We start from the raw sequence: 72,089 nt of genomic DNA, 5'->3' as shown, positions 1-72,089 counted from the left end.
AGGTTGAGAGATGAGAGGGATGGTGGTTTGCAAGACCTTTGTTAGGGATAACAGTTGTGGTTGGAAGTCAAGCCTGAGGCTCATTGTTTGTGTTGAGGTTTTAGGTTTCAGTGACAAAATAAACTTCTATGTCAGAAGAGGAGTTTGTTGTTTATTCATGCTTGAGAGAGTGTGTGTGTGTGTGTGTGTGTGTGTGTGTGTGTGTGTGTGTGTGTGTGTGTGTGTGTGTGTGTGTGTGTGTGTGTGTGTGTAATGTCCCTACTTCTGTAATTGCAACTTTATTGGATGTTCCCTATAACGTTTGCCTTAAACCTTTCCATTCATCCAGATGCAAAGAATTATGAGGACAACCCTACTGTTTCTCTTTGCCAGACTCCCAGGACTTTACTGGAAGTCTAAATCTATCTCTGCCAGATCCACGCCAAACATGTATAAACAACACAATGAGAAACAGACACACAACCCACACAGACAGAGAAGCATTTAGCCAAAAGACTGAGTAGCTTTAACAACTGACAATGGAATGGTCCACATTTCAACATTTGCGACATTGTTTAGATATGAACTTTAAAAAAAAAAACTGAATATAACTAATATGTCATGACTGACCAGATTAACTGTTGGTGTCTTCTATAGTAACATCAGAGCAACAGGTGATAGACACGGGGTTGTGTTCCCGTGCCACACTAAACACCACAACACCAGGGGCCTGTCAAACCACTGCAACCCTTAAATCAAATCCAATCAAATTGTATTGGTCACATACACATGTTTAGCAGATGTTATTTTGGATGTAGCAAAATGCTTGTGTTTCTAGCTCCAACAGTGCAGTAATATCTAACAGGTAATATCTTCACAAAAATACACAATACAAACAAATCTAAAGTAAAGGAATGGAATTAACAATGTATAAATATTTGGACGAGCAATGTCGGAGCGGAATATACTAAAATAAGGTAGAATAGATTACACGTATGTGCATATGAGATGAGTAATGCAAAATATCTAAACATTATTAAAGTGACTAGTGTTCCATTATTAATGTGGCCAGTGATTTCAAGTCCATGTATATAAGGCAGCAGCCTCTAAGTTGCTAGTGAATGCTATTTAACAGTCTGATGGCCTTGAGATAGAAGCTGTTTTTCAGTCTCTTGGTCGCAGCTTTGATGCACCTGTACTGACCTTGCCTTCTGGGTGATAGCACGGTGAACAGGCAGTGGCTCGGGTGGTTGTTGTCCTTGATGATATTTTGGCCTTCCTGTGACATCGGGTGCTGTAGGTGTCCTAGAGTGCAGATAGTTTGCCCCCAGTGATGCGTTGGGCAGACTGAACCACTCTCTGGAGAGCCCTGCGTTTGCAGGCGCTGTACCAGGCGGAGATACAGCCCGACAGCATGCTCTCAATTGTTTATCTGTAAAAGTTTGTCAGGGTTTTTAAGTTAATTTTTTAATTTTACCTTTATTTAACCAGGCAAGTCAGTTAAGAACACATTCTTATTTTCAATGACGGCCTGGGAACAGTGGGTTAGCTGCCTGTTCAGGGGCAGAATGACAGATTTGTACCTTGTCAGCTCAGGGGTTTGAACTCACAACCTTCTGGTTACTAGTCCAACGCTCTAACCACTAGGCTACCCTGCCACCCCTACCCTGCTGTTTTAGGTGCCAAGACAAAATTCTTCAGCCTCTTGGGGTTTAAGAGGCACTGTTGCACCTTCTTCACCATACGATCTGTCTTGGTGGACCATTCAGTTTGTCAGTGATGTGTGCGCCGAGGAACTTGAAGTTTTCTAACTTCTCCACTGTGGTTCTGTCAATGTAGATAGGGGGGTGGGGGGGTGTTACCTCTGCTGTTTCCCTCCTTTGTTTTGTTGATGTTGAGTGAGAGGTTATTTTCCTGGCACCACACTACCAGGGCCCTCAACTCCTCCATGTAGGCTTTCTCGTTTGTTAGTTGTTAGTAATGTTAGTAATCAGGCCTACTACTGTTGTGTCATCTGCAAACTTGACCCGCAAAACACCAGTCACAACGTCAACAGTGAAGAGGAAACTCCGGGATGCTGGCCTTCTAGACAGATTTGCAAAGAAAAAGCCATATCTCAGACTGGCCAAAAAAAAGAAAATATAAAGATGGGCAAAAGAACACAGACACTGGACAGAGGAACTCTGTGTAACGAACCTCGTCCTCCTCTTCTGAGGAGCAGTAGCGAGAAGGATCGGAGGACCAATTTGCAGCGTGGTAAGTGTCCATAATGTTTATTTTAATACATAAACTGAACACTACGAAATACAAAACAATAAACGTGAAATAAACGAAACAGTCCCGTGTGGTACAAACACTAACATGGAAGACAAACACCCACAACCCAAAAGTGAAACCCACCAGGCTACCTAAGTATGATTCTCAATCAGGGACAACAATTGACAGCTGCCTCTGATCGAGAACCATACTAGGCCGAACTCAAAAACCAAAATAGAAAAACAAACATAGGCTGCTCATCCAACTCACGCCCTGACCATGCTAAAACAAAGATAAAATAACAGAACTAAGGTCAGAACGTGACACTCCGTCTAAAAGGCCAGCGTCCCGGAGTCGCCTCTTCATTGACTTCGTTGACGTTGAGACTGGTGTTTTGCGGGTACTATTTTAAGCCTATATAAATATTCCATAAAAAAATCTGCCGTTTCCAGCTACAATAGTCACTTACAACATCAACAATGTCTACACTGTATTCCTGATCAAGTTGATGTTATTTCATGGACAAAAAATGTGCTTTTCTTTCAAAAACAAGGACATTTATAAGTGACACAAACTTTTGAACGGTAGTGTATGTGGCAGGTTCTACAGACAATCAGACAAAAGGAAAACCAGCCACGTCGCACACACCGACATCTTGCATCCCGCTCACTTTGAGGATAACACAGTGCTACCTATGCAGCCAGCTTCCAAGGATCTCATTCTCTGTGGCCGACGTGAGTAAGACATTTACGCGTGTTAACCCTCACCGGGCTGCCGGCCCAGAGCATGTGCAGAGCATGTGTTTACAGACATATTCAATCTCTCCCTATCCCAGTCTACTGTCCCCACATGCTTCAAAATGTCCACTATTGGTCCTGTACCCAAGAAAGCAAAGGTAACTGAACTAAATGACTATTGCCCCATAGCACTCACTTCTGTCATCATGAAGTGCTTTGAGAGACTAGTCAAGAATCAAATCACCTCTACCTAACCTGACACCCTAGACCCACTTAAATTTGGTTAATAGATCCACAGACGATGCAATTGCCATTGCACTGCACACTGCCCTATCCCATCTGGACAAGAGGAATATCGATGTAAGAATGCTGTTCATTGAATATAGCTCAGCATTCAACACCATAGTACCCTCCAAGTTCATCATTAAGCTCGGGTCTGAACTTGGTCTGAACCCCACCCTGTGCAACTGAGTCATGGACTTGTTGTGTACTTGTGTACTGGGGCCTCCCACTCCTCTTTCTATTCTGGTTAGAGACAGTTTGCGCTGTTTTGTAAAGGGTACACAGCGTTGTACGAGATCTTCAGTTTTTGGCCATTTCTCAAATGGAATAGCCTTCATTTCTCAGAACAAGAAAAGACTGACGAGTTTCAGAAGAAAGTTATTTTTTTCTGGCCATTTTGAGCCTGTAATCGAACCCACAAATGCTGGTGCTCCAGATACTCATTAGTCTAAAGAAGGCCAATTTTATTGCTTCTTTAATTAACACAACAATTTTCATCTGTGCTAACATAATTGCAAAGAGATTTTTTATGATCAATTAGCCTTTTAAAATTATAATACTGGATTAGCTAACACAAAGTGCTATTGGAAAACAGGCGTGATGGTTGCTGATAATGGGCCTCTGTAGATATTCCATTTAAAAAATCAACTGTTTACAGCTACAACGTTTTGTGTCTGAGTCGCTGAATTGCAACTCCACTTTCCCCGTACTGACATTTTACCTGTTTGATTTCCTTACAGAGGATAACTACACTGTCTGTATTCGGCGATAATCCCAGTCACCTTGCCATGGTTACATGCTGTGGTTCGCGCTTTCAGTTTTGAGCGAATGCTGCAATCATTCCACAGTTTCTGGTTTGGGTACGTTTTAATAGTCACAGTCAACATCTCCTATAAGATTTCCTGATAAACCGTATCCATGTATTCGTCAATATTATTTTCAGAGGCTACATGGAACATATCCCAGTCCGCATAATCAAAACAATCTTGAAGCATGAATTCTGATTGGTCAGACCAGCGTTCAATAGTCCTGTTTGAGTTTCTGCCTATAGAAAGGGAGGAGCAAAATAGAGTCGTGATCAGATTTGCCAAAGTGAGTGCGGGGGAGGGCTTTGTAGGCATTTCAAAGTTGAGTAGCAGGGGTCCAATGTTTTCTCAGAGCGAGTGCTACAGTCAATGTGTTGGTAGAACTTCGGTAGCGTTTTCCTCAAATTAGCTTTCTTAAAATCTCCGTCTTCAATAAATGCAGCCACAGGATATGTAGTTTCCAGTTTGCATAGAGTCCACTGTATTTATTTTAGGGCCATCATGGTATCGGCTTGAGAGGGAATATACACGGCTGTGACTATAACCGAAGATAATTTTCTTAGGAAGTAATACGGTTGGCATTTGATTGTGAGGTATTCTAGGTTGGGTGAACAAAAGGACTTATTACAATCACAGCAAGAGTAGTTAATCATGGAACCTTATTGAGACTAAACAATGTCTCTGACCACTTTAGTGGTGGTCTATATGGTGGTGTGTGTGTGTTTGTGTGTGTATTGGTCTGTAAGGTTGTTAAAACCTCTTAGAACTACCCATCCCGGATCCGGTATATTTGTCATCAGCAACGCTGAATAGCATAGCGCAACAGTCAAATAATATTACTAGAAAATATTCATATTCATGAAATCACAAGTGAAATATAGCGAAACACAGCTTAGCCTTTTGTTAATAAAGGAATTAGACTCCTATATCTTTATTTACCAATTAAATTAAACACTCTCTTGAAATGTATACATAATTTATTCATTCATGATAAAAATCCCTTAACAAAGGTTTGGGAGCTTGACTCTCCAGAGGAGTTAGAGAAAAAAGAAGACAAAGACACAACTACCAGACCCTTAAGACAGCAGAGTCATTATGAAGCCCTGTAGAGTCCCCATTGGGCCAGTCGCCTGAGTGCTCCCTAACACATGATTGCTCTATGGAAACTGGCCTCCCTGCTATAATGCATGCAGTCATCCATACCTCAGCCATCTGAATCAAATCAAGAAGAAGAAACTGTTAAGAAGCCTTTTTGACATAGATTTTGTATTCCGATTCCGCTTGTCGTGCAGTAGCAGAGAGAACAGTCCATGACTAGGGTGGCTGGAGTCTTTGTCCATTTTTAGGGCCTTCCTCGGACACCGCCTGGTGTGGAGGTCCTGGGTGGCAGGAAGCTTGTCCCTAGTGATGTAATGGGCTGTATGTACCCTCTGTAGTGCCTTGTGATAGGAGGCTGCCATACAAGGCGGAGATGTAAACAGTCAGGATGCTCTCGATGGTGCAGCTGTAGAACTTTTTAAAGACCTGAGGACAAATCTTTTCAGACTCACGAAGGGGAATAGGTGTTGTCGTGCCCTCTTTACAACTGTCTTGGTGTTTTTGGACCATAACAGGTCATTGGTGATGTGGACACCAAGGAACTTGAAGCTCTGAACCTGCTCCACTACAGCCCCATCAATGAAAATGGGGGAGTGCTTACCCCTCCCTTTTTCTGTTGTCCACAATCATCTCCTTTAGGGAGGAGTTCAGAGACCACACTGCCAGGTCTCTGACCTCCTCCCTATAGGCTGTCTTATTGTTGTCGGTAATCAGGCCTACCACAGTTGTGTTATCGGCAAACTGATGGTGTTGGAGTTGTGCTTGACCATGCAGTCATGGGTGAACAGGGAGTACAGGAGGGGACTGAGCACTCACCCCTGAGGGGCCCTAGTGTTGAGGATCAGCGTGGAAGATCTGTTGTTACCTTAGGGTTTCTGGGATAATGGTGTTGATGTGAGCCATGACCAGCCTTTCAAAGCACTTAATGGCTACAGACATTAGTGCTATAGGTCGGTAGTCATTTAGGAAGATTACCTTGGTGTTCTTGGGCACAGGGACTATGGTGGTCTGGTTTAAACATGTTGCTATTACAGATTGGTTGAACATGTCAGTGAAGGCACTTGCCAGTTGGTCAGTCCATGCTCAGAGTACCTGTCCTGGTAATCTATCTGGCCCTGCGGCCTTGTGATTGTTGACCTGTTTAATGGGTACCCGAGTGGTGCGGCGATCTAAGGCACTGCATCTCAGTGCAAGAGGCTCCTGGTTCAAATCCAGACTGCATCACATCCAGTTGTGATTGGGAGTCCCATAGGGTTGCGCACAATTGGCCTACCATCAACTGGGTTTGGCCGGGGTTTGCAGTCATTGTAACCGACTTGCCTAGTTAAATAAAGATTAAATAAAAAATAATAAAAAGGTCTTAATCACATTGGCTATGGAGAGCGTGATCACACAGTTATCTGAAACAGCTGGTGCTCTCATGCATGCAGTTGCGTGTGTTCTTAGTGCCAGTATCGGTTTGTGGTGGTAAATAGACAGCTACCAAAAATATTGATGAAAACTCTCTTAGTTTGGTCTACAGCTTATCATGACATACTCCATCTCAGGTGAGAAATACCTCGAGACTTCATTTACATAGCTGTACACCAGCTGTTTTTGACAAATAGATACAGACCGCCACCCCTTGTCTTACCGGAGGCAGCTGTTCTATCTTGCCAATGCACAGAAAACCCAGCCAGCTGTATGTTATCCAGGTCATTGTTCAGCCACGACTCGGTGAAACATAAGGTGAAACATAAGATATTACAGTTTTTAATGTCCCGTTGGTAGGATAGACTTGATCGGAGCTCATTCAGTTTAGTATCCAATGACTGCACGTTGACTAATAGGACTGATGGTAGAGGCGGTCAACAATAGGAGCCCGTAAAACGGCAGCCATCTCCTCCCGTGACATTATAATACCCTTTGATGAAGAAAATACCAAAAGGAATGATAAGTTAAGGAATGGTTTGCAATGGTTAGGAATGAGACATTCTCTCTTTATTTGTCAGGAAATTGTTCATGATTGATGTTATATGGAGTGTGGTAAGATTCACCTCAGTGGATGTTTAAAATGTTTAGGGAAGCGGTCATTTCTGAGAATAAATAAGAGTAATCCAAATGTTTGTTTGGGTCTTTGATTTTTCCAATGTGATGTGGTTTGTGTCACTTGCCTGTAGATTTACAGATTGGTCGGGAGTCGTAAACGCTAACAGAGGGCAGCATATCCGTGTGTCCTCTAAGTCGTTTGTTACAGTTTTCTCCAAAGACAAGACATACGCTGTGCCTCTGCCCCACTGTCAAACATACAGACATTTACTTCCCTCTGATTTACATACACACGCACACACACCCATAAACCCACTCCAAAGAGATTCGGCTGTCTTGTAATTTGAAAGCACTTTAACTAATGACTCACACTAAGAGGAAGAGTTGGACCCCTGGAGTGAGAAATACCACAGAACACACATACCGACCGAGAGACACACAGACACACTGTCAGACACACCCGATCTCTAGACAGTAAGACAGGGTGAAGATAAACACCAACCAGTAACATTAATCATCTGCTCAGAGTTAAGTACAAAGTGTGGTACACCCGTGCAAACATGCACACGCTCGCACACACACACACACGCCTCATGTAAACAGAAAAAAAACACGTCAAACGTATACATATATCTCAAACAGACTGTTTTAAAAAATGCTTGCTATTTTTTCATATAACTGAATGTCACGTTGGCTCATTGGCTGACCAAGCCAGTCAGCTGTTTCACTTGTCATGAATATTTTTAATGACTGGCATGTGCCCACACCACCGGTTGAACCAAACCCTCTGTGTGTTTCATCAAGTTTTCTTTCATCAAGTCAACAATCACAACTACGTCTATGATTTAGTAAAAACGTTATAGGGTATAGGCATTCAGAAAATCATTGATTACACTATTCAAACATAGAAAAGCTGCTTTTAAACAATATGGAAAACCTGGAACGTTACTTTAAAGTTCCAGCGCAGTCAAACCCTAGATTATCCTGTGTTTTATATGTATTTCCACACTATGAGGTTGGAATAATACTGCGAAATCGTGGAAATTATGATAATGTTCTTCTAGTGTAAGACCTGTTTGAAAAGACCACCTGAAATATCAGCAAGTCATGGTGGGGTGGAGTTTTGGCCTGCCTGGTGACATCACCAGGTGCTAAATTAGTTTACAGACCAAAAAGATAGACTGCTGCGCCACTCTGGAACCTAAGGCACTGCATCTCAGTGCTAAAGGCATCACTACAGACCCTGGTTCGATTCCAGGCTGTATCACAACTGGCCGTGATTGGGAGTCCCATAGGGCGGCGCACAATTGGCCCAGCATCGCCCGGGTTGGGTTTTGCCAGGGTAGGCCTTCATGAGATGTTGAAATATATTCTCTTCATAATTTAATTCATGTGTCTATGTTTTAGAGTTTAGAACCAGCTGCATTGGTTTGAGTGGCAAGTGTTAACTTAGATTGTGTGTGTGTTTGCTTAGACAAGACATGTTCATATATTCAGAGCAGCCAGATGTCCATGTCATGAGGACTTCCATGAAATGCCTTGAGCGCTATCAGCATCAAGTAGGCTTGGGTTTTCGCTAGGGCACTATGAACAGGGGTGGTGGATTGGCATAACATAATCCCATGACTCCAGCTCCGAAGGTCATGTGTCAAATCCCAGTGGTAGAAGGAGCAATCCAGGGTGTCAAAAACACTTTGAAATGTGATGTTTGGAGAAAAGTGCAAAAATGTCTAACTCTGCAGGGAGACTAAGAGCTTGTTGATTCAGGGCTGTTAGGTCACTTACAGACACTAGTCGTTATATGTTAAAACACCACCATCACCCCAAAGAGACACAACAACAGCCCATGGACTCAATACAGATAATGGCTGGCCCCTATCTGACACATCACAGAAGTGTTCAGGTGTAGTTAGAAGATCTGTATTGCTCCTTCAATGACTGTTTCATCATTAGTCAAACATGAAAAGCAAAAAGTGGTCAAGGCACAAAGACCTCACACAACTGCATTTTTAATATGTCATTGCACACTATACACCTCACTCAAATGCATATCACAGTCCCTCTTTTTATTTTTTATTTTACTAGGCAAGTCAGTTAAGAACAAATTCTTATTTTCAATGACAGCCTAGGAACAGTGGGTTAACTGCCTGTTCAGGGGCAGAACGACAGATTTGTACATTGTCAGCTCGGGGATTCAAACTTGCAACCTTTCGGTTACTAGTCCAATGCTCTAACCACTAGGCTTCCCTGCTGCCCCTCTTGCTCAGCTCTTTACTTTTCTTCTCCACCAAAAACTCACAGACAGCCCACATTAACCTCTTACACTTATGGTGGCGCTATTTCATTTTTGGAAGAAAAACGTTCCCGTTTTAAACAAGATATTTTGTCACAAAAAGATGCTCGACTATGCATATAATTGCTACTGTTCGAAAGAAAACACTCTGACGTGTCCAGAAATACAAATATCTTCTCTGTGCGTGCCCTTTAACGTGAGCTTCAGGCAAAACCAAGATGACTTGGCATCCAGGAAATGACAAGGATTTTTGAGGCTCTGTCTTTCATGATCTCCTTATATGGCTGTGAACGCAAGAGGAATGAGTCTGCCCTTTCTGTCGTTTCCCCAAGGTGTCTGCAGCATTGTGACGTATTTGTAGGCAGATCGTTGGAAGATTGACCATAAGAGACCACATTTACCACGTGTCCGCCCGGTGTCCTGCGCCGAAATTGGTGCGCAAAAGTCACCTGCCAGTATTTTTCCATGGGGCACAGAGAGAAAGCAAGCTTCCACGAACTGCATGTCAATGAAGAGATATGTGAAAAAACACCTTGAGGATTGATTCCAAACAACGTTTGCCATGTTTCGGTCGATATTATGTAGTTAATCCGGAAAAAGTTTCACGTTGTAGGTGACTGCATTTTCGGTTCGTTTCGGTAGCCAGGCGCAATGTAGAAAACGGAACGATTTCTCCTACACACAGACGCTTTCAGGAAACACTGCGCATTTGGTATGTGGCTGGGAGTCTCCTCATTGAAAACATCAGAAGCTCTTCAAAGGTAAATGATTTTATTTATTTGGTTATCTGGCTTTTGTGAAAATGTTGCGTGCTACATGCTACACAAAATGCTATGCTAGCTTTGCATACTCTTACACAAATTAGTCAATTTCTATGGTTCAAAAGCATATTTTGAAAATCTGAGATGACAGTGTTGTTAAGAAAAGGCTAAGCTTGAGAGCAAACGCATTATTTTAATTTTATTTGCGATTTTCAGAAATCGTTAACGTTGCGTTATGCTAATGAGCCTGAGGCTTAGTCACAAACCCGGATCCGGTTTGGGGAGTTTCAAGAAGTTAAACACACTCTCTCTCCCTCTCTCGCCCAGTATCCATCTGTGTGAGATAAGTCAACATGTGTCTGTGTGATATTCCTCTCTCTGTATTCAGATCTCAGTGTAAACAGTGCTCATCGGCCTCCCTGGTTCAATTAATTTCACTGCCCACAAACCTCTACAATCATACACACCCTCTCACACACATCATACACACACATACTGTTGTCTCTACGGTACCACTGACAGTGCTGGCATTCAAGTAACTCACACACACACACACACACACACACACACACACACACACACACACACACACACACACACACACACACACACACACACACACACACACACACACACACACACACACACACACACACATGCTCCAGCCTGAGCTAAAGACAATTGTTTAGAGATTCACTGAAATTGAGAATAGCATAGATCATTCCTTTCTTCATATGTTCTTCCTGTGGTTACTGTTTCTCCTATATTCATTAGCACACGTGTTATAATATAAAGTAAGTCTGTAGCTTGGTGTGTTTTTACTCAAATGTAAATTCGATGTTTTGGCTGTTAGATAGTTAATTTGGGGTGTTGCAGGCTTATGGCAAAAATTAACACTCCAGAATTTAATTTAAACATGTGTTAAATGTATCCTGCCATTTCTCTGAATGCAGCATGAAGACCATATACTGTAAAAGACAGAGCAGAATGCATAGCTAATTTATGAGTAATGTGCTTTCTTCTCTGTATCATACTGTATCAAATGCACAGCCCCACTAAACACTGGCAATTTCATTCCCCAAATCCAAATATACAAAATGTGCCATTATGCCACCGTAATGGCACCAACTCTGGGAGTGTGGTGCCTGGAAAACAATCTCACACTCAAGGTCAACAAAACAAATGAGATGATCGTGGACTTCAGGAAACAGCAGAGGGTGCACACCACTATCTACATCGACAGGACCGCAGTGGAGAATGTGGAAAGCTTCAAGTTCCTTGGCGTACACTTCACTGACAAACTGAAATGGACCACCCACAAAGACAGTGTGGTGAAGAAGACACAAACAGAGCCTCTTCAACCTCAGGAGGCTGAAGAAATGTGGCTTGTCACCTAAAACCCTCACAAATTTTACAGATGCACAATTGAAAGCATCCTGTTGGGCTGTATCACCGACTGGTACGACAACTGCACCGCCCTCAACTGCAAAGCTCTCCGGAGGAAAACTACCTGCCCTCCAGGACACCTACAGGACCCGATGTCACTAGAGGCTGCAGCCTATAGGTATAGACTAGGAATCACTGAATGGAACACTAGTCACTTTAATAATGTTTACATATCTGGCATTACTCATATCATATGCATACATTGTTTTTCTATACTATTCTATTGTATCTTAGTCCATTCCGTTCTGACATCGCTCGTCCATATGTATATAGTCTTAATTAATTCCTACTTAGGTTTATGTGTATTGGGTATAGTGTCAGATTTAGGCATAGGTGGCATGGGCAGCCGCCCAGGGTGGCATCTTGCTCAGGGGTGCCACACACAAAACATTTAAAAAAAAGAATAATAATATTTCGAATGGTGACATATGTGCAATCTATTTTCTATCGCTCATTTGCACGTCACGTCAATGATATCATGACACCATATGGGACGGAGTGGAGTGGGCGCCCTGAATCTAGTTTGTGAGCTGACCAGGCTACTGCCTGGGAAGGTCTCCCACAAGTACGGGATGGGGAGGGGGCGGGGGTAGGTTTACCTCAGGTCTACCCACTGGAAGCCTGAGGTGGGGGAGCAGGGGAATCTATCAGATAGCGCACCTTTAACTTTGTACAGTACTAATGCAATTAGTAATGAAAAAAATTATGCAATTTAGTTTGTGTGTTTCTTGTTTGAAGTACAATAGTGTAAATAAATCAGGTTCTCTTCTTTATAAGTGTGTTATTCTTATTTGTGTGATATAGGATTTGTGCAAATTAGTTTTATTTGTGTGTTTTTGTTAGCAATAGGGTAATAATTTTTATTTATTTGTATTTATATACTACAATTTGTTTCTATTTATCTTTGTTACTTCTTTTTAATATTTACAGTTGAAGTCGGAAGTTTACATACACCTTAGCCAAATACATTTAAACTCAGTTTTTCACAATTCCTGACATTTAATCCTGGTAAACATTCCCTGTTTTAAGTCAGTTAGGATCACCACTTTATTTTAAGAATGTATTATTTCATATTTTTGGAGCGGTGGCTCCTTCCTTGCTGAGCGACCTTTCAGGTTATGTCGATATAGGACTAATTTACTGTGGATCCTCCAGCATCTTCACATGGTCCATTTCTGTTGTTCTGGGATTGATTTGCACTTTTCACACCAAAGTACGTTCATCTCTAGGAGACAGAACGCGTCTCCTTCCTGAGTGGTATGACGGCTGCGTGGTCCCATGGTGTTTATATTTGCGTACTATTGTTTGTACAGATGAACGTGGTACCTTCAGGCGTTTGGAAATTGCTCCCAAGGATGAACCAGAATTGTGGAGGTCTACAATTTTGGCTTATTTATTTTGATTTTCCCATGATGTCAAGCAAATAGGCACTGAGTTTGAAGGTAGGCCTTGAAATACATACACAGGTACACCTCCAATTGATTCAAATGATGTCAATTAGCCTATCAGAAGCTTCTAAAGCCATGACATAATTTTCTGGAATTTTCCAAGCTGTTGAAAGGCACAGTCAATTTAGTGTATGTAAACTTCTGACCCACTGGAAATGTGATACAGTGAATTATAAGTAAAATAATATGTCTGTAAACAATTGTTGGAAAGATTACTTGTGTCATGCACAAAGTAGATGTCCTAACTGACTTGCCAAAACTATAGATTGTTAACAAGAAATTTGTGGAGCGTTTTAAATTACTCCAACCTAAGTGTATGTAAACTTCCGAATTCAACTGTGAGTCTTATTTTTGTTTATATTTTTATATACTTCCAGTTATATTCCCCATGCACGTCAGAGCTAGAAGAACAAGCTTTTCGCTACATCCACAATCACATCTGCTAATCACGTGTATGTGACCAATAACATTTTATTTGAGGTAAAGAATGGGAAGTTTGCAAAGATTTTCGTAACACTTTGATTCAGGTCCAGAGATTTCTGATAGAGGAAACTCGCCTTGCCAGGGAGTCATAAATGAAATCCACACACACACACTTCCATCTTTTGAGAACGTGTGTGTATGAGTCCGCGTGCGTGTGTGCGTTCGCGCGTGTGTGGGGGAGGGGTAATTTGTTCATCCTCAGACACTCCCACTTTCCCTTTCCTCCTCTGCAGCGTGCCTTGTATGCACCGTGCATAACTTCATTACTCCGACACACACTTTCACAGTGCGATCTGGACTCTACATTGAACAGATTATCGGACCGGTATCGTTAATCATGGATTTGAACTACTTGGCGGTTATGGCTGTGCTCGCTGTGGCGACAAACGCTCCTTTCTCACAAGGTAGGCTACGGTGCATGAGTTTAGCAATTATTTTTTATTCGTTATTAAAATAAAGCATTCGTGTAATTGTCTGGATATGTTTTATGCCCGAGGCGCTGCATAAAAGGTTGTTCTAGTGAGATGCACCTGATCATTTTTGTCATTCTACTGTTTATGCCACTATCAGATATACATTAGTCACTCGTAATTAAAATAATCTAGGCTGTTTGATTTGTAGTTGCCCTATCCTAAACAATTGTCTGATCGCGGTGCAATAAAATATAGTGTAAAATATTTTATAGAATTTATTACCTCTGTTTTGAATAACTGAAAGAGTGGGATCACCAAAAACCAGCATGTTTTATTTGATTATTGAAAGTCTCGTTCCTATGTTCACTTTGCTATAGCCTATGCACATAATTGTATTTTCAACTAACCCTTCGATGAATGGCTCTTTGAATTTCCCCTCGGAATATCACATATGTCCAGCTATATTCCCCATGATCAGAAATAACAAGTGGCATAGCGCATGTATAGCCTACCCGTCGTGCGTAAAGCAACCCCACCAGGGCACTAGAACTCTAGCAGTGTGTGCATATAGGCTGTCTGTAGCGCAGCAGACCTCAGTCGGATTGCTGATTAATATGTGTATTTGTCCTCCCTTTTGTTACCATTTCATTACCCTCAAATTAGCCTCCAACACAAAGCCAGTGCGATAGCGGTGCTGGCGACATCACTCAGCCGGGTAGATGGCTCTCTACTGCGGCCTCTTTCTCTTGGTAATGCGGCTGGTTCAGGTGTCGCGTCATTACAATGACCTCAGGGTACTTCTTTTGTGGACGGAGAGGGTTAATCCAGGTTGTTATCACCTCACTTGATGACGGTTAAGCACCGGGGCTATAGTGATAATTTGTCGCTGAAGAGGGTTGAAACTGAAACTTGAAACGTTTTTAAATTGTGCAATAGCAGAACTCCATAAACCATTATTTAATTGCATTTGGCTATCTTTCCCTGGAGCTGCTCTATGAAATTCGTTGCGTCTCTTTTAATAAAGATAATCTATTAAACAGGCTGCAAATATGCAAATAACCCGAGATTGTATCTGGACAGGCAACTTCATCTCACCGATTTCGAGTAAAATCATGCAAGAACTATTGCAAAAATATTGTGCATTTTTGTGAGATCTCATTCATGCCAAAGATATAAATGAAACGAGAAGACACATGCGCCTCGGACAACCAACATGCACGAAATGCTGCAATAGGCCTACGTTTTGCACAATTTCACGGAAAATATGTGTGAGATTTAGGGACAGGATATAGCCGACTAAACCCTTTTCAAAAAATGTCTGAAGGCTGTCTTTTGCCAGGGCTGCGTAAGGTGATCACCCATAAACATTTTTTTTTTATTAATGGTTTATACAAATGTCAATTCAATAGAGAATTGCGTCAGAAAAACAATGGTCCAAATCCCATGTCTCTACCATATACACTGAGAATACAACACATTAACAACACCTGCTCTTTCCATGATACAGACTGACCAGGTGAATCCAGATGTCACCTCTTAATAAAATCCACTTCAATCAGTGTAAATGCATTTTTTAAGCCTTGAGACAATTGAGCTATGGATTGAGTTTATGTACCATTCAGAGGGTAAATGGTGAAGACAAAATATTTAAGTGCCTTTGAAAGGGGTAATTATTTCTGTATTTCTTCCTCCAATATGATAACGAGGGGGTGTCAAGCAAATGTATGTGGATGGAATCTAACACACCATTGGTTGATCAATGCCACGGCACGTTACTCGATTGCATTTGCCTGGGCTGTGTTCTGTATTACAGAATGGTGTTCAAAGTTTAAAGGCCATGTTTCACATTAGCACCCCCTCTCCATCCCCCCAAACAATAATGTGTAGCGTATAGCTATGTCTCAATATGATATATCCCTTTTTTTGGGGGGGGATAGCAGATAAAATCTATATGCTGCTGTGCCGCACGTGCACAATAAAAACATACAAAAACAACAAATGGAAGATTGTCCTTGCTTGATGTAGAAACAGATCAACAGTTTTGGAACACTGAGCCATTGACTGCCTGCCTGCACTAGGTGGCTGTGTTACGAGTGGGCTGCTTTTGACAATAAGGCACCGGACTACATCCATATCGTTTTAAACATAGAAGAAGATCAAGAGATGGGAGTGGTGGCCTACTCATGTGGAGGCAAAAAAAGATGGCGGAAGCGGACAATGAGGTGGATTCTGAATCCAATGGCGGTAGAATCAAGGAGAATTGGAATATTGTCCAAAAGAATGGATGACGGAGCAAATTAGTGTACAGTGATGAGAATGTCCCTTTGTATCTAGAGGGAGTTAGGGTTTGTTAATGAGGAGCAGCTGAGCAGATTACCAATCTTGAAGAAACCGTTTGAGATATCCAAACTGGTGGAGAGAGTGCTGGGTGAAGTCAAGGGTTTCAGGATGAGGCTTGTTTAGATTTTTGGAGCTTCTGTTGATCAGAAGGAACGTACGTTGCGTCTCACCCAATTTGATAAGTGTCATGTGTCTCTTCGGAACAAAGCACCCCTTATATCTGGCGTTTCGAGGGAAGTTGATACTTGAGGAAAAGATAATATCATGTGTTTTAAAAGTGAGGAAAATGTTGCAATTGTGGTGGGAACCATGAAGCTACATCTTTCAATTGCCCGACAAGGGTAAAAGAGAATTAGGTGGCCAAAGTCAGGGCTGTCCAGGGCATTTCACATGCAGCACCTTTTGAAAGGGTTGAGGATTTGAATGGCTCCTGAAGAGTCCATGGTGGTGGATAGGCCTTCACTGCAGACTGCAGGGGCTGCCTTTCACCCGCAGTACCCTGACATTTTAAAGGTTAAGAAGATGGGCTTTGTGTCCTTTATAGCTATGGTGATTAATGGCACTATCAAGCTAGAGAAGGACCAGGAAGATAGACATCATTGTGGATGCGGCAGAGCGGTTCCTGGGACTGAAAGGCGGAGGAGGAGTTACATGGAATATTTTCAGTAAAGCCTGAGAAGGGAGATATGGAGATTTGAAAGAAGGAAGAAGTGAGAGTTTTGGTTTGGTTTTGCCAATGTACTCTTTTTATTTAAGTTGGATTAAATTAGTTTCCCTATCACATATGGATTTTCTTTTACCTTGTTTTGGTTTTTCAACCTCTCCCGTTGTTGTCAGCAATACACCTTTTTGGGTTGTAGTCCACCATAAAACCCACAGAAGAAGAGGAAGAAATGGGAGTATGCAAGAAGTAGTCGACCGGGATGTGCTAGAGGAATGTCCAGCTGGCCAGAAAAGCATGGTAAGCTAACATTACTGAGTGGTTATCAAGCTAGCTAGCTTGGTTACAACTGATAAAGTCGAGGTTAGTTTTACAGCCAGACGCTCAGTTTTACAGTTAGCTATATAAGGAACTAAACTGCAAGTATCATAAATCATTATTATCTAGCTAGCTACTGTAGATAAATATGTCAAATGTAAAGCAAGCAGAATTGTGGCATGTGTAAGAGGCAATGCATGTTGGCTAGCTCACATTAGCTAGATAACCATATTAAGTATCCACTCTATTACTAAATAAGTTATAATTTAGTTAGCTAGCTACATTTGATAATTCTTGACATCATCCATCTTTGAAGCAGTTTGGCTGCAAAATTCAGTGCCAACAATGACCAACATCTAAGCAAGCAGCTAGCTAACTAAGTTAGTCAAATAAGGAGGAGCATGTTGTCATGATGGAATAAGTCACCTATGTGAAGCTAGACACAATAAGGATTAGCCACAATAGTGACATTTGCTGTTCGCCTTAGAAATTGTTAGTGAGAAGAGGCGCGGTGCTATACTATAAATAATATCTTAGCTAACGTAAACTCACCCCATTCCATACAAATGTGCGCAACCGCAACATTCAAACGAGGCTACAAAGAAAACTAATGGGACTGTAGCGACTGTGTTGACTTCAAAATCGGAGGTGTGAACTAGGTTTCTATTCAAGCGTTGATCGACATGGTAATGGCTCTATAGTATTGGAGAAAAGTTTAAAAAACTGACCCTCCGTTACATCGTGACGTGTGATGTCGTAACGTACAGCACGCAAAAAGCAACTATTTCTGTCTTACAATCTCTCTCCACCAGGTATAGCACTTCTCTCATTGTTTAAAAACAAGAAATGGACATTGACAGGGGGTAAAGGGGGATACCTAGTCATTTTGTTGCGTCATCATTGCATGCAATCATCATTCTCAAAGCCACTGTTTACTTCTAAGATCACTTTAGCACCGCCCTAAAAACCTGATTCAAATTCAACACAAACCTTGGGATATATTATTATTATTATAAACCTTCAAATAGGTATGTAATGACACATTATATAAACTCTTTATAGTGTTTTATTTACATTTTAGAGGCAATAAGGTGATAAGTTGGACAGATCGAGTGAATTTTTTTTTTCCCACACAACATCTCTCCTTCTCACTGTCACGCATTAGTTTCGCTTCCCCACCCGCCATTTTTAAAAAGAATGGTCCAAGGACATTCAAAGCCTTCTGACCAACTAACTGCGATCTCTCCAGAGTACAGAGAAGTAGTCTACACTCATATTAGTATACTCGATGCAGTATGTAAACCTACTTCACTATGGTAGTTCTTCCTGTGTGATAACATAGCATATTATCAAGGGCCACTGGTTGGATTGGATTTACTGTACTCACGCCAAAACTCTTGCTCTCCCCTCTCTGTAAAAAGCTCCCAGACATTTGTCAAAACTAACATGTGTCCATCCCCCTATCCCCAGATGAGTCTGCTAGGCTATGGAACTTTAGAGCAGCACATCAAAAGACCTGCCACCCTGTTGTCAGCTATCTACAATATCAAGGCTTTCAAAGGATACATTTTGGGGATGAGTTTTGTATAAACTCATTTTATTGTTGTTAGATTACAATACTACTTTTCATAGCATGTTTGTAAACGTTGGGTCTTCACACTACCTTTGACTAACTTCTGTTGTAACTTAAACACAAAGACACTTGGAGCTTGTGATTCAAAAAGTCTAAAGTAAATGCAATGCAAGTCCAGGGTGAATACATTTTTATTCTTGTACAGTGCATTCGGAAGGTAATCAGACCCCTTGACATTTCCACATTTTGTTACGTTACAGCCTTATTCTAAAATTGATTACATTTTTTTAAATCATCAAAACAACACACCATAATGGCAAAGCAAATTTCTAACAAACTTAAATATCACGTTTACATAAGCATTCAGACCCTTTACTCAGTACTGTGTTTTTGGCAGTGTTGGATTATGACTGTCGCTGCAAAGCTATTTTCAGTAATCTCCAGATAGATATGTTCAATCAGGTTCAAGTCTGGTCCTCTCAAGGGCATACAGAAACTCCCGAAGCCACTTCTGTGTTGTCTTGGCTGTGTGTTTAGGGTCCTTGTCCTGTTGGAAGGTAAAACCTCCGCTCCAGTCTGAGGTCCTGAACGCTCTGGGGCAGGTTTTCATCAAGGATCTCTCTGTACGGTGCCGTTTATCTTTCCCTCGATCCTGACTTGTCTCCCAGTCCCTGCTGCTGAAAAACATACCCACAGCATGATGCTGCCACCACCATGCCTCACTGTAAGGATGGTGCAAGGTTTCATCCAGACGTGACGCTTGGCATTCAGGCCAAAGCATTCAATATTGGTTTCATCAGACCAGAGAATCTTGTTTCTCAGTCCTTTCGGTGCCTTTTGGCAAACTCCAAGTGGACAGTCGTGCCTTTTACTGAGGAGTGGCTTACGTCTGGCCACTCTACCATAAACGCCTGATTGGTGGAGTGCTGCAGGTGGTGTGCTGGTTGTCCTTCTGGAAGGTTCTTCCATTTCCACACAGTAATTTCCCTGACCAAGACCCTTTCCCTCGGTTGCACAGTTTGGCCAGCTTTAGGAAGAGTATTGGTGGTTCCAAACTTCTTCCATTGAAATATGACGGAGGCCACTGTGTTCTGGGGGACAATTCTACAGACATTTTTTGGTACCGTTCCCAGATCTATACTTCGATACAATCCTGTCTTCGAGCTCTGACAATTCCTTTGACCACATGGCTTTGTTTTTGCTATGACATGCACTGTCAGCTGTTGGACATGCGTGTGCCTTTCCAAATCATGTCCAATCAATTGAATTTACCACAGGTGGACTCCAATCAAGATGTAGAAACATCTCAAGGTTGATCAATGGAAACAGGATGCACCTGAGCTCAATTTCGAGTCTCGTAGCAAAGGGTTCGAATATCTATGTATATAAGGTATTTTGTTTTTTAGTTTTTAATACATTTGCAAAAATTTCTAAAAACCTGTTTTCATTTTGCCATTATTTGGTACTGTGTTGATTGATAAGGGACAAAAATATCTAATCAATTTTAGAATAAGACTAATGTAACAAAAGGTGAATAAATTCAAGCAGTCTGAATACTTTCGAACTTCACTGTATATCAGATACATCACACAGGTGTGTCAACTAAAATATATATCCCAGATTGAAGAATGGGGAAAGTAGACAAAGTGAATAGAAGTCAGTGATTGTGTCCGTAGCAGTTCACATGAATTTGAGTGGCTACATATAATAAACTCAGCAAAAAAGAAAACGTCCTCTCGCTGTCAATTGCGTTTATTTTCAGAAAACTTGTCTCATCAGGGGTGATGGTTGGATTCGCGTTTATTGTTGAAGGAATGAGCGTTACACTGAGGCCTGTTCTCTGGAGCGGGATTGGAGGTGGCGGATCCGTCATGGTCTGGGGCGGTGTGTCACAGCATCATCGGTCTGAGCTTGTTGTCATTGCAGGCAATCTCAACACTGTGTGTTACAGGGAAGACATCCTACTCCCTCATGTGGTACCCTTCCTGCAGGCTCATCCTGACATGACCCTCCAGCATGACGGCAGGGTAGGCAGGGTAGCCTAGTGGTTAGAGCGTTGACAAGGTACAAATCTGTCGTTCTGCCACTGAACAGGCAGTTAATTCACTGTTCCTAGGCCGTCATTGAAAATAAGAATTTGTTCTTAACTGACTTGCCTAGTAAAATAAAGGTAAAATAAAAAATGAAATGACAATGACACCAGCCATACTGCTCATTTTGTGCATGACTTCCTCCAAGACAGGAATGTCAGTGTTCTGTCTTGGCCAACAAAGAGCCTGGATCTCAATCGCATTGAGCACGACCTGTTGGATCGGAGGGTGGGGGTTAGGGCCATTCCCTCCAGAAATGTCTGGAACTTGCAGGTGCCTTGGTAGAAGAGTGGGGCAACATCTCACAGCCAGAACTGGCAAATCTGGTGCAATGCATGAGGAGGAGATTCACTGCAGTACTTAATTCAGCTGGTGGCCACACCAGATTCTGACTTACTTTTGATTTTGATCCCCCTTTTTTCAGGGACACACTCCATTTCTGTTCGTCACATGTCTGTGGTACTTGTTCAGTTTCTCTCAGTTGTTGACTCTTATGTTCATACAAATATTTACACATGTTAAGTTTTCTGAAAATAAACGCAATTGACAGTATTGCATGCATTGTACAACCTTGTACAACCTTGCCAGTAGATCTTGGATCCATTCAATATTCCCAACTGTGACGAGTTTAAACAAATATTAGCATCGTAGTGCTTATTTTAGGACTTTAACTGTGGGAAATCACCTCACTATTCAGCCTATTTACCTATGGATCAATGAAAAGGGTTATCAGCCTACTCAGTGACACCCAGAGAACACAACTGTGAAGAGTTTACAAATATTACGTTGTAGCTCATATTGCAGGACTTTGACTATGGGAAATCACCTCACCTGTCAGTCTGTACATTCATATTGCAATGTCCAATACGCACAAAAGACTGACAGGTGAGGTGAGTAGGCTGAATCCATAGGTAAATAGGCTGAATAGTGAGGTGATTTCCCTCAGTTAAAGTCCTAAAATAAGCACTACGATGCTAATATTTGTGTAAACTCTTCACAGTTGGGAATATTTAATGGATCCAAGATCTATTGGCAAGGTTGTACAATGCATGCAATGCATCCACCATTATCATGTTGCATGATTCCACTATTTGTATCAGTGTCAACGAGGGACTTTTATAAGAAGGCGAACCACAAGTTATACTATCGTGGCTATTCGTTATTGTGGCTAGCTTCACATAGCGGGTGCAAAAGCGATCGAAGCAACGTGCCATTACATTGTTCAACCAATGGTGAGTTAGATACCACCCACAGACGTTTGATTGACACCCCCTCATTATCATATTGGAGCAAGAAAGCTTAAATGAATTAAAGTTTGAATAATTAGATAGTGCAAAGAAGCATTGTTTTAGTTATCTATTTATGTGTGCAGTTCTTCATTTCATTCTAATTAAGGCAGGTTCGGTCCTCAATGGGGGGGGGGGGGGGTGCTTGTTAATATTAGGAAGGTGTTCCTAATGTGTGGTATACTCAGTGAATGGTTCAAAAGTTTCAGACGATATACTCTGAGAATTTAGCATGTTCGGAGTGAATGGAATGTCCATCACGGACATGATCAAAAAGTGGCCACTTCTCTATAGAACTCTGTGGAGCTGCTCCACGGCAGAACGCTGCTAACTTTTTAAATGTTTTTTTTTTTTATTGAACCTTTATTTAAGTAGGCAAATTAGACAGCTGCGCCACTTGGGAGCCCTTCGAATGTCAACAGACAAGCTATTGGCTGCAGGTTTTTGATAGAAAAATCCTGTTTTCAAAATGAAATCTGCAGAATACGAACATAGGGACTAAATATCTTTATTTACAAAGCAACAGACTGAATTTCAATATCCAACCTCCGCAAAGACGATATGTTCCTGTTTTCATTGTGTATTTCTGAGTCTTTCCCTTTAAATCGCCATAGAAATGGCCCCTCTCGGCGTATATTGATTGCCAATATAGCCAATGAAAGACAATGATCTGGAGATCAAAATTATGAGGTTATTAAGTTAATTTTGATTTGTCCATCCTGCGGAAATACCTCCAAATGGTACCATCTCCCAACCACAAATATAGAAGAGAACCAACAAATAGCGGCACGGTCTAAACTAACATTGGTCACGTAAGGGATAATCAACAAGGGGCTATGCGTTCTATGGAAAATAATGAACGACGTGGAGGTTGTGTTCCACGACTCACTAGCGGACTGGAACTGACCTTCCACGTAGTTGTATTATTTTCCAGAGAACGCATAGAGCCCAGAGTTGATTTTCTTTTATACAATGGTTATAATTGAAAACATTTGCCACTAGAAATGTGTTCATTTGCTGGAAGGAATGTGTTGAACATCCACTGAAGTAGCTAGCAAGTTTAGTAGATAGCTACAGTAGTTGCCATGGTAACCAAACAGACATACTAGTTTAGCCCGTTCAAATTCATAAAAGACATACCCTCAACCACAACCTTGCCTTATGCCATTGGGGGAATCCCCGCGGCCATATTTGTCTTTGGTCCAAATGATTAGTCAAGCAAGAGACGTTTTCAACGTAAGCCCCACAGCCCTCATTTTTTAATTGAGTTTGCGAGTATACAATTATGTTCACTTCAGACCTGAAACGCCCCATATTTCAATTAGCGATGATAGTACATCCGCTCAGAAAAGTCAGTCAAAACTTAAAACCAACATTAATATGGAGAAGTCAACATACAAGTGTATATACAAACAAATGTAAGTAAGTTTAAAATTGTGATGATGGCTCAAATACTTGTCATTAAAGTAATGCTGTTTTTGTTCGGTTAACTTTTGTAAATTGTAAAAATAAAAAATTTTCCTTCTTCAGAAGTTCCAGTTAGGCAGGCTAATGTTAGTTAGCTAACTAATTTGCTAGCTATCATACAGTAGGCATATATTAATAATTATATAGTAAATTTAATTTGACATTATAATTGACTGTAGCGCAAATAAAGAACCCACATGCTACCAGTGGCTGAAAACACAATCGTTGCAGGATGAACGTGTGACAAATTACCTGCCAAGGGCGGTCCATTTAAAATTAATTCCTTCCTCTCTCATCCCCTTGCCCTGTAAGTGTAAATTCATCAGACGTCATATATCATCATCTTAATAGTGTAACGACCATGGGTTTATAAGCGTGGAAATCGTCCCTGCCGCAGGAGCATGCTTTTGCGGCACAGTCGATAGCGCGCCGGACCTTCGGGCGAGAAGATCGATAGTGCTCCCCTGCTGTTTCATTACATTGGTGTCCGAAGTGATCGGACCTCGCATCCACGACAGTGCATGTGCTTGGCCGGTGAGCGCGTTCCTGTAAGACAAAGAGCCGCAAGCTAGCGCGAGGATGTGCTCTTTGAAAGGAGGGAGTAGTGTAACGACCCTGGGTTTATAAGCGTGGAAATCGTCCCTGCCGCAGGAGCATGCTTTTGCGGCACAGTCGATAGCGCGCCGGACCTTCGGGCGAGAAGATCGATAGTGCTCCCCTGCTGTTTCATTACATTGGTGTCCGAAGTGATCGGACCTCGCATCCACGACAGTGCATGTGCTTGGCCGGTGAGCGCGTTCCTGTAAGACAAAGAGCCGCAAGCTAGCGCGAGGATGTGCTCTTTGAAAGGAGGGAGTAGTGTAACGACCCTGGGTTTATAAGCGTGGAAATCGTCCCTGCCGCACGAGCATGCTTTTGCGGCACAGTCGCGCCGGACCTCGGGCTCGAAGGTCGAGGGTTCGAGACTTGCTCCCTGTTGTTTCATTACAGCTCTCAATTTCAGGAAGATGGTCGTGAAAGCTACATTTGCCACATTCTGAATTATGTCCCTGTAATTGAGGATGATTTCCACTCAGTTTGTGATTCACCTGTGTCAATTGAAGAAATTAGAGAGCCTCTGAATTCAATGAAAAAGGGGAAATCACCTGGCCCTGATGGCCTGTCAGTTGAATTCCATAGACAGTTTTGGGAGTTACTAGAAGACTCGATTTTCAATATGATTCAAGATTGCATTAAACATTGAGAAATGGTCTCCACTATGAAACAGGACCTTATTTCATTGATTCCGAAGCCCGATAAAGACCCTTCTCTCATTGACAATTGTAGACTAATTACTTTATTAAATGTTGATTACAAATTGATTGCGCTGGTTTATGCCAAAATATTAAAGAAAGGAATAGATACCATTATAAATGAGACTCAAACAGGATTTATGAAGGGCCATCCCATAAACTCTAACATTTGTTTAGTCTTGGACCTTATAGATTATTCAGATGCAATTGACTCCGATGCGGTTGTACTAGTTTTGTACTTCTGTAAAGCCTTTGACACAATTGAACATTAATTTCTCTTTAGGTCTCTTTTTGGATTTGGTGAAAATGTTAAAGTATGTTGCATGTTTTATAAAGATATAAATAGTTCTGTGCTACTAAACCTTAATACTTCCAAAAGATTCAGTATCATCAGAAGTGTACGACAGGGATGCCCAATTTCGCCATTTCATTTTTATTCATTTTGGTTGTGGAACTTCTCTAGATATTCTGAATAATGCAAATTTGTATGGCTTAACCATTTTTAACGAAGAAATCAAAATCTCCCAACTAGCTGATGATACCACTCTTTTCTTAAGAGACAAAGACCAGGTCGCCCATGCCCTTAATGCTATAACTGCATTTTCAATTGCATCAGGATTAATGCTGAATGTTTCTAAATGTGAAATCTTATGTTTATTTGACTCTGATGATAAAGAAATAGAAAATATTCCTGTAAAGGACTGTGTTAAATATTTAGGAATACAAAAAACCACTTAGTCAGACATTTGAATTTCTCTCCTAAAAGTAAGAGAACTAAATATATTTAATAATTGGCTACAAAGATATCTTTATATACTTGGGAGAGTACTTCTGTCCAAGGTAGAGGGACTGTCTCGTTTTGTGTATCCCTCATTATCGTTGTGTGTAAATCCAGCTACTTTTAAAGATATTAATAAGACCTTTCTTGACTTCATCTGGAAAAATAAGTCTCACAAACTAAAAAAATCTGTCCTTTCTAACGAAAGAGCAGAAGGCGGTCTAGAAGTGTTGGATGTTGTAAAGAGATTCTTCTAACTCCTCCTCTGACGAAGAGGTGGAACAAGGATCAGACCAAAATGCAGCGTGATTAGTTAGATACATCTTTAATGAAGATGAAACACAAACAATACAAAAACAACAAACGTGGAAAACCGAAACAGCCCTATCTGGTGCAACAAACACAGAGACAGGAACAATCACCCACAAACACACAGTGAAACCCAGGCTACCTAAATATGGTTCCCAATCAGAGACAATGACTAACACCTGCCTCTGATTGAGAACCATATCAGGCCAGACATAGAAATAGACAAACAAGACATCCAACATAGAATGCCCACTCAGATCACACCCTGACCAACCAAAACATAGAAACATACAAATAAACTATGGTCAGGGTGTGACAGATGTTGTTGACATAAATAACACTTTTAAGATAAACTGGTTGAAAAAATGTTTGATCAATACTGATTCAATATGTTATTTCATTCCAAATAATGTGTTTAATAAATTGGGAGGTCTTCAATTTTTACTGAAATGTAATTCTATTCCCAAAAGATTACCTGCTAAATTGGCTAGGTTTCACTAACAAGCTTTAATGGACTGGAAAATATGTTTCCTGCACATTTTTTCCCCACATAAAGCTCTTTTGTGGAATAATTCAGACATAACTGTAAGGAATAAGTCATTGTTCTACCCCAGCTGGTATGAGAGGAATATTGACGTAATATTCTCACATATGAACCATTTATAACATTGAAAGCGTTTCAGAGAGTTTATTTCTGTGATCAAAGCCGTTCCCAGTGGTCTAACTACACTTATGAAAACGTATCTTAATTTTGGGAATGATCACAAAGTTTATCCAGAACTCAGATTGGAAGGCGTGAGATCTTGTTGTAATAAATATATAAGACAAATTCTTCATTCACAAACCAAATTTACACCGAGAGGAAAGTTTTTCTGGAACATGCTTATTCCTGACATATTCTGGAAAATGCATGGTTAAGGCCATATAAATACTGTATACCAAACAAAGTTATGGAAGTGCACTGCAAAATTTTACATAAGATATATCCATGTAATTCTATGATATTAACCCTAGTGAATAACAACAAGAATAACATTTTCCTAAATCATTACAATAAGATTTTTTTTCAGAATGATTACAATTGCATTAGAATTGTTTTTTATTTTATTTATCTTTTTGTTTGTTTATTTCCAGTATTTACATCGTTAATACCTGCGTTCTGTTTTGTAATGATGTAAGAATGTAAATTGTTGATCTGTATTTAAAAAAATATTTTTTATATAATATATATTTTTTAACTCGTCAGACGTCATGATGTCATCAGAAGTGTCCATTTAATTTGAGGTTGACGGGAGAGGGTGTGTCTTTTAAGTGGTTGGAATGCAGTCCTAGTTTGCTATTATGAAAATCGAATTCAACAATGCCAATCATGTTTTTAATTCGACTTTAGCTTTAAAAAGCAGCTCAAACAAACCATGTAAGAATTAACTACAGCCATTGCTACCATGCTGATGTACTGTTCATTACAGGGAAATAATGCACGCTCTAGAATACACTTCAAGCCAATCAGGAATTAGTATTCAACAATGCCATGGAAAGCAAATTAACGTTCTTATTTCATCAACAACTGTCAAGTACATGTATATTATGGTTATAATATTGTAGAGAACAATCTAATGATTCATTCAATGTGATTTATAATGACATAGGGCAAAAGAAAACAATGTTTTGACATTACTTTCATAATATCCCTATTGAATTACCCCGTTTTTCTCTACATTCTAGAGCAGTGAACGCCCTAAACACTGAGCTTAATGTGGTATGAAATAGAATTAGGACTAGACCTACTCTCATTAAATTACCTTTTAACTTCAGAAATGTTCAACAAATAATGGGCTATTAAAGCCTATTTATCACAAAATGTTTATTTGTTGTTTAGTAAATTATTGACTTTGTATTTCTAATCACAAATCTAAATGTCCTTGTCAAGAAAATGGTATGATTAACCACAGAACAGTAGCCTACTGTCGGTCTGATATTGGGACATTCTGTTAAATGATTTCAAACATCCACCGCATCACCAAGTTAAAGAAAATACAAAGCTTACCAAACAACATGATTTACTAAACAAACACACTCACTGCATAATATACATGTGTGAGAGAGAAAGTAAGAAAGTGAGGGGTTTAGTAGTATAATATTAACATTCTCCATGTTCAACTTGACAGTGGGGGTACTCATGTTGCCTTGCTCATCTCTGACAGTATTATTTGACTAGGCCTTGGGTTCTCTCCTGTGTCTGAGACAATGAGTGGTTGTATTCATATTCTCCACTTATCTCTTACTGTAGATGTTTCTCATTGACTTAAGCAGTTGCTTAGGGCCCCCAGCTGCTAGGGACCCCTGACATATATATATATATATATATATTTGTACAGTACCAGTCAAAAGTTTGGACACACCTGCTCATTCCAGGGTTTTTCTTTATTTTTACTATTTTCTACATTGTAGAATAATATTGAAGACATCAAAACTATGAAATAACAGATGCAAAGGAGATTTTGGATGGCCAAAAGTGAGTTAATCTGCGACTTCTTTGCATTATATATATGTCGGTGTTCAGGCCAAAGTCAATAGCATTGCTTTGGTGGTTATCGTAATAAAGCTATGCAACCCATTCATTTCAGCTTCTTTATCTGTACCTGCATCCACACTGAAGATCATTGGGCGTTGGTCATCTGCTTCCTACAAACGCTATTTTAGATTAAATGCAAATGAGATTTTGGATGCCCATGAGTGTTCATCTGCGAGTTCCATGCATCATATATAGTACCAGTCAAAAGTTTGGAGACACCTACTTTTTCCAGGGTATTTATTTATTTTTACTATTTTCTACGTTGTAGAATAATAGTGAAGACATTAAAACTATGAAATAACATATGTGGAATCATGTAGTAATTAAAAAGTGTTAAACAAATCAAAAATATTTCATATTTGAGATTTGTTAAAGTAGCCACCCTTTACCTTGATGACAGCTTTGCACACTCTTGGAATTCTCTCAACCAGCTTCACATGGAATGCTTTTCCAACAGTCTTGAAGGAGTTCTCACATATGCTGAGCAGATGGCTGCTTTTCCTTTACTCTGCAGTCCAACTCATCCCAAACCATCTCAAATCAGTCGTGGTTGCGTGTTGCGTGTTAGAATAGTAGAATACGCAAGGTGCAAGTTTCAAATTTGGTTCGGCATTAGCAGTTTGTCTCTTGTTATGTCAGTCACTGACCGTCACTCAATGAGACATGCCAGCTATCATTTTTGGGATTGGTAAGTTAGTCTAGCCAGTTATCTAAACGAGCATGCTGGGCATGTGCCCAGGGGCCCTGACCTCCAGGAGGCCCCCCTTGATTTGGTAAATTTTTCTCACCCAGATATCATTAATATGGCATAAGTCTTGACAAAACGTGTACAATTGCAAGAAATTAGTTTTAAAACTAAATAACTTCTCTCCATCCTGTGACAACAATGTGTATAATTGCAGAAAGTTTGCTTTAAAACTGCAGCAATTTCTCTACTCACCATGGCAAAATGTGTAGTTGAAGGATATTATATTCATGTTACTGTACATTACATTCATGTTCTCTGTTCAACCCTCTCCTCAGCTAAACCAATCAGTCTGGTGGAGAGGTGTTGGTGTCGTTCTACAGTTAACACCGTCCCCCAGCGCAACATCCGAGAACTGAAGTTCCTGCACACACCCAACTGCCCCTTCCAAGTGATGTGAGTACCTCCCCAACACACACATGTACGGATGGACAAGATCACAGAACAACAAGCTTTCAGAGTCTCACTGCAAAATAGACATTTCTCCAAACGTCACATTTCGAAATTGCACCAAACATCAACATTTGAGGTGTTTATTGATACCACAGTGCCTATCACTGGGATTGAACACATGACCTTTGAATCCAGCATCCGCCCATATGCCAACCACAACACCCTAGCAAAAGCCAAGCCTACTTCATGATAGTAGTGCTCCCCGTTGCCCCTAGTGGCCGGTTTTGACTTATTTGGTTTTATCTTTATTTCAACAGGGGAGTCCCATTGTGACCAATTTCTTGATTTAGGCATTGATTCTGACTTCGTTAATGATGAAACATGCAGAAATGCTAAGCCATTACCTGGTTGCTAAAATTCTAACAGTAAGCCTCCTTTCAGTTTATGTGACAAAAAAAGCAATCATTGTGTGGAGAATCATTGTACTATCTTAACAGCTGTGAAATACATTTTCCATAACCAAAAATATTGTATTTTCAGCTGTTTAAAGTGGGTGTACAAAACCGACCAAAAGTAAAAGACGCAAAAATTTAACTTAAGCATGGGCAGCATAGGCATTGTGCTCATAGACCAGATCTACCGCTTCTTAGACTTGCTTTCAATGACAGATCTATAACTCACATTTCTACGTGAATTTGGTCTGGTTGCCATATTGCAGCTTTAAGTAAAACAGAAAGGCATTAATTCTGATTGGTTAACAGTCAGGCATTAATTCCTTTTGGTTAGGGTTAAGGTTTGGGATAGGGTTAATTTTATTCAGGCATTCATTCTGATTGTTTATGTTCAGAAAAACAACTCTATTGTTTAGTTTAGCCATTAATTAAGACTGGCCTTGCAATGGATGGATGTACCATTGGTCTAAGCAGCTGACTGCTCTTTTATAGACCCGGGTTCACCACAACACTTTTTAAATGTTGGCCGTAGTGGACAGATTTGACGTCATCTCCCGATGTCCTGGGGTCTTACAAAAACTAGACATTTTGAAAAATCATGCACACACACCCAAGACCTTCTGGCTCTGAAACATTTCATACCATCAATCTCATGGAGCTGACAGCCAGTGAAAGGAGACGCGCGCGCACACACACACACACACACACACACTGCTGATGCCCATCTCATTGTCCATTCTGTACGCAATACACACATAATTAGACACATCCACAGGAAGCATTATTGTGAAAAAGAGTGAGTGTGAGTGAGGGGGGTTGGGAATTGGATGCAGTTTTGTTTTTCTCTAAATATTTGGTCTGTGTTCTCACGCACTGGCTTTTCTCTAGCTCCTAACTCACAGGGTCTGGTACTGCTCAACATTATAAGATTAAGATCTCTTTATTGGTCATTTGCACACAAGGTCCAACTGAAATTGACTTCTGCTTCTAACCCAACCATCTGAAAGACACACATACATATACAGGTTTTTGGAGAGGTGCTGGGGTCTGCCACCCTGGGCGCCCAGGGAACTTTTGTTGTGGGGGGGGTTAAGTGCCGAAATCAAGGGGACAACATAGCAGTGCTGGCAACAATAACTGCAGTAACCCATGGGGTCACACTCAGATGATCAGTCAGAGAGGGGGCAAATTATTGTGGCCCTGGTGGAAAAAATGTATCAAAGTTCTGTCTGCACAGAGATGCTTGGGGAAATGGTCAAAATGGGGGACCAGTGTGTGTGTGTTTCAAGGGAAGGGGGTGTATCTGAGCTCCATCAGCTAGGACTTGGCATTGGTTAATCAAATCTTCCCATACATGCTAAATGTTGCATGCCGTCTCAATCAGCGACAAGCGTATATGCATTCGCACATCAAGTATTTTCTTGAGGTGGGCACGGGGATGGAACAAATGTTGAACTTGTTGAGCTTGTGGTTGTTTATGGGGGAAGGGTGGAGAGTGTGTATGAGTGTGTGTGTGTGTGTATGTATCCCACATCTGTTGCTATGGGGTAATGATGTTAGGGACAATATAGGATGAATCACAATAATTGTTTTCCAAAATAATAATTGCAATCCTGGTAAACAAATCCTTCAAATTAACTGCCTACATTATTACACATGTAGATGGAGATATTTCACACATGCGTCTAACAAAAATATATGGAATATCTGCATCAGTAGAAAGCCCTCTTTAGTGTCCTAAGTTTTCATAACTGTGACCTTAATTGTCTAAGCTGTTAGTGTCTTAAGACATATTGAGTAGGGCTGGAGAATCTACAGTGAAATAAGACAACATTACTGACCAAAACAGCAATAGACAAGGTATATTGACATTAGGGAGAGGCATGTGTAGCCGAGTGATCATAGGGTCCAGTGAGTAGCTAGGCGAGCTGGAGGCACGGCGATCCAGACAGCTAACAGGCCGGGGATGGAAGCATGCTTGCAGATGGTCCTCAGGGGAACGTCGCAACGGGAGAGTCTGTTGAAACCCCCTCGGACTGTTATGTTGGCAGATCAGTCGTGATGGATCGATGGGTCTCCGTGTCGGCAGCAAAAAGTCCAGGCCAATTGGCAGAAGAGGTATTGAAGCCCAGGAATTATCTGATGGAATTCTTTGGCTAGCCAGGAGAAGGGCCTAGCTCCAGGCCAGCTCCAGGCTAACTGATGCTTGCTTCGGGACAGAAACCCCCTCGGGCGGTTACCTTGGTAGACCAGTCGTGATGGATCAGCGGGGCTCCGTGTCGGCAGAAAAGGGTCCAGGCAAATTGCCGAAAGAGGTCATTTTAGCCCAGGGATTGCTTGATAGTCTCTTCTGCTAGGCGGGAGATGGGCCTAGTTCGAGGCTAGCTCCAGGCTAGCTCCAGGCTAACTGGTGCTTGCTTCGGGACAGAGACGTTAGACAGGAGTAGCGACTCGGATTGCAGCTAGCTAGCTGTGATGATCCGGAGTAAAGGTTGAGAGCTTGCGGTAGGAATCCGGAGATGTGGTAGAGAAAAGCAGTCCGATATGCTCTGGGTAGATTTTGCACTGTGCAGTCTGGCAAGAGTTGCCCGGGCTGAGGCTGGCAGTCTGAGTTAATTAATGGTGATGACCGCTAGCAGTGGCTAACTGAGTCCTAGCTAGTAGCTAGTTAGCTGGCAAGCTTCAGAAGGGGGTTTCCAGTTCAAAAGTGTAAAAATATCAGATCCATACCACATTGGGTGAGGCGGGTTGCAGGAGAGTATGTTCAGTCCGTAGATGGAAAATGAGATTTAAAAAAAAAGTATCAAATATATGTAGAAAAAACGATATATACAAGGGACTGGACAAGACAATCAAAACAGACATCCCCACTGCTATGCCATCTTGGAAAATAAAAACGTGTTCATAACATGTGTACTACACACTTCAAGCACTGACCCCCCACATAGAGACACATGATCTAACCCATGACCCATCTGCAAATAGATTTGTTATTCTGGTCTAAGCCAATTGCCACAGGTTATTCTGGATATAGCCAATAGGCACATGGTTAGGGTTATTTCGTCAAAGGGCAAGAGGGGATGGATCATGGATCCCTTTAAATACCAATCTTGAACTGTCTATCATTAAAACCAATACAACATAATGCTTAAACGTCTCCAGTAAATACAATCTGTGACACCTTTAAATATCCACTTCTCTAATGTGTTTATCTGTAGAATACCTGGCTACATCTGAAACATATCTCCTCCCAGGGAACTATTTAACACTGGAAACAGGGATAGGGATGAGGAATTAATTAGTTGATAGCTTTATGAGTGACAGGTTGACTGGATCTCTTTATCTAAACCACCAAATGCAGTTGTCACTTTTTAAAACATAGAAGGTAGTGGTAATTCAATCTTCTAGCCTAGAGGCAGATAGGTGATAACATGATAATGGTGTGTGAGGATAGGGGTTGGGTAACACACATAAGAACAATGGAATGCACCTGGGGTGATGACAGACCAGCATAGCTTTACCCGGTAAACATATGGAGGCAATGTGGAGTTGTGGAGGCAATGTGGAACACTAACGTTTATTGACTAAGTCAGTTACTGTATATAGATATCAAGAACCATGGCTAATGTAGAGAGATATCTCCCCCATTTAGGACTCCAGGTCTGAATGCAGCTCAGTTGCTCAAGGGTTGGTTTAAGAGATAAGCACATGTAGATGTTAGATATAAAATCAAATCACTGTTTATTGGTCACGTGCACAGGATACAGGTGCAGTAAAACGGTGCAGTAACATTCTTACTTACCAGCTCTCCTCAACAGTGCATATACACAGCTTTCCATGTTACTGCACATAAATGTGGATTGAATGGAGGTGAAATTCAGGCAGTCTGTGCTGGAATGGAACAGCGCACCAGAAACTATTAATCTCATCCCTCTCTTCTTTCTCAACTAATCTTACTCCTGTTTCTTTTCTTTCTTCTTAGTGCCAAGCTGAAGAACCACAAGGAGGTTTGTATCAATCCCGAGACCAAGTGGCTGCAGCAGTACCTGAAGAACGCCCTCAACAAGTAAGAAACCCCTTGAGAGAACCTATAACCTAAAAATAATTCTCTGCATGTCTACACAGAGACACGGTATCTGAGAGTAACGGAATATTACAGTCTTCCTGGAAATGTCATTCACCCAATTCTCCAATTCATACAGTAGTATGAAGTTTGAGCGCGCTCGATTTACGTCACATTATGTGACGGTGCTCAGTTTTTTGGCGGCACGAATCTTGTGAAAGCGGGAAAAATCCATAAATTAGCCGCGTCATTGTATAAACCGCGATGTTCAAAGTGTGGGAATAAAGTAGCGGCTTATAGTCCGGAAATTACGGTACAGTGTATATTTGGCCTTGGATTTCAGGTGAATCTCTCCCAGCTCTATTTAGTTTATTTTTATCCCCCCAAAAAACTCCCTAGTCCTTGCCAACGTAAAGCATACACATAACATAATGCAGCCACCACCATGTTGGAAAATATTTTGAATGCTACCCAGTGATGTGTTGGATTTGCCCCAAACATAATGCTTTGTATTCAGGACATAAAGTACATTTTTTGCCACTATTTATTTGCAGATTTACTTTAGTGCCTTATTGCAAACAGGATGCATGTTTTGGAATATTTTTTATTCTGCACAGGCTTCCTTCGTTTCATTCTGTCATTTAGGTTAGTATTGTGGAGTGACTACATTGTTGTTGATCCATCCTCAGTTCCTATCACAGCCATTAAACTCTAACTGATTAAAAGTCACCATTGGCCTCATGGTGAAATTCCTGAGGATTTCTTCCTCTCCGGCAACGGAGTTAGGAAGGACGGCCGTGTCTTTGTAGCGACTGGCGGTATTGATTCACCGTGCTCAAAGGGATATTCAATGTCTGCTTTTTTATCCTTACCCATCTACCAATAGGTGCCCTTCTTTGCGAGGAAATGGAAAACCTCTCTGGTCTTTGTGGTTAAATTAGTGTTTGAAATTCACTGCTCGACTGAGGGACCTTACAGATTATTGTATGTGCTGGGTCCAGAGATGAGGTAGTCATTCAAAAATCATGTTAAACAATTATATTGCACACAGTGTGAGTCCATGCAACTTATGTGACTTAATAAGCAACTCTTTACTCGTGAATTTCACACATTTTAAATGCATTGCTTTTCACCAACAACCACATCTTATTAATCAGCTAGACCTATTGCTACGCACGCTGCTCAAATTACGGGCTTCCCAACTAGGCATATACAGTGCCTTGCGAAAGTATTCGGCCCCCTTGAACTTTGCCCCCTTGAACTTTGCGACCTTTTGCCACATTTCAGGCTTCAAACATAAAGATATAAAACTGTATTTTTTTGTGAAGAATCAACAACAAGTGGGACACAATCATGAAGTGGAACGACATTTATTGGATATTTCAAACTTTTTTAACAAATCAAAAACTGAAAAATTGGGCCTGCAAAATTATTCAGCCCCTTAAGTTAATACTTTGTAGCGCCACCTTTTGCTGCGATTACAGCTGTAAGTCGCTTGGGGTATGTCTCTATCAGTTTTGCACATCGAGAGACTGAAATTTTTCCCCATTCCTCTTGCAAAACAGCTCGAGCTCAGTGAGGTTGGATGGAGAGAATTTGTGAACAGCAGTTTTCAGTTCTTTCCACAGATTCTCGATTGGATTCAGGTCTGGACTTTGACTTGGCCATTCTAACACCTGGATATGTTCATTTTTGAACCATTCCATTGTAGATTTTGCTTTATGTTTTGGATCATTGTCTTGTTGGAAGACAAATCTCCGCCCCAGTCTCAGGTCTTTTGCAGACTCCATCAGGTTTTCTTCCAGAATGGTCCTGTATTTGGCTCCATCCATCTTCCCATCAATTTTAACCATCTTCCCTGTCCCTGCTGAAGAAAAGCAGGCCCAAACCATGATGCTGCCACCACCATGTTTGACAGTGGGGATGGTGTGTTCATTGTGATGAGCTGTGTTGCTTTTACGCCAAACATAACGTTTTGCATTGTTGCCAAAAAGTTCAATTTTGGTTTCATCTGACCAGAGCACCTTCTTCCACATGTTTGGTGTGTCTCCCAGGTGGCTTGTGGTAAACTTTAAACGACACTTTTTATGGATATCTTTAAGAAATGGCTTTCTTCTTGCCACTCTTCCATAAAGGCCAGATTAGTGCAATATACGACTCATTGTTGTCCTATGGACAGAGTCTCCCACCTCAGCTGTAGATCTCTGCAGTTCATCCAGAGTGATCATGGGCCTCTTGGCTGCATCTCTGATCAGTCTTCTCCTTGTATGAGCTGAAAGTTTAGAGGGACGGCCAGGTCTTGGTAGATTTGCAGTGGTCTGATACTCCTTCCATTTCAATATTATTGCTTGCACAGTGCTCCTTGGGATGTTTAAAGCTTGGGAAATCTTTTTGTATCCAAATCCGGCTTTAAACTTCTTCACAACAGTATCTCGGACCTGCCTGGTGTGTTCCTTGTTCTTCATGATGCTCTCTGCGCTTTTAACGGACCTCTGAGACTATCACAGTGCAGGTGCATTTATACGGAGACTTGATTACACACAGGTGGATTGTATTTATCATCATTAGTCATTTAGGTCAACATTGGATCATTCAGAGATCCTCACTGAACTTCTGGAGAGAGTTTGCTGCACTGAAAGTAAAGGGGCTGAATAATTTTGCAGGCCCAATTTTTCAGTTTTTGATTTATTAAAAAAGTTTGAAATATCCAATAAATGTCATTCCACTTCATGATTGTGTCCCACTTGTTGTTGATTCTTCACAAAAAAATACAGTTTTATATCTTTATGTTTGAAGCCTGAAATGTGGCAAAAGGTCGCAAAGTTCAAGGGGGCCGAATACTTTCGCAAGGCACTGTATATACTGTACTCTATACTATCTACTGCATCTTGCCTTTGCCGTTCGGCCATCGCTCATTTATATATTTTTATGTACATATTCGTATTCATTCCTTTACACTTGTGTGTGTATAAGGTAGTTGTTGTGAAATTGTTAGGTTAGATTACTTGTTGGTTATTACTGCATTGTCAGAACTAGAAGCACAAGCATTTCGCTACAGTTGCATTAATAACATCTGCCAACCATGAGTATGTGACGAATAGATTTTATTTGAAGTGGCAGGAATGAGCATGCTCAGGAATGAGCATTTGGAACAATTTGCAGCTGGTAGGGATCTGCTCCGACTCCAGCACACCTGTGTGTGTGTGCGTGTGTGCGCGCACGCTGCAGGTCAAGAGAACACCGGATGACCACCAGAGGGCATAGCAGGAGCAGATGTTACAAGTATAACTCTGGGAGGCAGACTATAACTAAAACAAATAGTCATTAATCTAAATACAGTCGCGCAACAGTCAAGTGGTTGACCTGAACTCACAGGGGGGAAACAGGAAAAAAATCGATGGCTCTGTTAACTGTCTTATATTAATACTCTGTTTTGTTCTTTCAGGATGAAGACATCCAAGCAGACCAACTAGAGAGCCTGCAGGAAGACCTACCAACAGACATGTAACATGAGACTTGTAGGTTGTAATACGTAACATGTACTCTCCCGTCACGCACGCTGAACAGCACTTATCCTGTCCATCGCAGAACCATCCAACCCACGGCTTTCCAAAACCACCACCTCTGTTACCATCACCACTGGCACCCCTTATAGACTCCACCCCTGCTAGCGCCAAGTGCAATTATATCTGTGTGAGTGTATGTTTTTATCAATTATGTATATACCATTTTTTATTATCCTATTTCATCAGTAAAGTGCAATTTTTTGTTGCTGTTTTGGCCACCGGCTTCTCTGTCATTCAGGAGTAAGGACTGAGCTACACAATAAGGAAGAATATAGTTAGCTCGGGGTAGCAGGGTTTGGAACCAAAATTATTTTCCAATCTCTTTGTTCTGAACCACCATTCTTTTTTGTTTCTTTCCACTTTTCCAATTGGAAAAACGAAGTTCTGAACCGGTTTGATGTCACGTTCGTTATAAGAATCGGACAAAAGCGCAGCGTGGTATACGTGCATTCTTATATACTAAAAAGAATGAACACTGAACAAAATAACAAAACGAAACGTGAAGCTATACAAACGAGTGCTGACAGGCAACTACACATAGAGAAGATCCCAAAAACACCAAGGGGAAATGGCTACCTAAATATGATCCCCAATCAGAGACAACAATAATACCATAGACATACAAATCACCTAGACCGAGAAAAACCCTAGACATACAAAACCCCCTAGACAAGTCAAAAATTGGCATACCCACCCCAATCACATCCCGACCTAACCAAAATATAAAGAAAACAGATATCTCAGGTCAGGGCGTGACAGGACCCCCGCCAAAGGTGCAGACTCTCGGCCGCAACAATGAAACCTATAGAGCGGGTCCAGGTGGGAATCTACCCTCGGTGGCGGCTCCGGTTCTGGACGCAGCCCCCCCTCTTTACGCTGATTCCTCCGCCTTTGTAGAACCGGACCGTGGATCATCGCCGGAGGCCCCAGACTGGGGACCGTCGCCGGAGACCCCGGACTGGGGACCATTGCCGGAAACCCCGGACTGGGGACCATCGTTGGGAGGTTCCAGACTGTGGCCCGTCGATAGAGGTTCCGGACTGTGGCCCGTTGTTGGAGGTTCCGGACTATGGCCCGTCATTGGAGGTTCCGGACTGTGAAACGGCGTTGGAGGTTCCAGACTGTGAAACGGCGCCGGAAGCTCCGGACTGGGAACTGTCACCGGAAGCTCCGGACTGGGAACTGTCGCCGGAAGCTCCGGACTGGGAACTGTCGCCGGAAGCTCCGGACTGGGAACTGTCGCCGGAAGCTCCGGACTGGGAACTGTCGCCGGAAGTTCTGTTCTGGACTGTGGAGGCGCACTGGAGACCTGACTGGGTGCCCATTCTAGCCCGGCAAATGCGAGGAGCTGGAATAGAGCGCACCGGGCTATGAATGCGAACTGGAGACACCGTGCGCATAACTGCGTAACACGGTCTCTGACCAGTCACACGTTCCCCATGGTAAGCATGAGGAGTTGGCTCAGCTCAGGTCTCCAACCTGACTCAGCCAACCTCCCTGTGTGCCACCCCCCAAAAAAATCTTATGGGGCTTCCTCTCGTGCTTGTCTCGTTGGTACAACTCCTCGTAATATCGCGTTCCTCTTTCGCTGCCTCTATCTCCTCCTGAGGACGGTGATACTCCCCAGCCTACGTCCAGGTTCCTGCTCCACCCAAAATCTCATCCCAGGTCCATTCCTCCTGACCACGCTGCTTGGTCCATTTTTGGTGGGATCTTCTGTCACGTTCGTTATTGGACCAAGGCACAGCGTGGTATGCGTACATTCTTATTTATTAAAAAGAATGAACACTGAACAAACAAACAAAATAACAAAATGAAACGTGACGCTATACAAACAAGTGCTGACAGGCAACTACACATAGACAAGATCCCAAAAACATGGCTAACTAAATATGATCCCCAATCAGAGACAACGATAAACAGCTGCCTCTGATTGGGAACCATATCAGGCCACCATAGACATACAAATCACCTAGACCTACAAAAACTCTAGACATACAAAAACCCTAGACAATACAAAAACTAGCGTACCCACCCTAGTCACACCCTGACCTAACCAAAATATAAAGAAAACAGAGATATCTCAGGTCAGGGCGTGACATTTGAACCAAAATAAAGGACTGATTAATATTGTTCCTTTCTGTTCATTTTTTAACCTGTGAAATCAACATAAAAAACATTTAATCAATCAATCAAATGTATTTATAAAGCCCTTTTTTACATCAGCAGATATCACAACGTGATTATACAGAAATCCAGCCTAAAACCCCAAACAGCAAGCAATGCAGAAAATGAAGCACGTTGGCCTGCTCCCTAGAAAGGCAGGAACCTAGGAAGAAACCTAGAGAGGAACCACGCTCTGAAGGGTGGCCAGTCCTCTTCTGGCTGTGTCGGGTGGAGATTATATGAGTACATGGTCATTAAGGCCAGATGGTTCTTCAAGATGTTCAAATGTTCATAGATGACCAGTAGGGTCAAATAATCACCAATCAGTGTGGATAGAGCAGGTAAGCTAGTTGTTTACATGCATGATGGACAGACAAGTGTCGCCTAAGGCGCAAAATGCGACTGAAATTTTGCAGGTGGGGAGAGAGGGTTGAGGAGGAGGCTTGAAGCGCTGGGAATCTGCATGAAATGCATTATCTCTAACTAGGCATATAGTATCCTTAACTAGCATTGAAAAAGTTTACCAATTCTCTAGCTAATTAAAAATCTCTCTCCCAATCTTCTGAATCAAGCTTGTAATGTCAGTGCAGTAGCCTATGCTTGGGTGGGGTGAGTGGCAGGTAGCCCAAGCACACACAATCATATATTTTTGGCTTGCTGGCAGACACTGAAATAAGTGAAACAGAGAGGGCTTTGCATAGGCACTTTGTTGTGGGACTAGAAAAAATGCTTGGAACGTAAATAACGTTATTAACCAGTTCCAATGCTTTTAAAATAATGTTTCTGTTTCGGGAACATATGGATCACTTTCGTTCCAGGTTTAGTTTATGAATCTTGATTATTTTTTTCCACTTTTCAGTTCCCTGAACTGGTTCCAAGCCCTGCTGCTACGTTACCTGCATTGGCAAATATCTCCAATCTCTAACGTTACGTTACTACAATAAAGTGACTGGCTTTGAAATATTTTTTAATAAAGGCAAAATTACAAAAATTCTACATTCAATTTGCAGCAAGTTAGCCAGGTAGTTAGTTAGTAAGTTAGATTCTTTACATCAGCTGGATTTCTCAAGATGACTGGCTGGATTGTTCAGGATTCCCTAAAACATTAAACAACACAAATTACAATTCATACAAATGTCAAATGCCCATATAGCAAACTAAATGTTTAGCTAGTTGGATAATGTTAGCTAGTCAGCTAGATAGCTTGTTAATAAGTAGGTTTTCGTGAATTAACTTTGACTTAAAATATGCATAATCACTTGTCTCTAGATGAACTAACATATTTCTCTGAACTGTACATTTTTTGCATGATTCCGTATGAAGTAATCATGCATCTCAATTTCCTTTCTTTGGAGGGCCAACTATATATTTTTTTTATTCAACTAGGCAAGTCAGTTGAGAACACATTCTTATTTAAAATGACAGCCTACCCGGGAACAGTTAACTGTCTTGTTCAGGGGGAAAACAACAGATTTCTACCTTGTCAGCTCAGGAATTTGATCCAGCAACCTTTCGGTTATTGGCCCACCACTCTTACCACTAGGCTACCTGCCACCCCAAACTAGAGCGCTGAAAAGGCACTACCACTCCCTTAAAGTTGAATTGGGACAGCACTGCGACTCGATGAGGATCGAGGGATTGCACAAAATGGAGGGGGAGGGCTATAGGGGGGTATTGGGAACTGCCTATGTTTACACACAGGAGTGATTGGACATCCAGGTCTAGTACCCAATCAACCAATACTTTTTGTTTGGTATCCAGCCATGCTGCATGTTGAAGTATTTTATATAAACAGTCTTAATGTGAAAAATAGTATTGATGTTATTTTCCGAGCAGCTTCAGAAGAGACACAGATATACACAGTTTGCCAAAGTTCATTGGAGATTTAGAATTTCAGTCAGTGACACATTGGCACTAAAAGTTCCAAGATAATTACTCTCTAGTTAGAATTATAATTACAATGTTGTTGTCATGTTTGGTGCCAACAGTTGGTTGATAACTGTGGAACTGTGACTGGCAGTGAGACCATGTATGACCCCGTCACTGCATGTGTGTGTTTGTTTGTGTGTGGGTGTATGTATGTGAACGTGTGGGCTGTTTTAGCTGTTAGGGGAACACGGTCAATGAGCGATAATGTGGAATGATATGCTGCTTTTGCATTTCCGGCTCTCTGAAAATTCTAGAACATCTGGAGTCAGAACTCTGCTAATTGAGCGACCAATGAGAGGGTAGCGGTCCGTAGCTCCGTCACAGTTCTGGAAACATTAAAGGAACAGTATGTCCAGATTTTATTAAAGGAACAGTTAACCCAGATTGTTAAAATAACAATACTTACATATTTTATTAAAGGGATAGCTCATCCGGATAGTTCACTCAGATGACTAATAACTTTATAGTTCAGGTTTCCCTTTAATTCTGACATTGACCAGAGTACATTACTGTATGAAAATCTCAAACACATGCAGTGGGTTAACCAAATCATGTTTATTGTCAGCCAGACTACCATGTAAATGTTTCATGAAACATTATGGAATTTATAAAGTATCATATTTAGCAAACCACACACTATGAAAATCAATGTTATAGGAATATAGAACAAGTCATAATCTCATCAACAGTTGTAGTGTGATAGTATTAGTAGCAGTATAGTAATAGTAGAGTAGTGCAGGGGGGACTCTTTTTAATTGGGGGGACTCAGTTGGGGTCTCAACTCACTGTATATTTCGAAATTTGTGCATTAACAGTCACTCAGCCCATGTCCGCAATTTTTATTTATTTATTATTGCTAAGTTAGTATGTCAGCCAGCTATCTAAACTTGTAGTAAGCACGGTCGTATTACAGACCGGGGTGGGGCCCATTGATCATCAGTTATCATACTAAAAACGGCAAACCCTTTTGCAGGAAATTAGCTGTAAATCTGTTAATTCCTCTCCGCCCCACGGCCAAATAAGTAGAATTGCATGAAATGAGGGTATGTAGACCCACGAGCCACTATGTCCCCCCATGATGAGTAAAAACAATGTGTGGCCCCCACCCCCATCAAAGTTGCCCATCCCCGATCTAGTGGAATACAGTGGCTTGGCTACCTATTAATGTCATATACTGTATGTTATTTTGGATACCGATGCACTTTATGTCCAACAAATTCATTAATTTTCATTTACATTTTAGTCATTTAGTAGACACTCTTACCCAGAGTCGACTTTGGGCAAAATAAAATAAAAAACATCTTTAAACAATTCATTGACCAATGCACCATCATACCAGGTCATTTAATGCTTGAAAAAACTTGATAAATAGATATTTGGCTACAGAAGTGCTATTTCTTACCGACCTCTACAGCTTCCATCCAAAAACAAATCCTGTGAAATTGCGTCAACACATACTGGAGAAGTTACTGGCTAGCTACAGAGGCTAGCTTAGCTAATAAACTAGCTATGTTGGTCGTCGCGCATGACCAGAATGATCCACCAAAGGCACACCCCATTTCTGTTTAAAAATTGAGAAAGGGGTGGAGTTGGAACGTTTTTTTGTGCCCAAAGTCGACCTATAAGATAGCTGGGTGACACAACCACATATCACAGTCATAGCAACAACAACAACAAATCCCCCATTAAAGTAGTTAGCAACAATACATAACTTTCTAATTAAGTTGCTTTCATGCCATTGCTAATCTGAACACCTGCTCTTTTCATGCAAATCTTGATGAAATAGGTGCTGCTCCTTCAGGGTAACTCACTGCCCAAGCAAAGCTTGAATATAAACAGTGAGCATGCCACCCCAGGTGGCAGGGTAGCCTAGTGGTTAGAGCGGTGTACTAGTAACCAGAAGGTTGCAAGTTCAAAACCCCGAGCTGACAAGGTACAAATCTGTCATTCTGCCCCTGAACAGGCAGTTAACCCACTGTTCCTAGGCCGTCATTGAAATTAAGAATTTGTTCTTAACTGACTTGCCTAGTTAAATAAAGGTAAAAAAATGTATGTGTTCTTGCTTTGTCATTATGGATTATTGTGTGTAGATTGGGGGGGGGGGGCTCAATTTTAGAATAAGGCTGAATTGTAACAAAATGTGGAAAAGTCAAGGGGTATAAATACTTTCCAAATGCACAGTGCCTTCAGAAAGTATTCACGCCCCCTGACTTTTTCCACATTTTGTTGTGTTATAAAGTGGGATTAAAATTGTCATGTTTTGTTAACGATGTACATAAAAAAACACTATCTCAGCAGAAGAAAAAAAATCTACATTTTGATCGTATAAGTATTCAGTCAAATCATGTTAGAATCACGTTTGGCAGTCATTACAGCTGTAACTAAAATGTTTTTGATCCATCCTGAGATCTCCTATCACCATTGGCCTCATGGTGAAATCCTTGAGTGGTTTTGTTCTTCTCCGTCTGAGTTAGAAATGATGGCTGTATTTTTGTAGTGACTGGGTGTATTGATACACCATCCAAAGTGGAAATAATAACTTCACGATCCTCGATTCTCAAAGGTATATTTAATGTCTTCTTTTTTATGTTTACCCATCTACCAATAGGTGCCCTTCTTTGTAAGTCATTGAAAAGCCCCTCTGGTCTTTGTGGTTTAATCAGTGTTTGGAATTCACTGCCCGACTGAGGGATCTTACAGATATTTGTATGTGGGGGGGTACAGAGATGAGGTAGTCATTCAAAAATCATGTTAAACAATATTATTACACATAGAGTGAGTCCATGCAACTTATGTGACTTGTTAAAACTTCACTAGGGTAGGGGGCACTATTTTCACCTCCGGATGAAAAGCGTGACCAAATTAAACTGCCTGCTACTCAGGCCCAGAAGCTAGGATGTGCATATATTGGTAGATTTGGATAGAAAACACTCTAAAGTTTCCACAACTGTTAAAATAATGTCTGTGAGTATAACATAACTGATATTGCAGGCAAAAACCTGGGAAAAATCCATCCAGAAAGTGGGATTTTTTTATGTTTGTTGCTTTCTATTGAATGCCATTACAGTATCCATTGACTTAGGACTCAAATTGCACTTCTTATGGCTTCCACTAGATGTCAACAGTCTTTAGAAATTGTTTCAGACTTGTATTCTGAAAAATGAGAGAGTTAGACCACTCTGAATGAGTTGACCCTACAGTGTCCCAGAGGTTTTTCATGCGCACGACCGAGAGTGAGCCGTTCTTGTTTACCTTTTATATTGACGACGTTATTGTCCGGTTGAAATATTATTGATTATTTAGGCTAAAAACAACCTGAGGATTGATTATAAACATTGTTTGACATGTTTCTACGAACTTTACGGATTCTATTTGGATTTTTCATCTGCCTGTTGTGACTGCGTTTGAGCCTATGGATTACAGAAAAAAAAACGTGCGAACAAAACGGAAGATTTTGGATATAAACAGGTACTTTATCGAACAAAACTAACAATTATTGAGTAAATGGGAATCTTGTGAGTGCAACCATATGAAGATCATCAAAGGTAAGTGATTAATTTTATCACTATTTCTGACTTGTGTAACTCCTCTACTTGGCTGGTAACTGTTTGTAATGATTTGTCTGCTGGGTGCTGTTCTCAGATAATCGCATGGTAAGCTTTTGCTGTAAAGCCTTTTTGAAAACTGACACTGTGGTTGGATTAACAAGAAGTTAATCTTTAAACTGATGTATAACACTTGTATGTTTTATTAATTTTTATAATGAGTATTTCTGTTTATGAATTTGGCGCTCTGCAATTTCACTGGATGTTGGCTAGGTGGGACGCTAGTCCCACGTACCCCAGTGAGGTTTTAAGCTAATTTTTACTTGTGAATTTCAAATTATACTGAAGACACATTATATTCACACATATTTTAGATGCATTGCTTTTCACTGACAGCCGCATCTTATTAATTAGCTAGGCCTATTGCCACGTGCGCTGCCCAAATTACAGGGTTCCCAACTAGGCACATAAGCCTACACGCTTGTGATGTGAAACAACTCACAGCTTTAAAAGAAGCTAATGATCCTTTGTGGCTAAGTCATTTACTCCTGAAGTTATTTAGGCTTGACATAACAAAGGGGTTGAATACTATTCATTTGTAAAAATGTCTAAAACATAATTCCCCTTTGACATTATGGAGTATTGTATGGCACAAAATCTAAATGTAATACAAGTCAAGGGGTGTGAATACTTTCTGAAGGCACTGTATAAAACATAGGATAATCACATTTGTGAAGGCACTGGAAATTTAACTGAACCACTGGTCAGTACGAACACATTAAAGTGAACAGGTTTGTCCTTGGAACGCTGAGTGGGGGAACTGAGTCAGAACTATAGTCTCTTTGATCAGAGACATCCTTCTGATGAAACCAGTTAGTGGAGGCTGGTGGGAGGAGCTATGGTTGGGGGGGTGAGCAGGTGTTTCTGGGCAGGGTGATGTCGATGATGTTTGTGTGTGTTTATATGCTGTCTTTTATTTTGTATTGTAAAAAAAGAAAAAAGAAAAAAAAGAAGAGGCAAGTATATTTGAACAGGAACAAGTGACCTGGATTCATCTTGGCAGAATGTGTTTGTATTCCTTGGCCCATGTGATAATGTTGATGAAATCACTTAAAATCAACCAACAAAAATTATGCCTTTTTAAAGCCATGGCCTGAAACCAGAGAGCAGCTAGGCAGAGGTACAGTACATGACGTACAGTTTTTATTAACATTAATCTCAATGTTCTACTCTAAAAATGTTATACATTTATCTGACTGAGGCTTTCTATATCTTATGTATTGCAAACATGAATTGGGAAAGTAAACAGGTACTTTTCATATTGTAATGATTAGGACTTATGATTAGTGTGACATTGACAAAGGATAGATTTGTCATATAAAATGTGTGGAATGACAGAGAAATGGAGGACAAATAAAGCATACACACTCAGTTAGCTGGCTTACTACATCTATCACAGGCTCTAAAATGTTCCCAGATGTGTAGAAGCACACAGGGGAATTCATTACCAGTTTTTTATTATGAGATATCAAATATATGTCTGTGTGTGTGCGTGTGTGTCTGTAAGTTTCAGTCTGTAAGTATGTGTGCTTGTGCAGTTTCTAAATTTCAACCTTTATTGACCCACGCTGATTGTACAGAATTGAGACTGCATGTGTGTGTGTGCGTAGCGTTAATTGCACAGCCAGTGACCCACTAGGACATTAATCACATTCATGACAAAATAATTCTGCTGAGTGCCTCTAGAGTTTGTTACAGAGACGGATGTGAAGAGTGAGTAGAGTCCGAGTGTGTGTGTTTGTGTGAGTTTGTTTTTGAAAGTGAATGGGGATCTAATAGAGGGGCCTCCAAAACAGGAGAAAATAGCCCTCCTGCAGACTGTCTACTTTTCATGTGTTAATAACCCTTCAGAGTAAGTATAGTATGAGCTATGGGGTTATGAGACCTCACGCCATCCAACTAAACACAGAAAGATATGGATATTAAGGACACACACACACACACAGTACAGACTCCACGGCCTCAGCACACACACATACGTGATACCATGGGGCCTGGTCTCAGTACAAAGGCGGCGTGGAGGCCCAGATTCCTTTGGTGTGATTCAGACGGCTTATCCAAACCCACAGCTCCATTCACTGACTGGAAGCAGTGTAGATACGTAGTTTAAGATGAAGCAGGGACAATGGCTGTTTGAGGTGACTCAGTGTCCAGTGGGAGGGCTCTATCTGTGGGGCCCACTGAAATTAAAGTACCACCGTCTCATTCCATGTCTCTGGTCCCTGAAAATGACCATAAGTATATCTGGAGATGGGGCTTTATAATGTGACGTATTGAAGCCATAGTTTTAATGAACCCCTTTCCCATAGAGTTTTGGCCCCTGTCTGTGACCCTTGGTGATTCACGCACATATGCACACACATACATACAGATGGACGCATACACGGACACATGGTCCAGAGACTGACAGGGAGGTCTCTGAAATCTTTACTCCTCTCCTTAGATTGGTGTTCTGAAACCTTGTGTGGTAAGAAACCAACACATTCATTCATATGATTCACATGGTTGACAACGTTTTGACTTCCAGCGCCATTCACCCTCATATGTTCTTTAATCACTGCATGTCTAGATGAAAGTTACCTACATTCCTCCACTCGTGATTCACACTGTGCAGCACATTACTGTAATAACATTTGGTCACATTTGTCCTGTGTACAAATCAACGTTTAGACATTTCAAGTTTCCTGTGTTAAACAGAGGCCTGGGTATTAGTCAAAATCAGATCCAAACCTGCTCTGTCCAACATGATACTTCACATAGCCAGTTCATAGACAAAATTCCAGTATCAATCAGAAACTCTGGGAACACTTAGCCAACCGTGAGCCAAGGCAACAAACATGGCACATGCCGGTCCAAACCAAACACCATCCCACGTCCCTCAGCAGCCTGCTACACATCCTTCTATCTCTAGCCCTCCAGCATCAATTGCCCCATGGTTACTGCTTTTCCCAAAATTACCAATAACAGTCATATTCTTCTCATAATAGTAACACATGTAAAAGTGTATCAAAAGAAAACCTGAAATGTATTCCACCCAGTAGCCTGCAGCCAAACCTGTTAGTTGTAACATATTGTAGCGACCCGCACAGACAGCTGTGTGTTATGTGTTAGGCTAGGAGGTGGTTGTGTTGTACTGACCAGTACCCGGTGTTCGCGGGGTCCGACATGTCAATCAACCTGCTATCTGCCAATCACGGGAATGCCTGGAATGTTCTGATGCCGGGCATCCTGGTGGTTGGCGGAGTGGCGTGGAGGGGGGTTGGGCAGGGGGGTGGAGCATTGGAAGTTAAGACCAGGTTCAGCCTTTATTCTCTCTCTCTTACGTCTGGGCTTCCCAAGAGAAGGTCACGATTGGCTTGTGGGTTATCTGTCATCTTTTTGGCGTGTGCTACGGCCCAAACAGCAGCCTGTGTAAAGTTGGTTTAACCTCTTGAAACTCCCCATCCCGGATCCGGGATCGTGACTAAAGCCTCAGGCTCATTAGCATAACGCAACGTTAACGATTTCTGAAAATCGCAAATAAAATTAAAATAATGCGTTTGCTCTCAAGCTTAGCCTTTTCTTAACAACACTGTCATCTCAGATTTTCAAAATATGCTTTTGAACCATAGAAATTGACTAATTTGTGTAAGAGTATGCAAAGCTAGCATAGCATTTTGTGTAGCATGTAGCACGCAACATTTTCACAAAAGCCAGATAACCAAATAAATAAAATCATTTACCTTTGAAGAGCTTCTGATGTTTTCAATGAGGAGACTCTCAGTCACATACCAAATGCGCAGTGTTTCCTGAAAGCGTCTGTGTGTAGGAGAAATCGTTCCGTTTTCTACATTGCGCCTGGCTACTGAAACGAACCGAAAATGCAGTCACCTACAACGTAAAACATTTTCCGGATTAACTACATAATATCGACCGAAACATGGCAAACGTTGTTTGGAATCAGTCCTCAAGGTGTTTTTTCACATATCTCTTCATTGACATGCAGTTCGTGGAAGCTTGCTTTACTCTCTGTATCGCATGGAAAAATACTGGCAGGTGACTTTTGTGCACCAATTTCGGCACAGGACACCGGGCGGACACGTGGTAAATGTGGTCTCTTATGGTCAATCTTCCAATGATCTGCCTGCAAATACGTCACAATGCTGCAGACACCTTGGGGAAATGACAGAAAGGGTTGATTCATTCCTCTTGCGTTCACAGCCATATAAGGAGATCATGAAAACAGAGCCTCAAAAATCCTTGTCATTTCCTGGATGCCATCTCATCTTGGTTTTGCCTGAAGCTCACGTTAAAGGGCACGCACAGAGAAGATCTTTGTATTTCTGGACACGTCAGAGTGTTTTCATCTTTTTGTGACAAAATATCTTGTTTAAAACGGGAACGTTTTTCATCCAAAAATGAAATTGCGCCCCTAGAGTTCCAAGAGGTTAATAAACCGTCAATTCGCAAACTCAAGCCTCTGTCTGGACAATTGTTCATTTATGATCTAGTCAGGTCATTACATTGGTGTCAGAAGTAAAAACGTTGATACAAGTTAGCCAGCTAGCTAGCTGACTTATGTGGCTAGCTACCGTAGGTGAGAACGGGGATTGAAAATGCGTCGAGGGAATCCGAAAGTGAAGGTGGAGGTAGGGGACGATTATGGCCAAGGAGGTGCGTGTGAATGGACGTCGGGGGTTCTGTCTGAGGAGATCGACAGGGCGTCGGAGCGCAGAGGCCGCTTGAGGGAGGACGTTAGAGCGATGGCGGCTGAAGCGGGCATGAGTGCTTCGTCGACTGTATTTCGCGCGGATTCTGGTGGGCGGACTGAAGTGGCGACGTCGACGCGGCGTGACGAGGAATCTGGGGCTCAGGATGTAAACAAACATGGCGGCGCCCAGTTCCCGGCTGCGTCCGTATCTGTTAAGACCCCGAAGTATTCCGGTAAGGCGGATTGGGAAGCTTTTCATGCTCAGTTTGAACTGTTAGCTCATTTTAGGGGGTGGTCGGATGAAGAAAGGGCACTGCAGTTGGCTTTATGCCTCACGGATGAAGCTCTGGCCTGTTTGATATTGATTAGCCCCGAGGACAGGCATGATTATGGTGCTTTAGTGGGAGCACTGAGGAGGCGCTATGGACAGTGTGTACAGCCCGGGCTACTGCGCTCCGAACTGAGTAATAGACGCAGGCAGCCTGGAGAGCCTCTACGGGTGCTAGCTAATGACATTGAGAGCCTCTCTCGGCGGGCATATGCTCACATGCCCCCTCCGTGCAGAGCGAGCTAGCACGGGACCAGTTCATACGGGCGCTCTCTCCTACGGAGCTGCGCATACAGACCCAGCTGGCTCATCCTGAGTCATTGCAGACAGCCTTGGAGATGGCTTTGGAGAGGGAGCTGGTGTGGGCTGGGGCTTCAGCTGGGGCTTTGGTGGGGGTGCAGGGAGACACACCCTCTGTGCGAGCTGGGGGCAGAGCAGCCCGGAGCCGGAAAAGCCTGCTTGGGTGGCCGAAATGACAAAACTCATTCGGGCTGTGTCGCTACAGGCGGCACGAAACACAAGCCCTGGTCCCAGGGTCTGCTGGGGTTGTGGCCAGCCAGGCCATCTGCGCCGAGATTGCCCCATGTCCCCCAGAGCTCAGGGAAATGGCTCGGGGTCCGCATAGACCGGGTAGTGCGGACCCCTGGCTTTCTATCCCAACCACCATCATCTTCAGGAGGAGCCCACCGGCACAGACGGGGAAGCAATGCTCCACTTCCCCCAGAAGCAGACGAGGGCAAGCGGATGGAGCCTGTTGTTGTGGTGGGCCGGACCTGTGTTGGGGACTTTTGTCATGTCCCTGTCACTGTGGAGGGGGTGCCCTGCTCCGCCCTGGTGGACACTGGGTCCACAGTAACCCTGGTGAGGCCAGATATTGTGCCAGGTTGGACTCAGTGTGAGCCTACAACTGTGCAGCTCCGCACAGTCACAGGTGAGCTGGCACCCATGAAAGGGAAGGGAATAATGACTCTGACAGTAGGGGGCAGGACTGTGCGTCATCCTGTGTGGGTGGCGGCTGTGCAGGACCCTTGTATCCTGGGGTTGGACTTTCTTAGGAGCACAGGCTGCCAGTTAGACCTAAATAGGGGCACACTGAGCTTCCAGGGAGGGACGGAAGTCACCATGGCCCCCCCCTAATGTCACATTCACTCAACCCAACAAACCCTTTACTCCAACAGTTAAAGCAGCAGAGACTCATGGCTGCGCCCCTCCCCCACAGCTGTGTGTGACTTTTCCCCAGTCCCCCTGTCACCTACGGCGGTGTGTTACATTCCCCCAGCTACCTCCATGGCACAGCCCTCTGTGAGCCCGGGCCGCAACCCCCAGCCCAGCTACCCCAGATGGGAGAGGAGAGGACACTGTCTGCAGTGAGGGAGATATGGGGGAGGAACTGTGTTGGTCTTGACCCCGAGCAGCAGGAACGGTTGTGGCAGTTGCTGTTTGAATTCAGAGACAGCTTTGCGTTGAGTGAGGAAGAGGTGGGTCAGACTCATCTGGTGCAGCTTGAGATCGACACAGGTGATGCTCGACCCATCAAGATGCATCCCCGCCGTATCCCGCTGGCACGCCAGGAGGCGGCAGACAAGGCTGTGTTGGAGATGCAGCGGGCAGACTTCATTGAGCCCTCAGACAGCCCCTGGGCGGCGCCAGTCGTCATGGTTCCGAAGAAGGGGGGCAAGCTGAGGTTCTGTGCGGACTACAGGCGGCTGAATGAGGTAACCAGGAAGGACTCATACCCCATACCACGTATCGATGAGTCGCTGGACCTGGTTAGGGGGTCCTCCTGGTTCTCCTCACTAGACCTCCGCAGTGGCTACTGGCAGGTGCCCCTCTCCCCAGAGGCCAGAGCCAAAACTGCGTTCTCCACTAACAGAGGACACTGGCAGTTCAAGGTCCTGTGCTTTGGCCTGTGCAACGCTCCAGCTACTTTTGAGCGTTTGATGGACAGGGTGCTGGATGGCATCCCCCGACAGCAGTGTCTGGTATACCTCGATGACATCCTGGCCCATGGCAGCTCCTTCCAGTCAGCCCTGGGGGCGCTACGGCGTGTGCTGGAGATGGTGGCTGCCGCAGGTCTGAAGCTCTACCCCGAGAAGTGCCACTTCATGAGGAGAGAGGTGTCCTTCTTGGGCCACCGAGTGGGGAAGGAGGGGATCAGCACCATGGAGGACAAGGTAGGGGCTGTCAGAGACTGGCCCACCCCCACCGACCAGCGTCAGCTGAAGAGCTTCCTGGGCCTGGCCTCGTACTACAGGAGGTTTGTACGGGGCTTCTCAAGCGTTGCTGCTCCACTGAACCGCCTGCTGCCGAAGGACAAGGCTTTCACTTGGACAGTGGAGTGTGAGGAGGCGTTCAACACCCTCAAACGTGCACTGATCGAGGCCCCCGTGCTCGCCCCCCCTGACCTCACCTTGCCCTTTATCCTGGACACAGACGCGAGCAATGTGGTCATGGGTGGGGTGCTGGCCCAGGTGGGGCCAGAGGGGGAGAGAGTGGTGGCGTACTTCAGCAAAACATTTGACAAACATGAGCGCCGCTACTGTGTCACCCGGCGGGAGCTCTTGGCTGTTGTGGCTTCCGTCAAACACTTCAAGTACTACCTGGGTGGTCTGCCCTTTACTGTAAGGACTGACCACTCTGCTCTCCAGTGGCTCATGTCTTTCAGAGAGCCAGAGGGGCAGGTGGCACGCTGGTTGGAGGAGCTTTAGCCGTATGACTTCACGGTGGTGCACAGGGCAGGGGCACGCCACTCCAACGCCGACGCCATGTCCCGTCGGCCCTGTACTGCAGACGGCTGCCGCCACTGTGAACGGAGAGAGGGACGGGAGAGAGAGCTGCGGGCAGAGGAGGGTGTCTGTGCCACAGTGTGTCGGGCGAGCGGGCCTGTCTGCTGCGAGCTGCAGACTGTCGACGTGGCTGAATGGCGGCAGCAGCAGGGACGGGACACAGACCTACAGCCAGTGCTACAGTGGGTAGAGGCGCAGGTGAGGCCACCATGGGAAGAGGTGACAGCGCTCTCACTCGCGACCAAAGGGTTGTGGTCGAAGTTTGAGAGACTGCGGCTGGCTGATGGCGTGCTACAGCGGGCATGGAAGGAGTCAGCTACGGGAGAGGAGAGGTGGCAGGTGGTGGTCCCAAAAGCATTGCGGGAGGCTGTGCTCCAGAGTACTCATGGGGGGGTGGGGACTGGACACTTTGGGGTCACAAAAACACTGCGCCGTCTCCGTCAGGGCTTCTACTGGGGGCAGCACAAGAGGGATGTGGAGGACTTTTGTCGCCGCTGTGACAACTGCACAGCGAGAAAGGGCCCCGCAGGCCGCTCTCATGCTCAGCTCCAACAGTTCCTAGTGGGGGCTCCCATGGAGAGGGTGGGAGTGGATGTAGTTGGGCCGTTCCCCACCACAGACAGTGGAAACCGCTGGGTGCTCATGGCCATGGACTATTTCACAAAATGGCCCGAGGCCTATGCTCTGCCTGACCAGGAGGCAGAGACCATCGTCGACGCCCTGACAGCGGGGATGTTCAGCAGGTTTGGAGCTGCAGAGTCCATCCACAGCAACCAAGGCAGAAACTTTGAGTCCCGTGTGTTCGCCACCATGTGTGAGAGGCTGGGTATGCACAAGACCCGCACTACTCCTCTCCATCCTCAAAGTGATGGCCTTGTGGAGCGCTTCAACAAAACTCTTGGACAGCAGCTGGCCATCGTCTCTTCCAAACACCAGCGTGACTGGGACAAGCACCTGCCTATGGTCCTCATGGCATGCCGCTCCGCTGTCCAAGACTCCACCTCCTGCACGCCTGCCCTCCTCATGCTGGGGAGAGATCCGCACCCCTGCGGAGATGGCGTTTGGTCGGCCCCTGGATAGCCCTCATGTTCCTCCGGGGCCGGAGTATGCCCGGAGACTCCAGGACCGCCTGGAGACAGCCCACACCTTCGCCAGAGAGCAGCTGGTGAATGCAGGTGTGAGGCAGAAAAGGAACTATGACGTGCACACCCGGGGAAGGCACTTTGTGGCTGGGGAGCTGGTCTGGGTTCGTTTCGGTAGCCAGATGCAATGTAGAAAACGGAACGATTTCTCCTACACACAGACGCTTTCAGGAAAAACTGCGCATTTGGTATGTAACTGAGAGTCTCCTCATTGAAAACATCAGAAGCTCTTCAAAGGTAAATGATTTTATTTATTTGGTTATCTGGTTTTTGTGAAAATGTTGCGTGCTAAATGCTACTCAAAATGCTATGCTAGCTTTGCATACTCTTACACAAATTAGTCAATTTCTATGGTTCAAAAGCATATTTTGAAAATCTGAGATGACAGTGTTGTTAACCTCTTACACTTATGGTGGCGCTATTTCATTTTTGGAAGAAAAACGTTCCTGTTTTAAACAAGATATTTTGTCACAAAAAGATGCTCGACTATGCATATAATTGCTACTGTTCGAAAGAAAACACTCTGACGTGTCCAGAAATACAAATATCTTCTCTGTGCGTGCCCTTTAACGTGAGCTTCAGGCAAAACCAAGATGACTTGGCATCCAGGAAATGACAAGGATTTTTGAGGCTCTGTCTTTCATGATCTCCTTATATGGCTGTGAACGCAAGAGGAATGAGTCTGCCCTTTCTGTCGTTTCCCCAAGGTGTCTGCAGCATTGTGACGTATTTGTAGGCAGATCGTTGGAAGATTGACCATAAGAGACCACATTTACCACGTGTCCGCCCGGTGTCCTGCGCCGAAATTGGTGCGCAAAAGTCACCTGCCAGTATTTTTCCATGGGGCACAGAGAGAGAAGCAAGCTTCCACGAACTGCATGTCAATGAAGAGATATGTGAAAAAACACCTTGAGGATTGATTCCAAACAACGTTTGCCATGTTTCGGTCGATATTATGTAGTTAATCCGGAAAAAGTTTCACGTTGTAGGTGACTGCATTTTCGGTTCGTTTCGGTAGCCAGGCGCAATGTAGAAAACGGAACGATTTCTCCTACACACAGACGCTTTCAGGAAACACTGCGCATTTGGTATGTGGCTGGGAGTCTCCTCATTGAAAACATCAGAAGCTCTTCAAAGGTAAATGATTTTATTTATTTGGTTATCTGGCTTTTGTGAAAATGTTGCGTGCTACATGCTACACAAAATGCTATGCTAGCTTTGCATACTCTTACACAAATTAGTCAATTTCTATGGTTCAAAAGCATATTTTGAAAATCTGAGATGACAGTGTTGTTAAGAAAAGGCTAAGCTTGAGAGCAAACGCATTATTTTAATTTTATTTGCGATTTTCAGAAATCGTTAACGTTGCGTTATGCTAATGAGCCTGAGGCTTAGTCACAATCCCGGATCCGGGATGGGGAGTTTCAAGAGGTTAAGAAAAGGCTAAGCTTGAGAGCAGACGCATTATTTTCATTTTATTTGCGATTTTCAGAAATCGTTAACGTTGCGTTATGCTAATGAGCCTGAGGCTTTAGTCACGATCCCGGATCCGGGATGGGGAGTTCCAAGAGGTTAATTTGCTATCTTACATGTTTTGATTTTTATAGTAATTTATTTGAATTTAGCCCTCTGCATTTTCCCTGGCTTTTGGCCAGGTGGGACGCTAGCCTCTCACATATCCCAGAGGTCAATCTGATTTATTTAATCCCTTAAACAATATTTAATTGTTGATTAAATTGATCATGTAATAATTAGCTCAATAGGATTTGGGGTACTATGGAATAAGTTTAACTAGTTACCATCTCCTGAATGAAACTCTAGATGTTTATATAGCGATAAGTCTCTTATTAATCATTAATTGATAAATCTCATAATCTCTGAACGGTCGCAACATTCTTGGATCCGCAAAAACCTCACCTTTGCTGATCATTCTGTACCACACAAATTGGTGTAATTCTTTAGTCAGCTAGTAAATAAATATCACAGAATAACATGCACAATTACATGAGACAAAGGTCCCTAGTGGATTGACAAGATAGATTGATGGGGGGGAGAGACAAAGGGACACCTATCATTGATATGTTTGGAAACTACCCTCAAAGTAATCATAATACCTTGCCCACAAACCACCGGACATTTATGTATATACGTGTGAATGCCGCCGTTCGTCTCTCTGAAACCAAGCCTTCTTGAAAGGGTTTTTTGGCTCTTCACTCAGCACACGCGTAAGGCTCTGATTGTCCTCCAGAGGTCAATGTCCTTAGTTGTTCGGTCACCAGTGGTGGCTTTGTTCAGAACTTGTTCTTAGCTTGTGTGGATAGTCAGAGTTTGAACCACTTTACACGCACAGCTGCAGCCTGACAATGTTCAGGTCTGGTGAGTTTTTTCACCTTGTGTTGAAGTTCAACTTTCTAACTATTTCAAATGTGTGGACCACGGTCTACTTCCTTGAACAAAATATAAACTATGATCTCATTAGAAAAAATGGGAATGTAACTTTAGTTAACCGATACTTTCATGATTTTTATTTCTCATGCACAACTCAAGAACCTGACCTGGCAGGGTAGCCAAGTGGTTAGAGCATTGGACTAGTAACCAAAAGGTTGCAAGTTCAAATCCCCGAGCTGACAAAGTGCAAATCTTTCATTCTGCCCCTGAACAGGCAGTTAAACCATTGTTCCTAGGCTGTCATTGAAAATAAGAATTTGTTCTTAACTGACTTGCCTAGTTAAATAAAGGTATAAAAATACAGTGTGTATTCAAGTTACAGTATGTTATACCATATTTGGATGTTAGAAATATTGTTCCAGTGTTCGTTTTTGGTTGGGAGAGTCTCTCTAGTCAAAGGCATTCCTTTGGTTGATACTAAAATGTAGAGTTCTGCTGCATTTATTTATTTTATTTTACCTTTTTTTAACCAGGTAGGCAACTTGAACAAGTTCTCATTTACAATTGCGACGTGGCCAAGATAAAGCAAAGCAGTTCGACACCTACAACAATTTACACATGGAGTAAAACAAACATACAGCAGAAAAATAAGTTTATATACAAAGTGAGCAAATTAGTTGAGAAAAAAAAGGACGTGGTGGCGAAGTAAAACACTGGAATGGTAGATTTGCAGTGGAAGAATGTGCAAAGTAGAGAGAGAAATAATGGGGTGCAAATGAGCTAAATACAGTAAGGGGAGAGGAAGTTTGGGCTAAATTATAGATGGGCTATGTACAGGTGCAGTAATCTGTGAGCTGCTCTGACAGCTGGTGCTTAAAGCTAGTGAGGGAAATAAGTGTTTCCAGTTTCAGAGATTTTTGTAGTTCGTTCCAGTCATTGGCAGCAGAGAACTGGAAGGAGAGGCGGCCAAAGAAAGAATTGGTTTTGGGGGTGACCAGAGATATACCTGCTGGAGAGCGTGCTACAGGTGGGTGCTGCTATGGTGGCCAGTGAGCTAAGGGGAGACTTTACCCAGCAGGGTCTTGTAGATGACCTGGAGCCAGTGGGTCTAGCAACGAGTATGAATCGAGGGCCAGCCAACGAGAGCGTACAGGTCGCAGTGGTGGGTAGTATATGGGGCTTTGGTGACAAAAATGATTTGAGTAGGGCATTGGAGGCTATTTTGTAAATGACATCGCCAAAGTCAAGGATTGGTAGGATGGTCAGTTTTTACAAGGATATGTGTGGGCAGCATGAGTGAAGGATGCTTTGTTGCGAAATAGGAAGCCATTTCTAGATTTAACTTTGGATTGGAGATGTTTGATGTGAGTCTGGAAGGAGAGTTTAGTCTAACCAGACACCTAGGTATTTGTAGTTGCCCACATATTCTAAGTCGGAACCGTCCAGATTAGTGATGTTGGACGAACGGGCAGGTGCAGGCAGCGATCCGTTGAAGAGCATGCATTTAGTTTTATTTGTATTGAAGAGCAATTGGAAGCCACAGAAGGAGAGTTGTATGGCATTGAAGCTCGTCTGGAGGGTTGTTAACTGTGTCCAAAGAAGGGCCAGAAGTATACAGAATGGTGTCATCTGTGTAAAGATCAGAGACTCACCAGCAGCAAGAGCGACATCATTGATGTATACAGAGAAGAGTCGGTCCAAGAATTGAACCCTGTGTCACCCCCATAGACTGCCAGAGGCCCGGACAACAGGCCCTCCGATTTGACTCTATCAGAGAAGTAGTTGGTGAACCAGGCGAGGCATTCGAGTCTGCCGATGATGTGGTGATTGACAGAGTCGAAAGCCTTGGCCAGGTCATTGAATACGGCTGCACAGTATTGTTTCTTATCGATGGCGGTTAAGATATCATTTAGGTCCTTGAGCGTGGCTGAGGTGCACCCATGACCAGCTCTGAAACCATATTGCATAGTGGAGAAGGTATGGTGGGATTCAAAATGATCAGTAATCTGTTTGACTTGGCCTTAGAAAAGCAGGGTAGGATAGATATAGGTCTGTAGCAGTTTGGGTCAAGAGTGACCCCTCCCTTTGAAGAGGGGGATGACCGCAGCTGCTTTCCAATCTTTGGGAATCTCAGACGACATGAGAGGTTGAACAGGCTAATAATAGGGGTTGCAACAGTTTCAGCAGAGAATTTGAGAGGGTCCAGATTGTCTAGCCCGGCTGATTTGTAGGGGTCCAGATTTTGCAGCTCTTTCAGAACATGAACAACAACACGGCTGACTGGATTTGGGAGAAATGGGGAAGGCTTGGGTGAGTTGCTTTGGCGGGGGTGCAGTGCTGTTGACTGGGGTAGGGGTAGCCAGGTGGAAAGCATGGCCAGCCGTAGAACAATACTTATTGAAATTCTCAATTATAGTGTTTATCGGTGGTGACAGTGTTGCCTATCCTCAGTGCAGTGGGCAGCTGGGAGGTGTTCTTATTCTCCATGGACTTTAGTGTCCCAGAACTTTTTTGAGTTTGTGTTGCAGGATGCAAATTTCTGCTCAAAAGTTATCCTTGGCTTTTCTAACTGCCTGTGTATATTGGTTTCTAGCTTCCCTGAAAAGTTGCATATCACGGGGGCTGTTCGCATAAAATTTGACTGGGTGTAAGGTGTCAAAAAGCTTCCCAGCCCCCCCTCCCATTTTCTGTGGGTGAGGAGAGGGCCTGGTTATTTGTCAATCATTGCCAAGCTTGGATCCTCATATGTAATTATGTAGACACTACTTTGAAAAATATAAAATCTATTTTGATTTTTTTGAACACATTTTTTTGTTGTTGGTTGCTACATGATTCCATATCGCTATTATTCTACAATGTAAAAATAAAGAAACCCTTGAATGTGTAGTTGTGTCAAGACTTTTGACTGGTTCTCAAGAGACTAATTGGTGTCACAGTTTTTCTCCATGCCTAGCAAACAAAGCTGATTTATCAAATTGCATTCTAAACTGAACATGTTTAGGCAATTTATTTTACCTTGAACTAGGCAAGTCAGTTAAGAACAAAATCTTATTTTCAATGAAGGAACAGTGGGTTAACTGCCTGTTCAGGGGCAGAACGCCAGATTTTGATCTTGTCAGCTCAGGGATTGAACTTGCAGCCTTTCGGTTACTAGTCCAACACTAACCACTAGGCTATGCTGCTGGTGTGTGGGCTGGGGCAAAACTGACATCAATCAGGCCCTCGAGGACTGAAATTTCCCACACCTGGTATAGGGCGACCACCTTTAAAATGCCCAAATGAGGGACAACAGGATGATTTTTGTGGCTTACATGAATAAAAACATTTGGCTGGTGGGATGAGATATAGGAGGATGGGTCATTGTAATGACTGGAATGGCACAGACTCAACAATATCACACACATGGAAACAATGTTTCATTCCGTTCCATTTATACCATTCCAGCCATTACAATGAGCCCGTCCTCCAATAGCTCCTCCCAACAGCCTATGGTGTTGTGCACATGTTTTAGGTGCTGGAGAGAAATTACATACACATTTCTCAGTTTGTATCTACAGATGTAGCCTACTAAGTGTCATCATACAATATGTATCCTCCAATTGCAATGTCTGCCCATGCCCACACAGTCTCAAGATATTTCTCTATTTTTAATACCCTCAAACCGCAAGATAGGCATACCTAATTTCTAAATAAGCCATGGCATCATCACTGTCAATCGTGAATGATAATTATTCACATTTTATTTGTGAGATGTTTTTTACTTATTTTTTATGTATTTTACTAGGCAAATCAGTTAAGAACAAATTCTTATTTTCAATGACGGCCTAGGAACAGTGGGCTAACTGCCTGTTCAGGGTCAGAACGACAGATTTGTATCTTCTCAGCTCGGGGATTTGAACTTGCAACCTTTTGGTTACTAGTCCAACGCTCTAACCACTAGGCTACCGACCCATGTCAAGTGCGTCTGCATGCCAATCATTTATTCTAAATTACTTTCATGGAATATGCGTTTAGATTTTCTTAAATTACTGTTCTGTGAACATATCAGAGCAGATGTTAACGACACTGAACAAAAAACAAATGCAACATGTAAAAATGTCTACGATTTTACTGAATTTCGGTTCATATAAGGAAATCGGTCAATTGAAATATACTGAACTGTCACACCCTGATCTGTTTCACCTGTCTTTGTGCTTGTTTCCACCATCCTCCAGGTGTTGCCCATCTTCCCCATTATGCCCTGTGTTCTCTGTTTGTCTGTTGCCAGTTCGTCTTGTCAAGTCTTACCAGAGTGCTCTCCTGCCTTCCTTTTTCTCAAGTTGTGTTTCCTGGTTTTCCCAGTCCAGACTATTCTGCCTGCCGTGACCCGAGCCTGCCTGCCGTCCTGTGCATGCTTGACTGACCTAATTACTGGATCCCTGCCTGTCCTCGACCTGCCCTTCGCCTGCCCCGTGCCTGCCCCGTGTTTACAATAAATAATCTGAGAACTGTACTATCCGCTTCCTGTGTCTGCATCTGGGTCATATCCTGAGTCATGTTACTGAACAAAAATATAAGCTAGTCAGTCAACAATGTCAAAGATTTTGCTGAGTTACAGTTCATATAATGATATCAGTAAATTGAAATAAATTCATTAGGCCCTGATCTATTGATTTCACATGACTGGGCAGGGGTGCAGCCATGGGTGGGCCCAGAAGGGCAATAGGTTCACCCATTTGGCAGCCAAGACAGTTAACCAGGCCCAGCCAATCAGAATGAGTTTTTCCCCACAAAATGGCTTTATTATAGACGGAAATACTCCTCAGCCCCCCCCTCAGACGATCCCGCAGGTGAAGAAGTCGGATGTGGAGGTCCACGGCTGGCATGGTTACACGTGATCTGCTGTTGTGAGTCCAGTTTATGGAGCCAGATGCCTGCCAGAAGGTTGAACGTTCATATCGTTAGGATTGTGAGAAAATCCATACGTTTCTTGTTAGGATCGTAGGCTAAGTCTGGCATAAGCTTATTGCCACACTTTACAATAACTGTTGCAGTAGTCTCTGTATAGGCTATTCCCTCAATCGTGAGACTGCTGCCCAGTTGAAGAGCTTGTGTTCTCTATGCACCGCCACAGCACCATGCGTCTTCGGTAGAGCACCTCTCAGCCTCAGAAGATGCCCTTCTGGAGGCATGCAGTCAGTCATTATACCCCAATGTAGGCCTATTTGCCCACTAGTCAAATAAAGTGCATCTTGCGTGCAACTCATCATTCCAACATATTTGAGCATTTAATTCATCCTTCATTCAGTTTAGTCAGTATGTCATCCATTCAGTCATTTGTCTGAGTTACAATAGCAACTAAAAAGAGAATAGTACAGTCTTATCAATTTGTTCATTGAAGCTACAAAACACATGTTTAACGGCAACAAAACAACGGAATAGAGAAGCGAGGGTTGAACACATCCTCATTCACGTCTTCATCACAACCCCTCCACGTGTATTCAAAATTACCTAAATTCTCAAGTTCTTCAACCTATCACTTTAATAATTCCATTTAGGCCTATCCAAATACAAAATAGGCCTTCAACTTGTAGCCATTCATTTAGGCTGTCATTTTGGGTACTGGTATCTTGCAGAATAATTTTAGAACTGTGTGTTTTATTATAGGGCTCCCTTTAAAAGATACCCTAGCTCACAGGCCTCTAAATGTAGCCTATGAATAAATGTTCAACCAAAGAGTTGAAGATGCACATATGCAGTGGCTGGGAAAACAGATCTGGCAATAAGAATAGGCTATAGATAGTCAAAACCATTTGGGACCCCTTGGTTATTTCCCTCAGGACAGGTTATAGCCAAGATTTAACCTCTTACACTTATGGTGGCGCTATTTCATTTTTGGAAGAAAAACGTTCCCGTTTTAAACAAGATATTTTGTCACAAAAAGATGCTCGACTATGCATATAATTGCTACTGTTCGAAAGAAAACACTCTGACGTGTCCAGAAATACAAATATCTTCTCTGTGCGTGCCCTTTAACGTGAGCTTCAGGCAAAACCAAGATGACTTGGCATCCAGGAAATGACAAGGATTTTTGAGGCTCTGTCTTTCATGATCTCCTTATATGGCTGTGAACGCAAGAGGAATGAGTCTGCCCTTTCTGTCGTTTCCCCAAGGTGTCTGCAGCATTGTGACGTATTTGTAGGCAGATCGTTGGAAGATTGACCATAAGAGACCACATTTACCACGTGTCCGCCCGGTGTCCTGCGCCGAAATTGGTGCGCAAAAGTCACCTGCCAGTATTTTTCCATGGGGCACAGAGAGAGAAGCAAGCTTCCACGAACTGCATGTCAATGAAGAGATATGTGAAAAAACACCTTGAGGATTGATTCCAAACAACGTTTGCCATGTTTCGGTCGATATTATGTAGTTAATCCGGAAAAAGTTTCACGTTGTAGGTGACTGCATTTTCGGTTCGTTTCGGTAGCCAGGCGCAATGTAGAAAATGGAACCATTTCTCCTACACACAGACGCTTTCAGGAAACACTGCGCATTTGGTATGTGGCTGGGAGTCTCCTCATTGAAAACATCAGAAGCTCTTCAAAGGTAAATGATTTTATTTATTTGGTTATCTGGCTTTTGTGAAAATGTTGCGTGCTACATGCTACACAAAATGCTACGCTAGCTTTGCATACTCTTACACAAATTAGTCAATTTCTATGGTTCAAAAGCATATTTTGAAAATCTGAGATGACAGTGTTGTTAAGAAAAGGCTAAGCTTGAGAGCAAACGCATTATTTTAATTTTATTTGCGATTTTCAGAAATCGTTAACGTTGCGTTATGCTAATGAGCCTGAGGCTTAGTCACAATCCCGGATCCGGGATGGGGAGTTTCAAGAGGTTAATCAATAATTGTTTTTGTCTTATTTATTGATATGGATATAGCTTCGGGTTGTGCAACGCAAATGGCTATAACAAGCTTACATACAGAGTGGAATTCACTTATACAACAGTATAAATGCCTAATATATGGCATACAATCCGTGCTCCAAAATACTGAAAAAAAACATAATTCTAAATAAGAATTTGTTCTTAGCTGACTTAGTTAAATAAAGGTTAAATAAAAAATATTATGTCATGAACAGCTCAAATAAGCAAACGACAGTCATCAATTTAAGACATGAAGGTCGGTCAATGAGGAAAATTTCAAGAATTTTAAAAGTTTCTTTCAAGTGCAGTTGCAAAAACCATCAAGCGCTATGATGAAACTAGATCTCATGAGGACCGCCACAGGAAAGGAATACCCAGAGTTTCCTCTGCTGCACAGGATCATTAGAGTTACCAGGCTCAGAAATTGCAGCCCTAATAAATGCTTCACAGAGTTCAAGTAACAGACACATCATAAGATCAACTGTTCAGAGGAGTCTCCGTGAATCAGGCCTTCATTACATTTAAGTCATTTGGCAGACGCTCTTATCCAGAGCGACTTACAAATTGGTGAATTCACCTTATGACATAATTTGAAATTCACAAGTAAAAATTAGTTTAAAACCTCACTGGGGTACGTGGGACTAGCGTCCCACCTAGCCAACATCCAGTGAAATTGCAGAGCGCCATAAATACTCATTATAAAAATTAGTAAAACATAAAAGTGTTATACATCAGTTTAAAGATTAACTTCTTGTTAATCCAACCACAGTGTCAGTTTTCAAAAAGGCTTTACAGCAAAAGCTTTGCGATTATCTGAGAACAGCACCCAGCAGACAAATCATTACAAACAGTTACCAGCCAAGTAGAGGAGTTACACAAGTCAGAAATAGTGATAAAATTAATCACTTACCTTTGATGATCTTCATATGGTTGCACTCACAAGATTCCCATTTACTCAATAAATGTTAGTTTTGTTCGATAAAGTACCTGTTTATATCCAAAATCTTCCGTTTTGTTCGCACGTTTTTTTTCTGTAATCCATAGGCTCAAACGCAGTCACAACAGGCAGATGAAAAATCCAAATAGTATCCGTAAAGTTCGTAGAAACATGTCAAACAATGTTTATAATCAATCCTCAGGTTGTTTTTAGCCTAAATAATTGATAATATTTCAACCGGAAAATAACATTGTCAATATAAAAGGTAAACAAGAACGTCTCACTCGGTCGTGCGCATGAAAAACCTCTGGGACACTGTAGGGTCAACTCATTCAGAGTGGTCTAACTCTCTCATTTATCAGAATACAAGTCTGAAACAATTTCTAAAGACTGTTGACATCTAGTGGAAGCCATAAGAAGTGCAATTTGAGTCCTAAGTCAATGGATACTGTAATGGCATTCAATAGAAAGCAACAAACATAAAAAAATCCCACTTTCTGGATGGATTTTTCCCAGGTTTTTGCCTGCCATATCAGTTATGTTATACTCACAGACATTATTTTAACAGTTGTGGAAACTTTAGAGTGTTTTCTATCCAAATCTACCAATATATGCACATCCTAGCTTCTGGGCCTGAGTAGCAGGCAGTTTAATTTGGTCACGCTTTTCATCCGGAGGTGAAAATAGTGCCCCCTACCCTAGTGAAGTTTTAACAAGTCACATAAGTTGCATGGACTCACTCTATGTGTAATAATATTGTTTAACATGATTTTTGAATGACTACCTCATCTCTGTACCCCCCCACATACAAATATCTGTAAGGTCCCTCAGTCGGGCAGTGAATTCCAAACACCGATTAAACCACAAAGACCAGAGGGGTTTTTCAATGACTCACAAAGATGGTTGAATTGCTGCAAAAAAACAATACTAAGGGTCACCAATAACAAGAAGAGACTTGCTTGGGCCAAGAAACACGAGCAATGGACATTAGACCGGTGGAAATCTGTCCTTTGGTCTAATGAGTCCAAATGTGAGATTTTTGGTTACAACTGCTGTGTCTTTATGAGAGTAGGTGAACAGATTATCTCCACATGTGTGGTTCCCACCGTGAAACATGGAGGATGAGGTGTGATGGTGTGGGGGTGCTTTGCTGGTGACACTGTCAATGATTTATTTAGAATTCAAGGCACACTTAAACAGCATGGCTACCACAGCATTCTACAGCGATAGGCCATCCCATCTGGTTTGTGCTTAGTCGGTCCATCAGGATATATTTTCCTCCATCTTGGACATTTTTGAAAAACGTATTCTCACGAACCATAAATCCAAATAACACCAATGTGTATAGGCCCATGCTACATTTCTTAACTTATTTTTAGAAAAGCGAAATGATTGGTTAAGAGATTAAATCAGGAAATCAGATTTTACGTGTCAATTTAATATCTTTGTAAATCCACTCTACACTGGCCTATCAACTTGAATCTTGTCATTGTTATTATGGACGTCCTTAAGATGGACCACTGAATTTGGTATTCATAGAAAAAAACAAGGAAACAATTAACTCATTCTTTGCATATGTAACACTAATGCTTCACTACATATTTTGTATTTAGACTCATTACATCAATCTTTGATAGTTTTGAGAAAATATTGTTGCTGCATTCAAATATGGCCGCTATTGTCAAAAAAAGATTTTGCTAAAATGCGATCATCATCTTCTCATGAACCATAAATCAGATTATACCAAATCTGGAGTCAGAGACTCAGTGAATTAACCTCTAATGAATTTGAGGATGATGAGTTGCTGCATTAAATGCCAGCCATGCTACACCACTAGATGGCACCATATCACACCAGGGCTGTAAGAACTGTACCGATGGACATGGGGCCGTAAAACTTTGCATGTAAACCTTATTATGTCCTAGAAGTAGTGTGAATATAAAAATCACTGCAACCTGAGATTGCTGCACCAGACAAGTTGGTGGCACTATGTTCATTATGCAGATGAACAATGTGAATTATCGTGATTAGTATATCTGCATAGGATACAGGTACTATAACTATTGATCAAGTGGACATTGTCTCAAATCAAATCAAATCAAATTTTATTTGTCACATACGCATGGTTAGCAGATGTTAATGCGAGTGTAGCGAAATGCTTGTGCTTCTAGTTCCGACAATGCAGTAATAACCAACAAGTAATCTAACTAACAATTCCTAATCTACTGTCTTATACACAGTGTAAGGGGATAAAGAATATGTACATAAGGATATATGAGTGAGTGATGGTACAGAGCAGCATAGGCAAGATACAGTAGATGGTATCGAGTACAGTATATACATGTGAGATGAGTATGTAAACAAAGTGGCATAGTTAAAGTGGCTAGTGATACATGTATTACATAAGGATGCAGTCGATGATATAGAGTACAGTATATAGGTATGCATATGAGATGAATAATGTAGGGTAAGTAACATTATATAAGGTAGCATTATTTAAAGTGGCTAGTGATATATTTACAACATTTCCCGTCAATTCCCATTATTAAAGTGGCTGGAGTTGAGTCAGTGTCAGTGTGTAGGCAGCAGCCACTCAATGTTAGTGGTGGCTGTTTAACAGTCTGATGGCCTTGAGATAGAAGCTGTTTTTCAGTCTCTCGGTCCCAGCTTTGATGCACCTGTACTGACCTCGCCTTCTGGATGATAGCGGGGTGAACAGGCAGTGGCTCGGGTGGTAGCTGTCCTTGATGATCTTTATGGCCTTCCTGTAACATCGGGTGGTGTAGGTGTCCTGGAGGGCAGGTAGTTTGCCCCCGATGATGCGTTGTGCAGACCTCACTACCCTCTGGAGAGCCTTACGGTTGAGGGCGGAGCAGTTGCCGTACCAGGCGGTGATACAGCCCGCCAGGATGCTCTCGATTGTGCCTCTGTAGAAGTTTGTGAGTGCTTTTGGTGACAAGCCGAATTTCTTCAGCCTCCTGAGGTTGAAGAGGCGCTGCTGCGCCTTCTTCACGATGCTGTCTGTGTGAGTGGACCAATTCAGTTTGTCTGTGATGTTTATGCCGAGGAACTTAAAACTTGCTACTCTCTCCACTACTGTTCCATCGATGTGGATAGGGGGGTGTTCCCTCTGCTGTTTCCTGAAGTCCACAATCATCTCCTTAGTTTTGTTGACGTTGAGTGTGAGGTTATTTTCCTGACACCACACTCCGAGGGCCCTCACCTCCTCCCTGTAGGCCGTCTCGTCGTTGTTGGTAATCAAGCTTACTACTGTTGTGTCGTCCGCAAACTTGATGATTGAGTTGGAGGCATGCAAATTATTGTTAGATTTAAATTTTGCAGATGAACAATGTGAAATATCGTGATTAATATAATCACATATTGTTGCTCTTATGTGGTCTGAACAGTGAAAAATTGATATTTCATTCAGGAATTCCTGCCTTTTGGGCAGTCAGCTTATCTGTTGCTTGGAATGCTGTTCGTGGAATGTACCAGGTGAGTTTGAAATAATTTACAAAAACAGATTTTGACAAAATACTCTCCCAGAATTCAAAGATGAACGCAATATACAAGTACACAAAAGCTGAAAATATATCACAAATCTTAACATAAACCATTAGTCAAATTGACCCCAGAATTGGTATATAAACTCAATACATGAAGTCATGACTTTAAGAATGATTTCCTGCTGCATTCCAACCTACAGCACTAAACTAACCTTTAGTTGTGTCATCTTTGTGGTATTGAGAGAGAAACATGGTAATGCTTGCACTGATTGCACATAAAGGAAGATAGTGCTTGCTTTGTTATCCAACTGATCTTGTGTCCTTTCTATCATCCTGTGAACCCTGTTCATTGCTGCTCGCAGCTATAGAGTGCCTTTGAAAAGTATTCAGACCCCTCAACTTTTCCACACGTAACACAATTTGTTACGTTACAGCCTCTCATTCTAAAATGGATTTAAAATAAAAAATCCTCAGCAATCTACACAAAATACGCAATAAAAACAAAGCAAAAACAGGTGTTTAGAAAAGTTTGCTAATTTAAACAACATTATAAACAGAAATACCTTATTTACATAAGTATTCAGACCATTTGCTATGAGACTCGAAATTGAGATCAGGTGCAGGCGTTTCCATTGATCATCCTTGAGATGTTTCTACAACACATTGAGTCCACCTGTGTTAAATTGATTGGACATGATTTGGAAAGGCACACACCCATGTATATGTATATATATATATATATATATATATATATATATATATATATATATATATATATATATATATATATATATATATATATATGTACACACACACACAAGGTCCCACAGTTGACAGTGTATGTGAAAGCAAAAACCAAGCCATGAGGTCGAAGGAATTGTTGTCCTTGAGTTGTCCTCAAGTTGTCCTTGAGAAGCTGGCAGAGGGCATATCTGGCAGACAGAAAGAGAAAGGGGGAGGGAGGGATAGAGAGAGAGAGAGAGAGAGAAAAAGAGGGGGATGTGGGGGTTGGTCTCCTGCTCTAGAAGCAGTTTAACAAAGACCGGGCACATATGCACACTGTTTCAACATCAAATCCCTTTGACCTGACAGGGGCATTGCTGTACTATAACTATAATCATATCCAACTGTGTGTAACAACTATATCTCCTACATGACCCTTCTCCCTTTGCTTTGCTGGGTTCACAGAGAGATAGAACTGCCTGGAGAGCTGCAGTCTCTGACCCAGCAGACTATTCAATTATTTCCGTCAAGATAAATATGGAGTTTCCACAAATCTAAAATGAATAACTCACTGTCCTCATTTATCTGATAGAGGATCTGATACTGAATATGATAATGAGAACAGAAACATACCTAGACACCAGGATGATCTTAGACAACAACATTTTAAGAGCTTCTAAACCTAAAAGCTGCTGTACAGGATAACCTCTCAGTGATGTATCAGAATAATACCATGAGGTGATCTCACACAGATCCATATGGAGCATTTAGGAAGAGGAGGTATAAAGCCTCTGTACTGTATAAGACAGATGATTATACTTCACACATGTCAACCTTTAGTACAGCCATTATTACAGTACTTGACACGTTGGTCAGACATTAAAGACATAATCTGTCCCAAAAGGCACCCTATTCCCTATATAGTGCACTACTTTTGAGCCCTATTGGCCCTGGTCAAAAGTATTGCATTTTAAAGGGAATAGGGTGCCATTTGGGATGCTGCTATGGTGATTTTCAAACGGAAATATGTCTACTTACACTCTTAGAAAAATCAAGTGCTATATCGAACCTGAAAAGGTTCTTTGGCTGTTCCCATAGAATAACCCTTTGTAGAACCCTTCAAAGGGTTCTACAATGAACCCAAAAGGGTTCTACCTGGAAGAAGGATGTTTCCAGGAGATCAGGAAGCGGACTGGAACCTAACAAGGCACAGGAACCTGACGAGCAGCTTGAAGCTCAGGAGCCTGGCGAGCCAGCTGTGGCATGGGAGCCTGCTGAGCCTACTGAGTCTTGAAAAAAAAGACGAGCTAGCTAAGGCATGGAAGCCTGACGAGCTAGCTGAGGCATCCTCGGTAGACTCAGCAACAAAGGCTTGACCCGCCAACCAAGTCTAGACACCCCGATGTATCGGCTGAGGCATGAAAGCCTGAAGAGCCGACTGAGGCATCCTCGGTTGCTCTGGCAGCGGAACACAGACCCGACATCACCAACACAAAAACAAAAAAACACTCCCTGATGCTTCCCTTTGATGAGGTGTTATTCTATAATGATGTGCGCTGGGAGTCGGGAAGCAAGTTCAGGGAGTGAATAATTTAATCAGTAAACGGAATGTAATACATAACAAGAAACACAAACAGCACACAGACATGAAGCTGAAACAGAAACAATAATGCCTGGGGAAGGAACCAAAGGGAGTGACATAAATAGGGCAAGTAATCAAGCAGGTGACTGAGTCCAGGTGAGTGTCATGAGGCGCTGATGCGGGTGACAATGGTGACAGGTGTGCGCAATAATCAGCAGCCAGGTGATCTGGAGGCCGCAGAGGGAGCACAAGTGACAAACATATTGTAAGCTTGTAAGAAGGTTATTCAATTTAGTTTACTGGATATGTTGAATTTGACATGTGCTTGTGGATGTTGTGCAAGTTTGTGAGAATTTGAAAAAAATATTTTGATCTGCTCTCAAGAGACAGAGTTTAGTAAGGAGACATTTCCTTGTGGTGTATTAACACTGCACAGTGTAATAACATTTCAATAGTTTTATTTACTTAAAAAATATATATCAGTATTTTCAAAACATTGTATTTTCTCACTCTGACTTTGTGTATCATGGTCTTAATCCAAAATCAAAGTCAGGTAGGTACAGGCATGCAGGCAGGATCAGGACAGGCAGAAAGGTCAGAACTGGGAAGACCAAAAAAAGCAAAAACTACAGCACAAGAAACACAGGAACATGCTGTTAGGGCTTGATGGGACAAGGCAAACTGGCAACAGACAGTTTCTCTGGAAACAGGAGACATAGGGCTGTGAGACAGGGGTTTAATTTGTAGATACATGGAAAGTGAGATGTACACGGAGGGTGCGGGGCAACAAAGTCCAAACAACAGAGGGGCTAAGGACCTTAGAGATGGGGAAAGGGACGATAAAATGGGGGGAAGGTTTGTGGGACTCCACCCAGAGGGGCAGATCCCGAGTGGAAAGCCATACCCTCTGCCCAAGACGATAGCGGCGAGAGACCAGTAGCAGAAAAGGGAAGAGTGTTGCGGGCATATTCCACCCACACGAGTTGCTGGCTCCAGATTGTGGGTTTGTGGAGATGAGGCAATGAAGAGTAGTCTCCTGATTGGCTCGCTCCGATCAACCATTAGACTGGGGAGTAAAACCAGAGGACAGGCTGGCCAATGACCCAATGAGGGTGCAGAACACCTGATGAGACCTGATAACCGGAATGAGACCTGAGGGCTGTGATCGGAAAACATATCGACCAGAGACCATGGATCCGGAAGTCGTGCTGCACCATGAGCTATGCATTCTTCTTAGCAGATGGCAACTTAGGAAGGTGGATAAAATGGGCGGATTTTTAAAATTGATCCACCACCGTAAGAAAGGTGATGTTGCCATCTGATGGAGGGAGACCCGTGATGAAGTCCAAGGATATATGGGACCAGGGGCGGTGAGGAAGAGGACGTGGTTGAAGGAGGCCAGTCGGAACGAATGTGGAGACGCCATGAACCATGTTGGGACACCAAAAACGTAATTAGACAAA

At 42.4% G+C, this 72,089-nt stretch overlaps 1 protein-coding gene across 4 annotated transcripts; it reads left to right on the top strand.

The window, feature by feature from the left end:
• Positions 1 to 13,847: 13,847 nt before the first annotated feature.
• On the top strand, positions 13,848 to 61,483 carry LOC135512516 (stromal cell-derived factor 1-like). 4 transcript variants are annotated; one of them, XM_064934610.1, is made up of 5 exons: positions 13,848 to 14,021; positions 29,743 to 29,860; positions 34,292 to 34,375; positions 37,818 to 37,890; positions 61,314 to 61,483. In XM_064934610.1, exons 1-4 carry the CDS (start codon positions 13,955 to 13,957, stop codon positions 37,843 to 37,845), a joined length of 297 nt encoding a protein of 98 aa, XP_064790682.1. In that variant the 5' UTR covers positions 13,848 to 13,954; the 3' UTR covers positions 37,846 to 37,890; positions 61,314 to 61,483. The 4 variants fall into 4 exon arrangements, 3 of the variants coding, with proteins under 3 accessions (XP_064790682.1, XP_064790681.1, XP_064790680.1); XM_064934609.1 differs by lacking the exon at positions 61,314 to 61,483 and adding an exon at positions 37,961 to 44,451 and having other exon boundaries at positions 37,818 to 37,876; XR_010451425.1 differs by having other exon boundaries at positions 13,849 to 14,021; positions 37,818 to 38,065.
• Positions 61,484 to 72,089: the final 10,606 nt, after the last annotated feature.

This window comes from Oncorhynchus masou, chromosome 24 (assembly GCF_036934945.1).
Source record: "Oncorhynchus masou masou isolate Uvic2021 chromosome 24, UVic_Omas_1.1, whole genome shotgun sequence".
Classification (NCBI taxonomy): Eukaryota; Metazoa; Chordata; class Actinopteri; order Salmoniformes; family Salmonidae; genus Oncorhynchus; species Oncorhynchus masou.
The sequence above is the reverse complement of the archived record's forward strand: the minus strand, read 5'-3'. Positions and strand labels throughout refer to the sequence as shown.

What these genes read in the sequence shown, in the direction of transcription:
- LOC135512516 (XM_064934610.1), top strand. Translation starts at nt 13,955, where the DNA reads ATGGATTTGAACTACTTGGCGGTTATGGCTGTGCTCGCTGTGGCGACA. An exon ending in AAACGCTCCTTTCTCACAAG is followed by an intron (nt 14,022 to 29,742) that starts GTAGGCTACGGT and finishes CCCTCTCCTCAG; the next exon opens with CTAAACCAATCAGTCTGGTG. An exon ending in AACTGCCCCTTCCAAGTGAT is followed by an intron (nt 29,861 to 34,291) that starts GTGAGTACCTCC and finishes CTTTCTTCTTAG; the next exon opens with TGCCAAGCTGAAGAACCACA.